General features: G+C 47.2%; 1 protein-coding gene, 1 long non-coding RNA gene and 1 pseudogene across 3 annotated transcripts; 1 reads left to right on the top strand and 2 right to left on the bottom strand.

Moving 5' to 3' along the window:
- Positions 1–57,326: 57,326 nt before the first annotated feature.
- Positions 57,327–66,861, bottom strand: LOC147960740 (uncharacterized). 2 transcript variants are annotated; one of them, XR_015609744.1, is made up of 6 exons: positions 66,599–66,861; positions 66,136–66,504; positions 65,476–65,587; positions 64,796–65,335; positions 64,563–64,655; positions 57,327–57,737 (listed from the first exon to the last, which is right to left on the bottom strand). It is a non-coding gene; the product is annotated as an uncharacterized LOC147960740 (long non-coding RNA). The 2 variants fall into 2 exon arrangements; XR_015609745.1 differs by lacking the exons at positions 64,563–64,655; positions 64,796–65,335.
- Positions 57,864–61,322, bottom strand: LOC147960741 (exocyst complex component EXO70C1-like; annotated as a pseudogene).
- LOC125519721 (exocyst complex component EXO70A1) lies at positions 61,434–64,175 on the top strand. Its single transcript, XM_048684464.2, has one exon. It carries the CDS (start codon positions 61,684–61,686, stop codon positions 63,721–63,723), a length of 2,040 nt encoding a protein of 679 aa, XP_048540421.2. The 5' UTR covers positions 61,434–61,683; the 3' UTR covers positions 63,724–64,175.
- Positions 66,862–72,089: the final 5,228 nt, after the last annotated feature.

Genomic DNA, 72,089 nt, shown 5'->3' with positions numbered 1-72,089 from the left:
ATTTCGTATCTAACTCGATAAAGGCAGGCGCAGATCTATGAATAGGGAACGTTGCACTACTATCTACAGGACCCAAATTGTCAACAGGCTCCCCAAGAACGTTGAAAATTCGTCCGAGAGTAGCTCCACCGACCGGAACACTGAGAGGAGCTCCCGTGTCAATCACTTCCATTCCTCTCATCAACCCGTCCGTAGCACTCATAGCTACAGCTCTAACTCGATTATTTCCTAATAATTGTTGTACCTCACAAGTCACATTAATTTGCTTATCGGCAGTGTCTCTACTCTGGACTACCAAAGCGTTATAAATATAAGGTAACTTGCCTGGGGGAAAAGTGACATCCAGCACGGGTCCAATAATTTGATCGATACGACCTGTACTTTTTTCTTCAATTGTGGAAACCCCGGGAGGAGAAGTAGTAGGATTGGTTCTCATAATTATCACATAATTAAAAAAAAGGAATTTGTCGAAATTTTTCTTTTTTTATTGTTGAATAATGCCAAATCAAATCAAAAAAAATCCAAAAGTAAAAAGGAAATGAATTAGTTAATTCAATAAGAGAGAAAAGGGGACCAGGACTTGATTTCGTTGCCCAAGCGAATCCCATTCAATCGTTTACTCATGGAATGAGTCCATTGGAAAGTTCAATCAATCTTTTTTTTCATATACATTTTGCCTTTTGTGGAGGATCTGTGCCTACTCTACTTTCCTATCTAGGACTTCGATATACAAAATATATACTACTGTGAAGCATAGATTGCTGTCAACAAAGAATTTTATTAGTATTTAGTTAGGTATTTGCATTCAAAATAAGAAAAGAGAACTATTAAGAACTTGTAAAATAAGGATTAGGAATTAATTTGGGTTGCGCTATATCAACTGCTAGAACCCTCAGGATGTCTAACATTCTTACATTAAAACAATGTAAAACACAGGCAGAAAACTAGTAATTTGGGTTATGCTAATTAGTACTGCGTCTTCAAAATTGTAACCTTCCCATGGCATATAAGCTACTAATACGTTTTTTCCTAAAGCAAGTTCGCCCCCAATTGTAGCAGCTCCTTCTGCTAAAATTTGTCCTTTTTTAATGGATTTACCCCGTGGAACCCGGGGTTTTTGGTGCATACAAGTATTTTTGTTAGAGCGACGGTGGTTAACTAAAGGAATACTTATAGTCTTCCCACTACTTGATAAAAGTATCTTATGACTATCAGTAGAAATGATCTTTCCCTCGCGTTCGGCTATAATGGAAACCCTCGAATCTAGAGCTGTTTGGCGTTCCAATCCAGTTCCAACAATGCATTTCTCGGACCGAGAAAGCGGAACTGCTTGGCGCTGCATATTAGAACTCATTAAAGCCCGATTCGCATCATTGTGCTCAATAAAAGGAATGAGAGAACCCCCAATAGAAAAATATTGGAAAGGAAAAATACTTCTAACATGAATCTGTTCCCATGCAATAGTCAAGAATTCTTGACGGTATCTAGCCGGAACAACCTGTTCTTCCTGAATACCTTGATTCAAGGACAAAGAATTTCCTGCTGCTATCATATAATATTCATCTCTATTTGGTGATAGATAAACCACCTGTCTCTCTTTTTTTTCTTTTGCTTTCTCAGCAGATATTTCATAAAACGGACTCTCTATGGATCCCCACAAGTGATCAATTCTCGCATGAATTGTTAAGGATCCAGTAAGTCCAACATTGATTCCTTCAGACGTGTCAATTGGACAAATACGCCCATAGTGACTCGGATGAATATCTCGGCTCCGAAAACTTGCGGTTCTCCCCGTCAACCCTCCAGGACCTAAACAACTCACTTTTCGCCCATGAACAGTTTGTGTCAATGGATTCGTTTGATCAAAAACTTGAGATAACGGGTATGTGCCAAAAAAGGTCTCATAAGTAGTTATTAATAAAATTGAAGTTGAAGTTGGAGTTACCAAAGTTTGGGGAGTCGGTTTCGATTGACGTATGAATACTCTACGAATAGTTTTTTGAACTGCATGTTGTAAACGACCAAGAGCCAATCCGAATTGATCTTGTAACAGATCCGCAACCGAACGAATACGTTTATTTTTCAAGTGATTCATATCGTCATCGTCAAGTATACCCGTTCCAAATTTCATTCCAATCAAATGATCCGTAGCGGCCAATACATCTCGTGGTAACAAGAATGTATTGTTCTGAGGAATATCAAGATTAAGTCTCCGATTCATATTTCGTCGACCAATCCTTCCTAATTCACATTTTTGTTGAAAAAATTTCTTTTGTAATTCCTCGCATAAGGACTCCGAAAATACCAGGTCCCCACCTACACAAGCAAATTGTTGATAAAACTCCAAAATAGCTTTTTCTTTTGACTCAATCCTCTTCTTCTCTTTAGCATTCGGGAAAGACAAGAAAATTTCAGGGTAGGAAACATTATCTAGAATTTCTCTTAGATTCGAACCCATAGCTGATGATAGAACTAGAATAGATATCTTTTGTTTTCTACTCACGCGAGCCCATATCCTTTCTTTTTTATCAATTGCTAATTCCGATCTCCCCCCCCAATCTGATATTATAGTGCCAGTGTAGATAGAAATTCCCTTATGATCTAATTCCGAGCGGTAGTAAATACCAGGACTTAGCAATATTTGATTGATCACAATTCGGTATATTCCATTTATAATAAAGGTTCCTAAGGAATTCATTATAGGAATGTTTCCGATAGAAATGGTTTGCTTTTGCACATCGAAACCAAAAATTAATCTCGCAGATACATATAATTCGGAAGAATAGGTGAGTGATTCATACACAGCATCTCTTTCTTTTATCGAGGGTTCTAGCAGTTGATATCCTTTCGCAAATAATTGAAATGCAATTTCGTGATCTGGTATATGAAGATATTTATACCTCTTTTCACATCCGGAAATATGAAATTCAGACGGATACGACAAGCCAGGGCTCCGCTGAAAAAATCACTAAAGAAATACCACATCTAGAAGAACATTTACTCCGCAATTTGGACAGAAATGGAGTTGTTAGGTTGGGATCCTGGGTAGAAACTGGTGATATTTTAGTAGGTAAATTAACGCCTCAGATAGCGAGCGAATCATCTTATATCGCGGAAGCTGGATTATTACGGGCCATATTTGGCCTTGAGGTTTCCACTTCAAAAGAAACTTCTCTGAAATTACCTATAGGTGGAAGAGGGCGCGTTATCGATGTGAAATGGATCCAAAGGGACCCGCTCGACATAATGGTTCGTGTATATATTTTACAGAAACGTGAAATCAAAGTTGGGGATAAAGTAGCCGGAAGACATGGGAATAAAGGGATCATTTCCAAAATTTTGCCTAGGCAAGATATGCCCTATTTGCAAGATGGAACACCCGTTGATATGGTCTTCAATCCCTTAGGAGTACCCTCCCGAATGAATGTGGGACAAATATTTGAAAGCTCGCTCGGATTAGCGGGGGATCTGCTAAAGAAACATTATAGAATAGCACCCTTTGATGAGAGATATGAGCAAGAGGCTTCAAGAAAACTTGTGTTTTCAGAATTATATGAAGCCAGTAAAGAAACAAAAAATCCATGGGTATTTGAACCCGAGTACCCGGGAAAAAGCAGAATATTTGATGGAAGAACAGGCGACCCCTTTGAGCAACCTGTTCTAATAGGGAAGTCCTATATCTTAAAATTAATTCATCAAGTTGATGAGAAAATTCATGGGCGTTCTACTGGGCCCTACTCACTTGTTACACAACAACCGGTTAGAGGAAGAGCCAAGCAAGGGGGACAACGAGTAGGAGAAATGGAAGTTTGGGCTTTAGAAGGATTTGGTGTTGCTCATATTTTACAAGAGATACTTACTTATAAATCTGACCATCTTATAGCTCGCCAAGAAATACTTAATGCTACGATCTGGGGAAAAAGAATACCTAATCATGAGGATCCTCCAGAATCTTTTCGAGTGCTCGTTCGAGAACTACGATCTTTGGCTCTAGAACTGAATCATTTCCTTGTATCTGAAAAGAACTTCCAGGTTAATAGGGAGGAAGTTTGATCGGAATAAATATAAATTCTTTTCTTATTTCTATTTTATGATTGACCAATATAAACATCAACAACTTCAAATTGGACTCGTTTCCCCTCAACAAATAAAGGCTTGGGCTAACAAAAACCTACCTAATGGAGAAGTCGTTGGCGAAGTCACAAGGCCCTCTACTTTTCATTATAAAACCGATAAACCAGAAAAAGATGGATTGTTTTGCGAAAGAATCTTTGGACCCATAAAAAGCGGGATTTGCGCTTGTGGCAATTCTCGAGCGAGCGGAGCTGAAAACGAAGACGAAAGATTTTGCCAAAAATGCGGGGTCGAATTTGTGGATTCTCGGATACGAAGATATCAAATGGGATACATCAAACTCGCATGTCCCGTGACTCATGTGTGGTATTTGAAAGGTCTTCCTAGTTATATCGCGAATCTTTTAGATAAACCTCTTAAGAAGTTGGAGGGCCTAGTATACGGCGATTTCTCTTTTGCTAGGCCCAGCACTAAAAAACCCACTTTTTTACGATTACGAGGTTTATTCGAAGAGGAAATTGCATCCTGTAACCACAGCATTTCTCCCTTTTTTTCTACCCCAGGCTTTGCAACATTTCGAAATCGGGAAATTGCGACAGGAGCAGGTGCTATTAGAGAACAATTAGCAGATTTGGATTTGCGAATTATTATAGAGAATTCTTTGGTCGAATGGAAGGAATTAGAAGACGAGGGGTATAGTGGAGATGAGTGGGAAGATAGAAAAAGACGAATAAGAAAAGTTTTTTTGATTAGACGCATGCAATTGGCGAAACATTTTATTCAAACAAATGTAGAACCAGAATGGATGGTTTTGTGCTTATTACCGGTTCTTCCTCCCGAATTGAGACCTATTGTTTATAGGTCTGGAGATAAAGTAGTGACTTCAGACATTAATGAACTTTATAAGAGAGTTATCCGTCGGAACAACAATCTTGCCTATCTATTAAAAAGAAGTGAATTAGCGCCAGCAGATTTAGTAATGTGCCAGGAAAAATTGGTACAAGAAGCCGTGGATACACTTCTTGATAGTGGGTCCCGCGGGCAACCGACGAGGGATGGTCACAATAAAGTATACAAATCACTTTCAGATGTAATTGAAGGTAAAGAGGGAAGGTTTCGCGAGACTCTGCTTGGGAAACGGGTCGATTACTCGGGGCGTTCTGTCATTGTTGTGGGTCCTTCGCTTTCATTACATCAATGTGGATTACCTCTAGAGATAGCAATAAAGCTTTTTCAGCTATTTGTAATTCGCGATTTAATCACGAAACGCGCCACTTCTAATGTAAGGATTGCTAAAAGGAAAATTTGGGAAAAAGAACCCATTGTATGGGAAATACTTCAAGAAGTTATGCGGGGACATCCTGTACTGTTAAATAGAGCACCTACCCTGCATAGATTAGGCATACAGGCCTTTCAACCCACTTTAGTAGAGGGGCGTACTATTTCTTTACACCCATTAGTGTGTAAGGGTTTCAATGCGGACTTTGATGGAGATCAAATGGCTGTTCATCTACCTTTATCCTTGGAAGCTCAGGCAGAAGCCCGTTTACTTATGTTTTCTCATATGAATCTCTTATCTCCCGCTATTGGGGATCCTATTTGCGTACCAACCCAAGACATGCTTATCGGGCTTTATGTATTAACGATTGGAAAGCGTCGAGGTATTTGTGCAAATAGATATAATAGTTGCAGAAACTACCCAAATCTAAAAGTAAATTACAATAATAATAATAATTTTAAATATAGGAAAGATAAAGAACCCCATTTTTCTAGTTCTTATGATGCACTGGGAGCTTATAGACAAAAACTAATCAGTTTAGATAGTCCCTTGTGGCTACGATGGAACCTGGATCAACGCGTCATTGGGTCAAGAGAAGTTCCGATTGAAGTTCAATATGAATCTTTGGGGACTTATCATGAGATTTATGCCCACTATCTAATAATGGGAAATAGAAAAAAAGAAATTCGTTCGATATACATTCGAACCACTCTTGGTCATATTTCTTTTTATAGAGAAATAGAGGAAGCCATACAAGGATTTAGTCAGGCCTATTCATACACTACCTAAACAAGAAAGTTAGATTCGGCGATGCCCCTCCCCTTTCGGGGGGCATTCCGATTTCCCTAGTATCATCATTATTTGCCACGCGAATCCAGATTGAGATTGAGGCAATTAAGTTAATTAAATTTTCGAATCACTGACTCAGGCCCATTGTCGAATCCTACTCAGCAATTGTCGAATCCTACTCAGCCGAAAAGGGGGTACTTATGTATGGCGGAACGGGCCAATCTGGTCTTTCATAATAAAGAGATAGACGGAACTGGTATGAAACGACTTATTAGCAGATTAATAGATCATTTTGGAATGGGATATACATCCCATATACTGGATCAACTAAAGACTCTGGGCTTCCATCAAGCCACTACTACATCGATTTCGTTAGGAATCGAGGATCTTTTAACAATACCCTCTAAGGGATGGTTAGTCCAAGACGCGGAACAACAGAGTTTTCTTTTGGAGAAACACTATTATTATGGGGCTGTACACGCGGTAGAAAAATTACGCCAATCTGTTGAGATATGGTATGCGACAAGTGAATATTTGAAACAAGAAATGAATTCAAATTTTCGGATAACGGATCCTTCTAATCCAGTCTATCTAATGTCTTTTTCAGGAGCCAGAGGAAATGCATCTCAAGTACACCAATTAGTAGGTATGAGAGGATTAATGTCGGACCCTCAAGGACAAATGATTGATTTACCTATTCAAAGCAATTTACGCGAGGGACTTTCTTTGACAGAATATATAATTTCCTGCTATGGAGCCCGCAAAGGGGTTGTAGATACTGCTGTGCGAACAGCAGATGCTGGATATCTTACACGTAGACTTGTTGAAGTAGTTCAACATATTATTGTGCGTAGAAGAGATTGTGGTACTATCCGAGGTATTTCTGTAAGTCCTCAAAATGGGATGACGGAAAAACTTTTTGTCCAAACACTAATTGGTCGTGTATTAGCAGACGATATATATATCGGTTCACGATGCATTGCCGCGCGAAATCAAGATATTGGAATTGGATTAGTCAATCGATTCATAACTATATTTCCCTGCAGAAAAGATTATATAGTAAGAATGGGCATTGGGTTACATAGTTAATGTAAGAATAAAATTGCTTCCCTGCTCAGAGGGGTTCCATCCCGGCATAGAAATCCAACATCATTCTCAAATTAAGACCCATGGCGGGTGGTGATGAAATGTTCGCCGCGTCATTTCAAAGGAGAAACAGTAGCAGTAGTACGAAGATAGCTGGCCGTTGCGTCTTGTCCCCATCTGCTACCCATGTGGACATTCTTGCCCCCCCATGTTTTGGTAGCCCCATGTGTGTGTGGTCCGCCGCACCTTGATCATTCTTTATCTCTTGTTTCGTTGTTAAAACAACGGCAGCGTTAGATCCCCTCCCTACGCACAATCATTTGCTTCGACGGCACGTTGCAATGTGGGGGCGTGTGTTGAAGTTGCTGCCGAAGAACAGACAACTTCAGTTTTAGTTTCAAATTTTGTCGCTTGTTTTCCTTTCTCTTGAGTACCTCCGGGTAGGTTTTGACTTCACAAACACAGATGTTTCGCCGTTACATTGTCAGATTTTTCTTAAGGCTCAATCGATTTCGAAAATGCACCCATAGTTTCGCGAAAAGTGCAACTTGCATTTGTTCCAGGGAAAGGTGCAATTGAGTGGGGAAAAAGGTGCAAGTTATACCTTTTAATCTGAAATGAAATTTCACATTTCTGAATTGATTGGGTCTTACAAAAAACTCAGTCGACATAAACATAGACCGGCACTTTTTCTGTTTGTTCAGGAATGGTAGTGGTGGAGTGTACTCACGACTCTCCGTTGCACTGAATGAAAGCTAGAGTAGAGGAGGAAGTAAATAAATACCACCGGTCGAACCAAAATAAGATGTGTGTAGTTCGGTGAATTTGTAAAATAAGTTCATTTCCGACAGGGAAGTCTTTATGAAGTATGATGTCACTAGTAGACAGTTCATATACGTTTTTGGAATTCAATATCCGCTTCTGATTAAGTTGGTTTGATTTTTTGGACACAATATGATGAATAACGCTTTCTAGCCGATGATCATGTGCATGCGTGATTCCCTTTTAGGTGTTTGTCCTTTTGAAGCAAAGATTGCTTCAACACAGCTCTCTAGTGGGAGACACAATATTACCCTGCGAGTCACTACATATAGACTACGCACGCAAGCAGAAGGTAAAATAAACAGTCAGTCAGCAAAGCAATGTCGATCGGAAAAGGGTTTTCTGACTGGACTTTCGCTGATAAATAATGTCGGTCGGTTGCAATAGCCTTTCCCAACCGACTAACTGGCAGCCAAATTGTTTTCCTGACCAACTTTGGTGTAGTGAAGATTAATTTCGGATAATGCCACTGTCTCTTTTGAGTGTATGAATTCTTTGAGTACGCTGAAAGATAATTATGGGGAGTTATGTGCACACAAGTTGGACCTTGCGAAACCTTATGATCGGGTGGACCGGAATATATTCAAAAGCAAGCTTATGGCTTTGTGTTTTGCGTCAGTTTGGATAATTTGGATTATGGTTTGTGTTACATCGGCGAAATATTCAATGTGACTTAACGGGTAGTTGTTGGAGACTTAACGGGTAGTGATGATTTGTCGCCCTGCTTATTTATTTTTGTGATTGATGTGCCTTCCTTGTTGTTCAAGGATGCATGTGCTAGAGGAGAATCCCATGATTTTTGGCTATATAGACAAGCTCCTGGTATTTCGCATTCACTGTTTCGGATGATAGTCTACTGTTCTTCAAGGGATCCATCCAGTAAGCTTTGATTGTCAAAAATATTTTGTCTTTCCACGAATAGGGAATTGTTCAATTATTAAGCCCTTTAAAGTGCTCTTTTATTTTCCGGGAGAATTGTACTACCTCCGTTTCAGTTTACAAGTCCTACGCGTATATCTAGGTTGTCAATTTTATCATCCTAATATAAACTATATAACGCAAAAATTATATCGTTTGAAAATAGAACATCTGAAGTTTATATTGGTATATTTTTGTAATATATGACTTGTATTAGGTTGGTCAAATTGACGACCTAAGAGTACGCGCATGCCCTGTAAACTGAGAGAGAGGTAGTAGTTTGGAACATTAAATGTCCATTATGGTTGTCTCACAAGTAACTACAGATGGTATTGAGGATAGGTACCTCGGGTTACCGGTGCCAGAGGAAAGAATAAAGGCGGGTAAGTTCTAACTTAGTAAAGATAAGGTCCTAAAAGGCCCTCTAACTAGATTATAATTTTTGCTTCCAGTGATGATAAGAAAACCCTAATTAAATGAGCCATTCAGACATTACCAATTTATGCCATGAGGGCCTTCAAATTCCCATCTGCTTAATGTGAGGAGTTATTTCAGTTACTTAGTAATTTCTGGCGGGGTGACGAAAAGGAAAGAAGGAGACTCCTTGACTTGCTTAGACCAAATTTCAACACCTAAGGAGTTGGAGGGATGGGTTTCTGGGATCTCAGATACTTTTGGCCTAGTAGGCTTGGAGATTATTGAAGAATCCAGATTCCTCATTTGGAATATTGTAGAAGGCTAAGTATTATCTTCATGGTCAATTGAGTGGCACTTGAGATTACGAAATTTAGTTTTGATAGCCTCTCTGAACATTTAGCGAGTAGTGTTTCATCATGCATGAGGAATGTTGTCATGGATGGTTAAGAGCAACTCCAATGGAGCGACCCATTTCGTCTGCTGACGTCTGTTTGGGTTGGTGCGGACACAAAAGTCGGCCCAACGCGCCGACCCAAACAGACGTGCGTCCGCTTGGCGTCCGCCTGCGGACCCATTTCCGGCCCATTTTTAAGCTGGATTTGCGTCAGCGCGGACACGAGACGGACGCGCGCGCCTACTCTTTTCCCCGGGCCCGCCGGTCAGTGGCAGCCACCACCATTTCCCCTCATTTTCCCTCAAAAACCCTCCCGCCCGCACGCTCTCGCCCCACACCCCGCCATGGAGGACGCCATCGACCTTGACGCCGCCGCCTCCCTCGCCTCGTCCGGCGCCACCGCCCCCACCGGAAAAGGCAAGCCTCGTGCCCCGCGCAAGACCGCTGCCGCGGCCAATCCAAAGAAGCCGCCGACGCCCGCACAGCGGGCAAGGGAGTCGGCCAATAGGCAGGACCAGAGCCACGCCGCAGACGTGAGGGATGAGGCCGGCGCACAGGCCGTCGTCGCCGCCGCCGCGCAGCAGGAGGTCACCAACGCCTGCGTCGCGGCGGCAACGAGGAAGGCGCTCTACATGCTAGGGTTAAACCCTGTCCAGCATGGCCTCCTCAACACCGCCGTCGCCGCGGCCAACACTGGCTCATCGGCGTTTCCTCGGATGATGCTGCCCGACTCGCCCCGTGCGTCGGCTTGCAACCCGGTACCCGGCTTCCACGTGTACCCGCAGGCCTCCCGCCTCTCCGGAGAGTGCTCGCCCGACGTGAGTGTGGTCGCGCCTTCGACACCCGTGCCCGCACCCATCGACCTCAACGCCACCCCGGTGGCCGGTGGCTAGTCATCCGGTGGCATGAGGAAACGCGCGCGGCAGACGCGGGCCGGCGTGCTCCCGGAGGCCCGCAACCTGTTCGACGGAATGTCATCCGCTGTCGACGAGGACTACATGCAGAACCTCATCTTCGAGGGCGGTGCGCCGGCCGCTGGCTACGATCCCGACGAGACACAAAGCTAGGATGGCCGCGAGGCTTTCACGCCGGCCGCTGGCTATCATCTCGATCAGGTGGCCTTCATGCGTGATCAGGTCGGCATCGACCTGGACGGCTTCCCACTCGACCACGAGTTCCCGGACGACTACGGGCTAGAGGAAGAGGATGAGTGTGACATCGAAGTGGAGCCCTTGTTCGAGGACGACCTCGCCAACCAAGCCGCCGGTCCTAAGCCGAAGCGCAAGAGCAAGCACACGAAGGCATACATGATGGTCGAGGACAAGCTTCTTTGCGAGTGTTGGCGTGACATTGGACAAGACCCCAATACGGGCACCGAACAAAAGCATTCAACCTTTTGGATTCGTGTCCATCGAGAGTTTCATGAGCGAAAGAAGTTTTTGCCTTACCAACTTGTGAGCACGCGCGGGTGGGTGTCCATTTCCAAGCGATGGAGGATGATCCAACAAAAGTGCAACAAGTTTTGCGCCACTCTTGAGAGCGTCAAGGCCCGCCCGGTGAGCGGCATCGACATGCAAGGCATGGTATGCTAGCAAGCCGCCCTCTTTTGTGTCATCAAGTTCATGCTTGCATGTTCATTTGCATATCATTTGCCCATATGTTTGCATGAAAACATTTTGTAGGCATTTCAAGCTTTGGAGGCATTCAAGGTTCAACACAACGGCAAGTGCTTCAACCTCTCCCATTGCTATCGGGTCATCAAGGACGAGGAGAAGTTCAAGACGCAATATGCCGCCCTCAAGTCGCGAGGGGGAAGCAAGCCGTGGAGGAGGTTGGGGAGGGAGAGCCGGCACGACCGCGGGGGAAGACCAACTCCAAGAAGGAGGACAAGCGGGATGCGGCATCCAACGCCTTGATCGCAAGCGTGGAGGGTATGATGAACAAGAAGGACTCAAGGAAGGAGGAGCGCCGACGTTTCAAGGTAGAGCAAATGGACGCTTTCATGAAGATCCAAAGGAGGAGGCTTGAGATGGACGCGGAGAAGCAAGCCAAGATGTTCGAGCTCGAGGCGGAGAAGCAAGCCAAGATGTTAGAGATCGAGGCCGCCAACGCCAAGACCAAGGCCAAAGAAGTGGCTCTCGCGAGCATGATGACCAGGGTGAAGAGCATGAAGGTGGATCTCAACACCGTGTCGCCAAGGAATAGGCCGTGGTTCGAGAAGATGCAGGCCGACATGCTCAAGTTCGACGACGAGTGATCTATGACGGCGAGCGCCGTCTTTTTTATATGCCGTCAGGTGTGCTGGCATGACCACGGGGGCCGCGATGGCGTGGTCGAACTCAAATCTCACCTTTTTTTGTGTGTTGGCATGTGTGCCGGCCGGCTGACGAGTGCGCCGGCATGAACTATGGTGATTTCTGAAGCCGGCATTGTACGCCGGCGCTGGCATGGTGCCGGCATGATGAGACATGGTCGCTGGCATGATCGGCCGCGGGTCTTTTTTTTAAAGTTGATGCGGACATGAAATGAGTCGATGTGTTGGGCGCACTACTGACCCAAATGCAAAAATGGGTGGACGCCGGGCGGACGGCCGACCTAAATGGACAAAAACAGACAAATGCACCGTCCGTTTGGGTCGGCCCGTTGAGTTGTTCTAAATATATTATAATTAAGGTTTTCAAACATATCCCCTTATGATAAATTTGTTTTAAAGGGAGCGATGAGTAACTTTTTTACAGCTGACGATCATGTGCATGCATTGATTCCCTTTGGTGTTCCTCCTTTTGAAGCAAAGATTGCTTCGACAGATGTCTCTGGTGGGAGGCGCGCATTATTACATTGCGAATCTAGACTGCACGCACGCAAGCAAAAGATGAAATCAACTTTCACCAGCTTGAACCAAAGTTCCTGGATGCCAGAAAATGCAGGCTTTGACATGCTTGCAGAGAATTCGTATGCAACTTTTGTGAATTATTCTTGGTCCAGCAAACAATGGTGTCATTGCCCTGTCATTTCATGGAATAAACCTATCTGTGGCCACAGCTCGAGCCTGACAACTGAATGCCAAGCACAGACCGGGCCCGGAAACAGCAGTGTCAACTTCGCTGGTGCACGGACAAGATCACGGGCGAAATAATACACGTGTGCACCGCACGGCACACCATACCATCTAGACGCTCCGGAGGCACAAAGAGACTTAAAATATTTTTGCGGCGATAATATTTTATACCTAGGTTTCTTGTGTGATTCCTTTGCCCATCGTTCACGCCGGCCGGCTGAAACTAATTAAGTCCATGTGCTGGTACAGTCTCGTAAGCAACCAACTAACCACACATGGTTAGTCAAAATGTCAAACGGTGCTGGTAATTTACTACTGTATAGTACTTCCTCCGTTTTTTTAGTCTGCATATAAAATTTGGTCAAAGTGAAGCGATGCAAAGTTTGAGCAAAAATATATCAAAAGATATCAACATCTACAATACTAATCCTATATGCTATGAAAATTGATATCATGATGCATATAGTAATACTGATTTCATATTATGAATGTTGATATTTTGTTTTATAAAGTTAGTCAAAGTTTATGAAGTTTGACTTTGATTAAATCTTATACACGGACTAAAAAGAAACGGATGAAGTACTAGCACAGCGCAATGCGAGAACCCCACGGCACCAAAAGGTCAACTACAGCTAGCCTAAACAAGAAACTTTGCGTCTGACATACGATCGCCGCTTGTTATTTCGTTTCACCATCCTCTTTGGAGCTACCTGACCTGCGCACGGCGTACTACTTGACTCGACAGCAGGTACCGATGGTGATCGCCAACCGTCCAACCCGGCCATTAATTAAGTGTACTGTACTGGTCAACTTAGATCATCTTCAGACTTCCTGACGTAAAAGTTGGGGCCCTAAAAACTGTTTTAGGAATCTCAAAAAACTAAAACAAAATTTAAAACAAAACTGTTTTTCCATACAAGGAAGGTTTTGGCCAACAGAATTCTTTTGCCGTAACAGATGCATTGATGGAGAAGCAAGAGGACAGATCCACGGTGGCCGGGTGCCGATCTCGATTTTGACCTGTGGAGGTCGCCGGAGGCCGAGAAAAGGCGGCCAATGCAGGGCAGGGCTGGAGGGAAACGGGCGGAGCCAGTATTTGAGTATGAAGGGCAAGCCAGAAAGGTAAACAAATACCCAATGCAAAAAATAATCACATGATATTTGTTTTAGTTTAATTTGACTTCTATGATTGGTGGTTTTCTCGTCATAGCTGCTGAATTGCAATCGGGAATTAGCTAAACTTGACATAGGATTTCTTTTTGCAAATAGGAACTTGTACCAGATAATTTGTATCACAATCACGATATTTTAAGGACACGTGCAAGATCAAATCATAGTGCTACAAATGATTAGTTTGCAGCACTCTCCTAGCCCTACAATAGCTCAGTTTTCTAGCTCTTTCCTAGACCGCGTCGTGCGCCACTCCGGCGCCGGCTGCCGCCTCCCCCGTCAGCCACCGCTCCTGTTTCGGCGGCCAATCTTCGGCCCACGGGCCGTCCCACCCCCTCCTCCCATCGAGATGGCCAGTCACGTCCTCCTCTAGGGATCCAATGAGTCCAGCTCTCGGTCCACTCTGTCCTGGCCATCCCTCTGCTCCTTGGAGGCCTCGGTCGTCGGCTCCGCCCTCGGGCCCCTCTGTTCCGGCCCTCGGCGCCGGTGCTTGGCGGACGCAGCACAATAGGCGCGATCGGTGCGCCCATGCTTCCCCTCCTCGCCACGCTGCCTACTTCCTGCCTCCCTCCCCCCTCACGCATCTATGTGGATTGACGAAAAATCAATTGATTAAGTGCTGGTTGTTTTCTTTTCATCATTTGGGGCAATGGTTGGCGATTGCACACATTTCACTTTTGGACACATGGTTGAATCTGTGACAGACTTAATAGCACGATTTTGCATTAGCGGTTGTTTGTCCCTTCATATACTGAGATGTAGTACGACCTTCCATCCGCTGAGCACGATCGTATGAACCGGTTTTTTTAAAGAAACCTCATGCGAGAGCGGAAGGTTCCTGCATTTGATTAAGAAGAAAAGAGATGATCCAATTTATAAGGAAAACCGGACCCAAAAACCTAGCATTCTCGGTTAATTAGGGAAAATGAACGAAACCCCAAAAAGAAGAAAAGAAAAAAGGCATCGGAGCTTGGGGATAGGTACAAGGCAAATGCTGCATCAAGGGACATCGTCAGAGCCAGACAAGAGAGCGCCTAGGCCTAAATCAGTTAGGCGTGACTCAAGTGCAACCATACTTATCACCACTCCCTGAAGAGAAATCATCCCTATCGAGTGACTCTTCTGTCTAACCCTCAAAGCATCGTGTGCTAACATTATCGAGTGACTCTTGTGTCTCAATATGAACCAGAATACACTTCGGTGTCGCTGCCCAATAGAGAAAAGCAAGCAACCATCTCTATAGATTTTCGTATCTAAAGGAATATGTGTAGCCATGTTTAGGGCATCTTCAAGGCGGACCCTCAAACCAACCACATACATCCAAACCGTGCGTCATCCAACGCGGACCTGTATCGGTCCGCCGAGCGGTCCAGACGTACTTTTTTTGGCAAACCCGAGACAAGCGTGGGGGAGGGGGGCTTCGTGAGAGTCCTGACAGCAGACACGCAGGACTCCGACACCCCCGGACCACCAAAAAACCCTTCCCAAACCCGGCGCCATCCTCCCCATTTTTCCTCCTTCCTTTTTTCTCTCTTGCCTTCGCCGCCGCTCCACCACCCGGGCGCCAATTGTGGCAGACACCGAGAGGCTCTTAGTAATCTCCGAAGCAAGAGGGTGGCTAGGTTTACTTGGATCTCTTGATTGCATGCATTGAAAAAGAAAGAATTTCCCGAAGGCTTTACAAGGGCAATATCAGGGATATGTTAAGAAGCGCACCATCATTCTTGAAGCAGTTGCATCACATTATCTTTGGATTTGGCATGCTTTCTTTGCCACATCCCGGCTGTCGTGGATCTAGGACTGACAGTAGAATGGGGGGGGGGGTAGATATGAGGAGGCAAGATCCTAGCTATGGAGTAGTTATACACACGAGTTTTACGAGTTCAGGCCCTTCTTGGAGGAAGTAACAGCCCTACATCTCGGTGCCCTGAGGCGGTCGACTGGATTATATCTGTGTGTGTGTTTACCAAAGTGCGAACCCTTGTCCCAGAGGAGGGAGATGGCTTATATAGAGTGCGCCAGGAACCCAGCTCCCCTCCGTTACACAGAGTTCAATGCTCATAAAGGAAAGGCGTTACTGGTAACGTCTATAGTAAATGTCATAAATGCTCATAATGCCATGGTTTAAGTCATAACCGTTGCAGAGTGGAGGGTTCTCATCTTCTGGTGGTCGAGTGTCTTCAAGGTGGTCGAGTGAGCGCATCTCCACAGTCGAGTGGATGATGATGTCTCTTCGACTGCTTCTGATTCTTTGTAAAGATGTCCTTGGGGAGGGTATGCTGGACAGGTCCATGACCCTACCCTAGGTACATAGCTTCATCATTAGCCCCCGAATGGAACAGGGTTTGAGTGAGGAAGGGTTTGAGAACACTTCCGACCCACTCTTTGTGCTATGAACATGCCTTGTCCTGAAACAATGAGTTGAGGAGATGACGTCAACTCCTTTCTCGATCGCCTTGGTCCATTCTCAGTCTGACAGGTTGTTCCGTTCTCCGCGGATCTCGCGGGATTTGAATTTTGGGAAGCGCGCCAGACGGGAGGAAACGAGGTTATCGGGACGGATTAGGTAAGTCTCCTCGATCCCCGCGCCACCTTTTTCGCCACATACTGCGCGCGCGACTGTTGCGGGATTTGTTTAGATCGCTTGGGTCCACTAGTCAGCCACTCGGTGGAAGGCCTTATAAAAGGTCTCGGGCCAGGCCTCTGCTCCGCACGCCCCCATTCTCTCTTCTCTTTCTCCCGATCTCTCCGCCACTCTCGCTTCCGCCTCGTCGCCGGACCTCCGCTCGAGCTCGATCCGCCACCATGGGGAAGGATAAGACGGTGGCGCTGGAACGCGCGAAGAAGGCGACCGCGAAGGCGAAGGGCAAGTGGACCAGCCGGGACGGATCCTCGTCGAGGTCCGGCCTGCCGGCGGGCTGGATCCAGGGCGACTGGATCCGCTCGGCAATCACGCAGGACGACTTCGACGACCTGGTGGAGGGGGGATTGATCCCCCACAAGTTGGCTCGGCTCCCGGGGGACGAAACCGAGCCGCAGCCTAGAGAGGGTGAGTGTGTCCTCCTAGCAACCCACGTAGATCGTGGATTCTCACTGCCTCCCCACCCTTTCTTCTGGGTTTTTTTGAACTTCTTTGGGGCTCAGCTCCACCATTTCACTCCAAACACCATAGTCTATCTGGCCGCTTTTGTGTCCATGTGCGAAAACTTCTTGGGCTGTCGACCGCATTAGGGGCTTTTCAAACACATCTTCACTTGCCGTTCCCAGTCGGTCAAAAAGGCCAAGTTGTGTGACGAGAGGACGCGGGTGATCCATATGTGCGGTGGTCTGGGGATCCAGATGAGGAGCAAGAGTACTTTCCCAGCGATGATCCTTCCTGACTCGGTCTGGGGCTGGCAGTCGACTTGGTTTTACTGCAAGGATCAGCCAACCCCTAGCCAGTCGACTGGACTTCCTCCTTTTTCCTTGGCTCGAGTGGAGAAGTCTGCTCCCCTGAAGGTAGTTTCAGAAGAGAAGGCGCAGGTCAAGGAGCTGGTTGAACGGGTCGTCCAGCTTGTCCGCGACGGAGTGGCCGGGATGGACCTGCTGGAGGTCTTTCTTGGTCGACGCATCCAACCTCTTCAGCCGCGCGATCATCCGATGTGGATGTACTCTGGGCTCGAGCATACCACTCGGATCCACCCGGAGGAGGTTAGCGAGGATATCTTGGAGAACTGGTTGAGGGGAATCACTGGCAACAAAGACAACCCTCGGGGATCCAGGAGGGTGATTCCATTCGACAACTCGCGCCAGCCGGAGCAGGTATATTTCTGTTTTATCAAGTATCTTTTCGATTCACCACATGATGTCCCGTTTGTGGTCGAGTGAATGTCTTTTGATTGTTATCCTTTCAGGACCTCATTGAAATGTACTCGATGCCCAACGGAGTGCAGGACCCCGGCGCTGAAGAAGAAGGGAGCGGGGGCGAGAGCGGTGTGGAGCATTCGGAAGCCGAGGAGGACGAGGAGAGCGATGAATCGACCGATGAAGAAGAAGTCGACTCGCCTCCTCGCAGGGAGAGGAGGTCCAAGCACACTCATGACCCGACACGCGCTCCGGACTTGGTGGCTGCGCCGATCGGGCAATCCTCGAAGCGCCCCAGGACGTCTTCCCCGACGCCGACTGAGAAGCCTCCAAAGCAATCCAAGGTCGCGCCGCTTCCAGCGCCGAAAGTGCCGAGAGCCATCTCTTCCAAACCGCCCAAAGCTTTGCCTCGGATCAAAGTGACCGTTCCTACTATCTCCGGGTAACCATCTGACTTGTCCTTTATGTGGATTCGATTAACTGGGTGTAACCGATTGAATGCGGGCCTTTGCAGTGCTGTTACGTCAGGGACCTCTTCATACCAGTACCGGGACGAGGAAATGGAGGATGCGGTAACCTCTAACCCAGGTATGAACTCTTGCGATTTCGATTCTTGATCCTTTTAGGGTCGAGTGGTTCACTTGGGGTCGAATGTTCTGTCTTGCAGCTCCACCCAACATCATTGACCATCCGAACGACGACGAAGATGTGGCTCCTAAGCCTAGGAAGAGCAAGAAGGTAACAACTGGCAGGGTGGCTCGGCAAGAACCAACTGCAACTACTCCCATCTGTCAAGCTGAAGACGCGGGCAGGTCCACTGTGATGTTCGCTGCACCCTTGCCGAGTGGGCATCCCACGCGGTCGACCGCACCTGTGGTTCCTTCAACTATCCAACTCCACACCACGGAGCCTCAAGCAGCCGCACCTGGGTCGTCTGCACATTTTTTCACCAGCTACCCTGTCCCAGACAACCAGTCGGAAGCGGCTGCGGAAGCCATCCGACAAGCTGATATGATGATGGAGCGGGTGAAGATAGTGCACGAGAGCAGTCAGGCTGCCTACGACGCTAGTGCCGCCCTTCAGGCCAACGTCCAGGTGAGTAGAATTTCCGACTGTTTTTGTTCTTGAAAAATCTTCTTCTGCACAATCTCCTGTTGTTCGCGTTGAATTAGAGCACCCACTGGGTGTTGCTGTCGTTTTTGGTAGTTTCGCTCTTCCACTCGGTCTGGTCGAGTGGGATCAGAACCGGTGGGGGCACGCCAAGTGCACCCACTGGGTGTAGTCCCCGAGACCGCGGTCGACTGCTGGCAGTCGACTGTGGTCTGAGTTCTTCTTTCTTGACGGCGCAATTGTTCTTTCTCTCTCTTTTTTACTCCTTGCACTCGACTCCGGCGGGCCGGTCGAGTCGGATCAGAACCGGTGGGGGCACGCCAAGTGCACCCACTGGGTGTAGTCCCCGAGACCGCGGTCGACTGCTGGTAGTCGACTGGGGTCTGAACAGCTTGTCCACTTCTTTAGGTTTTATTCACTCGAAAATGAACCGTCTTTGAACCTATCGATTGATCTGTCTCTTGCCTCCTGCAGAAGTCTTGTACTCTTATCTCCAAGTTTGCGAACTCGAAGAGAAGCAGAGGCAACTCAACTTAGACTTGGAATTGGCTCAGCAAAATCTGGAAAAAGCTCAAGACGAGGCCGCTGGTATGGAACGTAACTGATTGCCGACTGAACTTCAATATATCTCTTTGATCTCTTTTTTTGATTCGATTATTTCTTTCGCAGAGAAAATGAAGTTGGCTCTGGACAAGAAGGACTCGGACCTCACCGCCGTGCAAAAAGCAACCCAAGACAAAACCGTTCTCGCAGACAAGAAGCTTGCTTCAGTCGGAACGCTTGAAGGAGAGGTGACTAGACTGACATCTTGTCTTAATGAAGCTAACCGCGAAGTGACCAGCCTGAAGAAGGATAAGGTCGTCCTGAATGAAAAGTTGGAGTCTGCGACCCGCAAGAGGAACGACACAGAAGCTTATCTGAGGACCCTCGCCAAGAAGCTTTATCTCGCGCTGGGAGGTATTTCTTTTAATCTGACTGTGTTGATGCTTGCCATCGGATTTTGCTCGGTTGATTGAACTGACTTTTGGCTGCAAAACTTTGTCAAGACTTTGACGAAGAAACTGGAAGGGTCGAGACGGTTCTGGACCCTATCGCTTCCCCGGTCTGCGACGAAACTGCAATGAACGTGCTCCGACTGGAGTCCCGTATCGCGAGCACCACAAGCTACCTCGCACGCCTGAAGGAGGTTGCCTCTCGAATCGACTCAACGCTTTGGCCGGAGGCGACACTTCAGAATGATCTGGAATCTCTGATGACTCGACTGAACGAGATCCCTGACTGAGTGCAAGAATGGAAGAAATCCTCCGCCCGGTGTGGTGCTGACGTGGCGCTGTCCCTGGTGCGAGTCGATAGCAAGGAGGCTCGTGAAGACAAGCTGGCTGCGATCAAAGTCGCTAACACCAAAAAGTACGACTTCCAGTCCTTCATGAAGACTTTCATTGCTGCCGCCACTCGGATCGCTGATGGGATCGATCTGGACTCATTCGTGGAGCCTGCCAGCCCTCCTCCGGCCGAGTGAACAATCTTATGAAACTTGGATACACTTTAAATTTGCCTCGGAATGCCGAGTGGTTTCTGTAACTATTAAACTCCTTCGAGCTTGGTGCCCGAGTACTTTTGATTCGCTGCTTGGAACCTTTTAGTATTTATCTGAATTTGGTTTATCTCCGAATGTGCTTGTGTTTGCCTTCGGATGGACTTTGCTTACTGCACCTCTTTATCCTTGCGGATAGGGATGGAGCGGACGTTGTATTTGTGCTGCAGCTCCGAAGGAGAAGGTGGCAGTCGACCTGCACCTCGTCGTCCTTGCGGATAAGGATGGGGCAGACGTTGTATTTGTGCCGCAGCTCCGAAGGAGAAGGTTGCAGTCGACCTGCACCTCGTCGTCCTTGCGGATAGGGATGGAGCGGACGTTGTATTTGTGCCGTAGCTCCGAAGGAGAAGGTTGCAGTCGACCTGCACCTCGTCATCCTTGCGGATAGGGATGGGTCTCAAACTTAGGCGAGTACTGGACTGCAGCTAAGCCCCCGAGTGGGAGGATTGCTCTCCACTCGGTAGGATTTTTCCAAACTTAGGCGAGTGCTGGACTGCCGTTAAGCCTCTTAGTGAGAGAACTTAGGCGAGTGCTCGACTGCAGCTAAGCCCCCGAGTGGGAGGACTTCTCTCCACTCGGTAGGGTTTTTTCAAACTTAGACGAGTGCTGGACTGCCGTTAAGTCTCTTAGTGAGAAAACTTAGGCAAGTGTTCGACTGCAGCTAAGCCCCCGAGTGGGAGGATTGCTCTCCACTCGGTAGGATTTTTTCAAACTTAGGCGAGTGCTGGAATGCCGTTAAGTCTCTTAGTGAGAGAACTTAGGCAAGTGCTCAACTGTAGCTAAGCCCCCGAGTGGGAGGATTGCTCTCCACTCGGTTAGGATTTTTTCAAACTTAGGCGAGTGCTGGACTGCCGTTAAGTCTCTTAGTGAGAGAACTTAGGCAAGTGCTCAACTGCAGCTAAGCCCCCGAGTGGGAGGATTGCTCTCCACTCGGTAGGATTTTTTCAAACTTAGGCGAGTGCTGGACTGCCGTTGAGTCTCTTAGTGAGAGAAGTTAGGCAAGTGCTCGACTGCAGCTAAGCCCCCGAGTGGGAGGATTGCTCTCCACTCGGTAGGATTTTTTCAAACTTAGGCGAGTGCTGGACTGTCGTTAAGCTTCTTAGTGAGAAAACTTAGGTGAGTGCTCGACTGCAGCTAAGCCCCCGAGTGGGAGGAGTGCTCTCCACTCGGTAGGATTTTTTCAAACTTAGGCGAGTGCTGCACTGCCGTTAAGCCTCTTAGTGAGAGAACTTAGGCGAGTGCTCGACTACAGCTAAGCCCCCGAGTGGGAGGACTGCTCTCCACTCGGTAGGATTTTTCCAAACTTAGGCGAGTGCTGGACTGCCGTTAAGCCTCTTAGTGAGAGAACTTAGGCGAGTGCTCAACTACAGCTAAGCCCCCGAGTGGGAGGACTGCTCTCCACTCGGCAGGATTTTTTCAAACTTAGGTGAGTGCTGGACTGCCGTTAAGCCTCTTAGTGAGAGAACTTAGGCGAGTGCTCGACTACAGCTAAGCCCCCGAGTGGGAGGATTGCTCTCCACTCGGTAGGATTTTTTCGAACTTAGGCGGAATGGATTCGCGACTAAGCCCACCCACTGGGGGATTTCAGGAGTAAATAAGAACAACACAATCGAATGAGAGAACCGTAAGCTCTTGTCTTTGGTAAATGAATTACAAAAGGTGTTGCTTATTACATTTTATTCAAACGAGTGTTTAAGTATAAAAGGGGCGAAGCAGCTCCGCGTTCCAAGCCCGTGGCTCGTCTTTCTGATACTTGATACTGTAAAGATGGTATGCTCCATTGTGGAGAACTTTGGTGACGATGAAGGGGCCTTCCCAAGTTGGAGCGAGCTTGTGTGGTTTCTGCTGATCCACTCGAAGAACCAAGTCTCCTTCTTGAAAGGCCCGACCCCTCACATTCCTGGCGTGGAATCGACGCAAATCTTGCTGATAAATGGTCGAGCGGATCAAGGCCATCTCTCTGTCCTCCTCTAAAATATCGACTGAATCCTGCCGGGCCTGCTCTGCTCCTGCTTCAGAGAAGAGTTCAACTCGGGGCGTGTTGTGGAGCAAGTCACTTGGCAGAACAGTTTCGGCTCCATAGACTAAGAAGAAAGGAGTTCTTCCAGTCGACCGATTAGGAGTTGTCCTTAAACCCCACAGAACTGACGGAAGTTCATCAACCCAAGCACCTGCTGCGTGTTTGAGATCACGCATCAGTCGGGGCTTCAGTCCTTTGAGAATTAGGCCATTGGCTCTTTCTGCTTGTCCGTTCGACTACGGGTGAGCAACAGAAGCATAGTCGACTCGAGTGCCCTGAGAGGCGCAGAAAATTCTGAACTCATCGGAATCGAAGTTTGATCCGTTGTCTGTGATGATGCTGTGTGGGACTCCATATCTGAATGTCAATTCTCTGATAAAACTGACAGCGGTGCTAGCGTCAAGGTTCTTGATAGGTTTGGCTTCGATCCATTTGGTAAACTTGTCGACTGCAACGAGTACGTGAGTGAAGCCGCTTTTGCCGGTCCTCAGCGGTCCAACCATATCCAGTCCCCAAACAGCGAAGGGCCAGACGAGGGGAATGGTCTTCAGGGCTGACGCTGGCTTGTAAGACATATCGGAGTAAAATTGACAGCCTTCACATCTGTCGACTATATCTTTCGCCATCTCATTTGCTCGTGGCCAATAGAATCCAGCTCGGTATGCTTTAGCCACGATGGCCCGAGAGGACGCATGGTGGCTACAAGTCTCTGAGTGGATGTCATTGAGGATCATTCGACCTTCTTCTGGTGTTATGCACTTCTGACCGACTCCAGTCACACTTTCTCTGAACAGCTGCCCTCTTATCACAGTAAAAGCTTTAGATCGGCGGATGATCTGTCGAGCTTCTTCTTCATCCTCTGGGAGCTCTTTCCTGAGGATGTACGCAACGTAGGGCACCGTCCAATCGGGAGTAATGGACAGAACCTCCATGATTAGGTCGACCACAGCTGGGACCTTGACTTCAGTCGGATCCGTGGCGCTCTTGGGTTGTGGGGGATCTTCAGTGAAAGGGTCTTCCTGAACTGTCGGCATGTGAATATGCTCCAAGAACACATTGCTGGGAATGGCTTCTCTCTTGGAACCTATCTTTGCCAATTCATCGGCTGCTTGATTTTTCAATCGGGGGATGTGGTGGAGTTCTAACCCCTCGAACTTCTTCTCAAGCTTTCTCACCGCGTTGCAGTAACCAGTCATGGCCGGGCTTCTGACGTCCCACTCCTTCATCACTTGATTAACTACCAAATCTGAGTCGCCATAGACCATGAGGCGACGGACGCCGAGTGAGATGGCCATGCGCAACCCATACAGGAGTGCTTTGTATTCTGCTTCATTGTTGGAGGTATCAAAGTGAATCTGGAGGACATATCTGAGCTTGTCTCCTCGGGGGGATACCAGAACTACTCCAGCACCAGAACCGTTTAACATCTTGGATTCGTCAAAGAACATGGTCCAGTGCTCAGAGTGAACTTGAGTCGGCAGTTTCTGTTCGATCCACTCGGCGAGGAAATCTGCTATTGCTTGGGACTTGATAGCTTTCTTTGCCTCAAACTTGATATCCAAGGGAAGGAGTTCAATTGCCCATTTTGCCACTCGACCAGTTGCATCCCTGTTGTGCAGAATCTCTGACAATGGAGCGTCGCTGACGACTGTAACAGAGTGATATGAGAAGTAGTGTGCAACCTCCTTCGTGGTCATGTAAATTCCATAGACAAGCTTCTGATAGTGAGGATATCTCTGCTTTGACGGGGTCAGGACTTCAGAAATATAATAAACTGGGTGTTGAACTTTGTATGCTTTTCCTTCTTTTTCCTGCTCGACCGTAAGTACTGTACCGACGACTTGTCCAGTGGCTGCTATATAAAGCAAAAGAGGCTCTTTGCTGATTGGAGCAGCAACCACCGGCTGGGTGGAAAGTAGGGCTTTTAGCTCTGCAAATGCTGTATCGGCTTCTGGAGTCCACTCGAACGTATCTGATTTCTTCATCAGTCGGTAAAGAGGCAACGACTTTTCACCGAGGCAAGAAATGAATCGACTTAGGGCGGCCAAGCAACCAGTAAGCTTCTGGACATCATGCACACGTACAGGGCGTTTCATTCGGAATATAGCGCCTATTTTCTCTGGGTTAGCATCGATTCCTCGTTCGGAAACAAGAAAACCGAGCAACTTTCCGCCTGGAACTCCAAACGTGCACTTTGATGGATTGAGCTTGATATCATACCTTCTAAGGTTGGCAAAGGTTTCAGCGAGGTCGGTCAGCAGGTTGGAACCTTTACGTGACTTGACCACAATGTCATCCATGTATGCTTCCACATTCCGACTGATCTGAGTGAGCAGGCACTTCTGAATCATTCGCATAAATGTGGCTCCAGCGTTCTTCAAGCCGAATGGCATTGTGACACAACAGAAGCACCCGAACGGGGTGATAAAGGCTGTATTTATTTCGTCGGGTCCGTACAGACGGATCTGGTGGTACCCGGAGTAGGCATCCAAAAAGGACAAACGCTCGCACCCAGCAGTCGAGTCGACTATCTGATCGATGCGAGGGAGAGGGAAGTGATCTTTTGGGCAGGCCCGATTGATATGCTTGAAATCGATGCACATGCGGAGTGAGTCATCTTTCTTTGGGACCATGATAACATTGGCTATCCACTCGGAGTGGTAAATCTCTCGGATAAACTCAGCTGCCAAAAGCCAAGCCACCTCTTTGCCGATTGCTTTTCTTTTCTGGATGGCGGACCGTCGAAGATGCTCTTTGACTGGTTTCACTTTCGGGTCGACTCGCAAATGATGCTCAGCCAGTCCCCTGGGAACACCTGGCATGTCAGAAGGCTTCCATGCAAAGATGTCCCAGTTCTCACGGAGGAACTGGATGAGCGCTTCTTCCTATTTGGAGTCGAGTGTGGTCGAAATGTGGGTCCGAGCTGCATTGGGGTCCGTCGGGTGGATATGAACAGACTTCGTCTCGCCAGACGACTGGAATGCTGAATTCGTGGCTGGCTTCTTGGCTCGCAACAGTGCACTCGGGTCTGCATTTTTATGGTATTCTTGCAATTCTGCCACGGCCATCTGGGCATCGGCGATCTTTGAGCCCTTCTGGAAACACTCTTCCGCCTTTTTCCGATTACCAGAGATAGTGATCACTCCTCTGGGACCAGGCATCTTCAGTTTGAGGTACACGTAACAAGGTCGAGCCATGAATCGTGCATAAGCCGGCCTGCCCAGAATTGCATGATATGCACTCTGAAAATCCACAACTTCAAACGTAAACTTTTCTTTGCGGTAATTTTTGGCATCACCGAAAACCACGTCGAGTGCAATCTGACCGAGGGACGCAGCCTTCTTGCCTGGGATGACCCCATGGAAACTCATATGGCTTTCACTGAGTCTGGACATCGGAATGCCCATTCCTTTCAACGTTTCTGCATACAGAATGTTCAGGCCACTGCCACCGTCCATCAGGACCTTTGTGAGTCGAGTGCCTTCGACCACCGGGTCGACCACCAGCGCTTGCCTCACAGGGGTGGCGATGTGCGCTGGGTGATCAGACTGGTCGAATGTAATGGCAGTCTACGACCATTTCAAGTAACTGGGTGTCGCCGGAGCGACCATGTTCACTTCTCTGTTGATGACTTTCAATCGACTCTTGTTTTCAACATCAGCAAAAATTATCAGAGTGGAATTCACGTGAGGATAACCATCACCATCTTCCCCTTCACTCTCAGCCTTGTCTGCCTCCTTCTCCTTTTCCTTGGTCTGTTTCTCTCGGAACTGCTGGATCAGGAGCCGACAATGTCGAGTGGTATGCTTCGGGTAAATGAAATTACCTTCTTCGTCTTTTTTAGAGTGGATATGGCACGGCAGATCCAACACGTCATTTCCATCCTGATCTTTTACTTTCTTGGGGTTCCACGGCCCTTTGGGCTTCCCCTTGAACTTTCCTTGAACCATAGCCAAGGCCTCACCCGGAGCAGCTGGTTACGCCTTGCGTTTTTGTTTACGACTGGAGTTTCCTCCTCTGGCTTCGTGGGCGACTGCTTTGTGCTTGCCGCTCCGCAGTCATTCCTCCTCTTCACCATTGGCATACTTGGTGGCGTTTTCCATCATCCGAGTCAGAGTCATGTTTCCTGTCCGACCGAATTTCAGGTTCAACTCCCGGTACCTGACGCCTTCCTTGAAAGCACAAATTGCCTGATGATCAGACACATCTTCCATCGTGTGGTGCAGGGTGATCCACCTCTGGATATAATCTCTCAAAGTTTCATTCGGTTTCTGGACGCAACACTGTAATTCTGTCAAACCCGCTGGCCGCTTGCAAGTACCCTCAAACGTTTTGACAAATACTCGGGCGAGATCTTCCCAAGTATAGATGCTGTCAGGTGCCAACTGATTCAGCCACGCCCTAGCCGAGCCCTCCAACATCAGAGGAAGGTGTTTCATGGCCACCTCATCATTGCCGCCACCAATCTGGATAGCCACTCGGTAGTCTTCGAGCCCGATGTCAGGCTTGGACTCTTCGGTGAACTTACTGACTCCAGTCGCCAACCTGAAGTTGGGGGGAATCACTACAGCTCTGATAGCTCTGCTGAAGCATTCTGGGCCAGAGACATGCACCCTATAGCTGGTTTGCGGGCCTCTGTCATGGCCATCTCGGTGAGCTCTGTTTCTGTCGACCAAGCCTTGCATGAGAATAGATCTCGCATCAAAGCCTGGCTCCTTGCGGTCGACTGGAATACCTCTTCCGATGCTGTTAGGGCGCCTGTCTTCATGTGGCCGCGGCACGTATGACCCACTCCTTGGAGGAGGCGTGGGCACTCGACGGCGACCATCGCGATCGGCTCGACGATCATACTGCTCCTGGTTTCTGTACTGATCACGCCGCTCTCCACGTCCCTCATGCCTCGGGGGCGATCTCGGGCTATCGGCCGGCTGGACCGTATCTGCGACCACATATGTGCTATGGATCCTATCCCGCGACTGAGACATAGCCGTATTCTGCTCTCCTGCTGCCCGGAGCAAGGCCCTGATCCACGTCAGACCTCGGCCAGCTTCTGACTGGGAAGGTTGAATCGACTCTGCTATCCGGGCAGCAGCTGCTAGGTTTTGGATCAGTGTCCGGTATACCTGAGCCGGAGGTGGAAAAAGTTGGCGTCGCCTGGACTCAGGAGCACATTGACGAGCGCGATCGTCAAGTGCGCGCTGTAGGTTCTCCAGCCGAGTGCGCTCAGCCAGATTGGCCAAGCGAGCCTGTTCCAAGGCCTGGGCCTCGGGCACTTCTCCAATTATAGGAGTATGCAGGGCATACACGTTTCGGCAACGAAGTTCTTCTCTCTACTACGAGGAGAGAGGCTCGGGGCGGTACTCCTCGTGAACGCGCGACGGATCGCCGTTCCCGTCACCTCCGTCTTCACGATCGAAGCCAGGAGGACCGCGTGGTCCATTGACCATCAGGACTTCCGCTGCCGAGTCATTGCTGCCGCACTCGGATGCAGTCTCTACGGAGCTAGTCGACAGATCGAACATGCCGTAGAGAGACTCGTCGGGCTCGAGTGCCGCGACTTGAGGGGTGGACGACTGGCGGGCCACCGCATGCTTCACCCACTGTTGAATCCTCGACCGGCCGGTGCGCTTGCTCCAGCGGGTCGCAGGGAGGGGGAAAGCCGTTGGAGTCGACTGGTACTGGGTCGACGGTTGCCGCAGGAGGACGCCGCGGACGCACGCGTGAAAGTGCGTCGCCCCGCGGGCGGGGAGTGCGTCGACGTCGAGTGGTGCCTCCTGAAGCCAAGCGGAGTCGTCGGCGACAAACATGAGGGCGCCGAGACGGATCTCGCGGCCCTCAGCCAAACCTCCGCCTGGAACCATGATGATGGGGATCGGAAAAATTGCAATTTCTCCAATAAGTCGCTAAGACACCTTCCCCAAGGTGGGCGCGAACTGTCGTGGATCTAGGACTGACAGTAGAATGGGGGGTAGATATGAGGAGGCAATATCCTAGCTATGGAGTAGTTGTACACACGAGTTTTACGAGTTCAGGCCCTTCTCGGAGGAAGTAACAGCCCTATGTCTCGGTGCCCTGAGGTGGTCGACTGGATTATATGTGTGTGTGTTTACCAAAGTGCGAACCCTTGTCCCAGAGGAGGGAGGTGGCTTATATAGAGTGCGCCAGGACCCCAGCTCCCCTCCGTTACACAGAGTTCAATGCTCATAAAGGAAAGGCGTTACTGGTAACGTCTACAGTAAATGTCATAAATGCTCATAATGCTATGGTTTAAGTCCTAACCGTTGCAGAGTGGAGGGTTCCTCATCTTCTGGTGGTCGAGTGTCTTCAAGGTGGTCGAGTGAGCGCATCTCCACGGTCGAGTGGATGATGATTTCTCTTTGACTGCTTCTGATTCTTTGTAAAGATGTCCTTGGGGAGGGTATGCTGGACAGGTCCATGACCCTACCCTAGGTACATAGCTTCATCACCGGCCTCACAATGACATTAACGTGCTGCAATGATCACCGTTGTTTGTGAGGCTTACTGAAGGAAAAGCTCCTCCTTGCCACTATACTTTCAATGGACATGAGTACAACAGGGCTACTATCTGGATGACGGTATCTATGCCCTACGGTCTACCTTTGTAGCACTATCTCTAACCCGGTTTGCTAGAAAAAGTCTCACTTTGCCCAAAGACAAGAAGCAGATAGAAAGGATGTCGAGAGGGCATTTGGAGTTTTACAGGCCCGTTTCACGGTTGATCGTGGACCTGCTAAACAATGGGATAAGGAGACCTTATGGAAGATGATGACATGTTATGTGATCATGCACAACATAATCGTCGAGGATGAGGGTGAGGATGCTGCCACAGCTCTAGAATTTGAAAACATGAGTGATCCTATTGAACTTCCAGACCAGAATCCGGACACATTTGAAGAGTTTATTCAAATGCATTATAAAATTTGGCATCAAACAACTCACGAGCAGCGGACGGAAGATCTGATTGAGTATCTGTGGGCGGTTAAAGGGGACAACAATGTTGGAATGTAATATTTGAACTGTTTAAAATTTGAACTAATGCTGCATGCGGCTATTTGAACATGTCTACTCCATGTATGTGGCTATTTGAACATGTGTACTTTATGTATGCGGCTATTTGAATGTGTGTAGTTTATGTATGCGGTTATTTAAACACGTGTACTTTCAAAAAATTAAGAAGACCGGATGTACGCGGGCAGTGTTGGATGGCTGCCTCCCGCATCCGTGTCCGTGGACTGGCTCCGCTGTCCGCGAACGGATGCGGGAGGAAATTTGCGGGTCAGCTACACTTAATCGGCTAAGCGCTAGTCCAAGCACAAGCAGCCATGTCCATAGCTTTTTTTTTTATGGTAATACGTGTCTTATTCATATCATAAAAAACAATAAAAAATGTTGTGTCTGTAGCTAGTTTAAATTAGTATTAGTTTTTTTTTGCGCAGAAAAATTAGTATTAGTTCCTTGCTGCGTATTTTTGTCGCGGTGCTTTGGGACACGATAATTTTCAGCTTTACAACGGATCTATACTTAGAGACTAAGCCAGCAATCAGAGATCGTTCGCTCCTCGTGACTGCATGCCTACGCGATGCAGTCATCTATCAGTACCGGTGGCCGTGGGTCGGACGGCAACACACCACCCAGGACCAGGGGACGTCCAAATCGCACGGGAGTTTAAACGACGACATGATTCTGGTTGGCCGGCGGTCAGTGGGCACATCGCCGGCGACGTGTCCGTCTTCTTCTCTCTTCAAATCTCGCCTAGCATGAGCACGAGCATGACCGCCACGTCCCAACTGATACAGGTTCGCTCTGCTGAATGGACGGACAGAACAGCGTCTCATGGCGGTGCGCCGAAATCCGTCGTTCTCCGTGGGCCCGACTCCCATGCAAGCACAAAGCGGACCCCACACCTGACACCCCACGACGCAAAGCCATGAAACACCGGGGGCCACCTGACCTGATCATCGGCTTTGTGGGCCCAAACAGTGCGGCGGTGAGGGGGCGCAACGCATGTGGATATTCTGGGTAGCCCCCGTGTGTGGACCGCCGCACCTTGATCTTTCTTTAGCTTTTGTTTTATTGCTAAACAATGGCAGCATTAGATCCCCTATGCACAATCATTTGCTTTGACGCCACGTTCAAATGTGGGGCCGTGTTTAGATTGTTGGAGAAGAACATACCACACTTCGATTTAGTTTCAAATTTCGTCGCGTGTTTTCATGTCTATTGAGAGTACTTGTTGGTAGGTTTTGACTTCTCAAACATATTGGTAGATGCCAATAGTATATCTGATTAAACAAAGGCAAATGATTACTACATAATAGCACGACTTAAAGGCATTATATGATACTTCCACGGTAAACAAATATAAGACGTTTTAGATATTTTGTACGGATTACTTACTGACTGGAATGGATGAACAAATATACTAAAATGCGTCTATATACAACCAAATCAAAAAAGAGTTAGAACATCTTATATTTGTTTACCAAGGGGGTACATATAAACTGGGGAGGTTTGTTGGCCACAACCCCTTTTTTTCATAGTCTTTGCTAATTCTACGTTGACCATGATTTTTCACAAGTCGTAATCGATCCAGAAAAATGGCAACCTAGTATAGTAAAATGCGCCGTCAAATGCCATCTATCTAGAAATGGAAAACCGCAAGTGAGTGAAAAAAAGTGCATGTTGTATTTTGCACCGAACTAAAGTTGCACTTTCATGAATCGATCACGACATTAGACTATCACAATTGACATAGACAGATATGGACTCTTTTGTTTCTGGTCGATGTTAATCATGGTGACATGTACTCGTTACTATTACTATGGTTTGGTTTCAATGAAATTGGACCCGGGGGAACCGCTATGCCACTCATCTTAGAAAGGAAATAACAAAGTGCCACAATATAACCAAAAGAAGAAGATGGGTGTAGTTTGTTGTCAAAACTATCCATTTTTATAGAGAAGTCCCTTGTGAAGTAAGATGATATCACTAGTATGTCGGTTCATATATATAACTTCCATTTTGGTTTTTGTTTGTTCAACAAACCTTACTTGTAATTCTTTTTTTTTTTGAAAGGGTATGATGAATAACCTTTTCTAGATAATCATTTTGGTTTCGAATTACTTGTCGCAGGTATGGATGTATCTAGATGTACTTTAGTTCTAGATACATCCATTCTGCGACGAGTAATTTGAAACGGAGGGAGTACTTGCCATCGCCAAGGCATTTCGTGCAGCTTATATGGATAAGGGTCATTTACTTATCACAAAGTACTATGAGAAGATGCAAATTGTCATTTTACCAGAGAACGGTAGAGGACACCCTGATAGAAGTTTTGATAAAAAAAAACTTGTGTCAGACAAGTAGGAGTTTTGTCAACAGAAGTGGTGCTAGCGGAGGTTCATTCTAATGTCTGCAATGATAATGTTCTTGTCTTTGTTCCGCAGAGTCCCTAGGGCAGGTGGTATATGTGGTTGATGATGTTGATGTGGCTGGAATGTTAGCGCCTGCTCATGGGAGCCACTAGATTCACGACAACAACACCAAATTCACAATTTTCTTTGCCAAATGGGCGGCAGTTGGCGATAATCCTAGACCCAGCAAGATAGTTTTCTGACTCGGGGGTGGGGGGGATAAAAGCAAAAAGGGTGTCGCAAAAGTGGAGCTGGGTTGTCTTGGGGGGGGGGGGGGGCTTATGCGTTGTTGCAGTCCATGTCAAGGGTGTTTGTCGATGTGTTTTTCTTGTGGTGTTGCTTCATAGAGTAGTCTGCATGTCATGTAAGGCTTTTGCTTATTTTTCTCTCGTAAACAAGTGTGTAACAATTTTTCTCTCAATGTTTCGCCAATATTTGGATAATTCTCTTATGCTTAATTGCCGGAATTTAGTCTATTTTGGGCAGCCCAATAACTACTTCAGAAATTCTTAATAAATCCTAGAGGCCCACTTAGCCCATTTGTGCAAGGCAAGAGATACTACTAAAGTTTAGCCCCACATTGCTAGTTCAGTGGAAGTTGGACCTCCTTAAAAGGGAGGTTCTTTCCCCACTTGTACGAGCATGAGAACAAGAGGGATATCCACGCACGCTCCTCCTCCGCCGCCCGCCTCGCCACGCCACGCCTCGTCACGCCGCGCCGCGCCATGGGAATGAGCCGAGCCGATATCTAAATTTTTGCCACGCACTACGGGTATACGAAAGGTCACTCGGGAGCTGGAAACTTTTTGCTGTAGTGGATATCGAATACGAACGCTGCACCCTTCAGCTGCTGTCTGTTCGTTTCATCTCCCGCGTTCCCTTCAGCTCCCGGCGCAGCCTCTCGCCTCCTTCTCTTGCGCCTATAAAAGGGAGGTCGCTCCTCTCAGAGAGACGCACCAGAATCTCTTCCTCCTCTCGCCACAAGTTCCTGAGTACTGCGCTGCTGCTACGTTCTTCCCCATCCCGTCTTGCAGCATGCACCGCAGGTCGGGACAGTAGGCCTCCGAAACCACACCTTTTGAGTCCTAGACGGGAGAGGGGTGATAAGGTTTTTGGGGAGCGCTCAGCGCGACTACTGGCTACTTCATCACGGACGATCCGGTCAACGACGACTTCTTTCCCGACGTCCACAACCTCCTCGACGACATGGCAGGCGAAGACACCGACCCCAAGTCCAGCGCTTCTGCTGCCGCTGTCCCGTACGTGTTCTTGTCTTTCCTGTTAAAGGTTCTGTCGCAGTTCCTTGTTCTAGTCCTTGTCCTACACATGATAGGTTCCACTTCATATATGCTACTTGCTATATTGTCTGGCTTAGATATGATAGGCTACGGTTCATATATGCAGAAGCTATTTACCTTCTCTCTGTCAGAACGCATGACTTGTTTTATCTCTACTATATTAGTCATGCTTTATCTAGTATTTCTATTAATAAAATCATTTGGTAAATTGCTCATATTTCCAATAATCCAAAAACCTTATTATAGGCAATTTACCCCAAGTGGTTTTGCTGCTTCCATGAGACCTCCTATGTTTGAGGGTATCCACTATAAGAGGTGGCGCGTGAGAGCAGTCTTATGGTTTCAAACCATGAGTTGCTATGATGCCACTCTCGGCAAACCTGAAGGAGAGCTTGATGCTCAACAGGCACAAGCTTTTCAGAAAATGGATACTCTGTTTAAGGCTGCTCTCTTGAGTGTTCTTGGTGAGAACATAGTTGATGCTTATGCATCAATTGATAATGGAAAAGATATGTGGGATGCACTCGAGGCCAAGTTTGGGGTCTCGAATGCTGGCACTGAGCTGTACATCATGGAGCAATTCTATGATTACAGGATGACTGAAGAGCGCTCCGTGGTTGAGCAAGCTCATGAGATACAGTCATTTGCTAGAGAACTTGAGCATTTCAGTTGTATGCTACCGGACAAGTTTGTTGCCGGAGGTATCATCACTAAGCTTCCTCCTTAGTGGAGGAACTTTGCTACCTTACTGAAGCATAAGAGGCAGGAGTTTTCCGTTCCGGATCTCATTGGCACTCTTGATGTGGAAGAAAAGGCGAGAGCAAAGGACACACGTGCTCGAGGTATTGAGGGAGGATCTAGTGCCAATGTGGTACAGAAGCAGAACTTCCAGCCCCACAAGTTCAAGAACAAGGGCAAGTTTGATGGTAAAGCAAAGTTTGATGGGAAGGACAAGGCTGTGCAACACACGAACTTCAAGAAGAAGAATGGCAAGAAGAAAGGTGCTTATCATGTGTGTGGGGATCCTGATCATTGGGCTCCTAGTTGCCCTAATCGCTATGACAAGCGTCATCCTGGGAAAGGCGGCAAGACCGCTAATGTTGTCATTGGAGACACTGACATGAAGGATGCTGGGTATGGTATATTTCCCACTATTCTTTCAGTATGTCATTCTCCTGACTGGTTGATTGACACGGGTGCTAATGTGCATGTATGCGGTGATATTTCCATGTTTTCGTCTTATCAGACTGCAAGGACTTCAACCGTGCTGATGCGCAACAGTTCAAGTGCTTCTGTTCGTGGTGTTGGCACGGTCGATCTGAAGTTTACTTCGGGGAAGATCGTGCGGCTGAAGAACGTGCATTATGTCCCCTCCATCAATAAAAATCTTGTTAGCGGATCTCTTATGTGTAGAGATGGCTACAAGCTTGCCTTTGAGTCAAATAAATTTGTAATATCCAAGTATGGAACCTTTGTTGGTAAAGGCTATGAGTCAGGAGGCTTGTTTTGTTTATCCTTATCAGAGGTTTGCAATAAAGTTGTTAATCATATTTGCAACAATAGTGAATCCAATGTGTGGCATTCACGTCTTTGTCATGTTAACTTTGGTTGCACGTCGCAAATAGCGAAGTTGAACTTAATCCCTAGTTTCACCACCGTCAAGGGATCTAAGTGTCAAGTGTGTGTGCAAGCTAAGCAACCTCGTAAGTCTCACACGACTGCGGAAATAAGAAATCTTGCACCACTAGAGCTCATACATTCAGATCTATGTGAAATGAATGGTGTGTTGACAAAAGGTGGAAAGAAATATTTCATGATGTTAATTGATGACTCCACTAGATACTGCCGGGTGTATCTTCTGAAATCTAAGGATGAGGCTTTGAACTTTTTCAAGATTTATAAAGCTGAAGTGGAAAACCAACTTGATCGAAAAATCAAGAGGCTTAGGTCCGACCGTGGTGGGTAGTATTTTTCCAATGAGTTTGATGCTTTTTGTGCGGAACATGGTATAATCCATGAGAGGACTCCTCCCTACTCACCTCAGTCAAATGGGGTGGCCGAAAGAAAGAACCGTACTCTAACTGATTTGGTTAACGTCTTGTTAGATACATCGGGTCTCTCCAAGGCATGGTGGGGGGAGGCGATATTGACAGCATGTCATGTCCTGAACCGAGTCCCCACAAAGAACAAAGAGATAACTCCATTTGAGGAATGGGAGAAGAAAAGGTTAAAACTCTCTTATCTACGAACATGGGGTTGTTTGGCGAAAGTCAATGTTCCAATTCCAAAGAAGCGGAAACTTGGACCAAAGACTGTGGATTGTGTTTTCCTGGGATATGCACTAGTGCAGAACCGGGCAATAGCACCGGTTCGTAAGGCCCTTTAGTGCCGGTTACATAACCGGCACTAAAGTGTGGTCACTATAGGCCCCCCCCCTTTAGTACCGGTTCAGCACGAACCGGTGCTAAAGGGCAACCACGTGGCATGAGCCTGCTCTGGGGGCCGGGAGCCCTTTAGTACCGGTTGGTAACACCAACCGGTACTAAAATGTTTGGGGTTTTTTTGGTTTTATGATTTATTTTTCATTTAATTTTGTGTTTTCCATTTTAATTCTTTTTCGTTTGCTGGTATTTTACGATACTACACATTGTACACGTTATGCACATACATATATATATATATATAGAATTTCTAGTAGAACCAATCATATATATATATCATCAATGTCTCACAAACCACCATGCATATTAATTCACACATACACACAGGTATAGCTATATACAATTTCTCCTACATATGCATGTTGTCTTCGGAGCCAGTGGCATTAGCCTAATTGGTGCCTTCGGAGCACGATGATAATTGGAAGTGGTTCATGACCTGGTCGATGGGGGCGGTAGCGGGTAATAGTATTCTCCCTTCGGATTTATGACCTGGTCAAGCAAAAATCCCGCTATTTCCTCTTGAAGTGCTTCTACGCGCTCCGTTTCTAGGAGCTTGTCCGGCACCTCTTTGAACTGTTAAGAAGGAGATCAATATGCATGTGTATTAGTTGTGTGACTAGATATCGATAATGGTGTAAAAATTGTGAATAGTGTTCTGACAAGCGTATACCCATTCCTGTCTTTGAGATCTGCTCCTTTCGGACGCCATCATGCGAATGTTCTCGCAAACGCAGAATGCACATAGATCAGTCCCCTGCGCCTGCTTCAGGGCCTTTATTACAAGAATGGAATTTAATTTGATCAGATAATAATTAATCAAGCATGATAATTAAAGAGATGGCAGTTAGCTAGCTAGCTAGTACTACTTAATTACTTACCTTGGGTCGAAACCATTTCAGCTGTCGTTTCCATTTGCCTTCCGTGACGCTGATGAACCTTGCCCAAGCCCTGCCCGCCGACAAAGAAAATGAATAAAGGGGTTATTAAATAGTTCATATCATGAAATGATGAACTAAATAGGCCGAGATATATAGTTAATAATGATTGAAATTACCTGTTGACTATCCCAAACAAGATGTTATAGTCACTATTTGCTTTGAGTAGTGTGTCCAGTATTTGAACTGTTCTGACGTCAACTTTAATGATACACAAGATCCAGTGAAATCTGCATGCACACACGTTTGCATGTCTTAACTAAGCGGGCATATGTAAGCAAAAGCATGTAGCTAGCTAGTAGGCAAAAACAGAGAATTTGTAGTACAAAAAAGTGTGACTCACTGGAAGTTGTAAGGAAGTAGTATATCTTCATTGTATTTGAGGCGCTTCAAGAACTCTAGCATGCTGTCCTCTACCTGCTTTTCATGATGCTTGTTTATTTTCCATGTGTATTCATTAACGGTGTTTGGGTCAATGAACCCAATGCCATAGCGTCCACCTTTTCTCATTTCATACATCTTCATCCTGCATAATACCATAGAAAAGAATATAGTGAGGATAATTACAGGTAATGATTGATCAAAAGGATCACTACAGCTAGCTTGAGACTTAAATTACAGAAAGAAATCACTTACAGACAATAGCAACTGACGATAGATTTGTCGAGTGCGTCTTGATTGTATAACTGAAACAGTTCAGAATACTCAACGGTCACAGGTTTCTCATGGTAGTAATGATCCTTCTTGACTTGCACCATGAGGGACTCTCGATCGGATCTCTTGGTAATGTCCATGTACCATTGATGCAATTCATACATTCTCGTTGGGAGCTTCTTGACCTCTTCTGGCTTGACCAAAGGTTGGCCCCGGGCATATTTCCGTTTTATTTCATCCTCTGTAAGCACAGGCATGTCCTCGATCTCGAGGAGTTGTCCAACAGTGATGTTGAGAGTTTCAGCCTGCATTATATGCTCCTGGGTTATTACCACATCGCCCACCTCGGGAACGTAAATTGTTTGCCCACAATAATATTGGGCGCGCGTACTGTCACGTGTTGTTGGCGGCACAACAAGCGGGGGGATCGATTGCGCCGCCTGTTCTCCCAACTGGGCAACGGTTTATCTAGTATTTCTGTTAATAAAATCATTTGGTAAATTGCTCATATTTCCAACAATCCAAAAACCTTATTATAGGCAATTTACCCCAAGTGGTTTTGCCGCTTCCATGAGACCTCGTATGTTTGAGGGTATCCACTATAAGAGGTGGCGCGTGAGAGCAGTCTTATGGTTTCAAACCATGAGTTGCTATGACGCCACTCTCGGCAAATCTGAAGGAGATCTTGATGCTCAACAGGCACAAGCTTTTCAGAAAATGGATACTCTGTTTAAGGCTGCTCTCTTGAGTGTTCTTGGTGAGAACATAGTTGATGCTTATGCGTCAATTGATAATGGAAAAGATATGTGGGATGCACTCGAGGCCAAGTTTGGGGTCTCGAATGCTGGCACTGAGCTGTACATCATGGAGCAATTCTATGATTACAGGATGACTGAAGAGCGCTCCGTGGTTGAGCAAGCTCATGAGATATAGTCATTTGCTAGAGAACTTGAGCATTTCAGTTGTATGGTACCGGACAAGTTTGTTGCCGGAGGTATCATCACTAAGCTTCCTCCTTCGTGGAGGAACTTTGCTACCTTACTGAAGCATAAGAGGCAGGAGTTTTCCGTTCTGGATCTCATTGGCACTCTTGATGTGGAAGAAAAGGCGAGAGCAAAGGACACACGTGCTCGAGGTATTGAGGGAGGATCTAGTGCCAATGTGGTACAGAAGCAGAACTTCCAGCCCCACAAGTTCAAGAACAAGGGCAAGTTTGATGGTAAAGCAAAGTTTGATGGGAAGAACAAGGCTGTGCAACACACGAACTTCAAAAAGAAGAATGGCAAGAAGAAAGGTGCTTATCATGTGTGTGGGGATCCTGATCATTGGGCTCCTAGTTGCCCTAATCGCTATGACAAGCATCATCCTGGGAAAGGCGGCAAGACCGCTAATGTTGTCATTGGAGACACAGACATGAAGGATGCTGGGTATGGTATATTTCCCACTATTCTTTCAGTATGTCATTCTCTTGACTGGTTGATTGACACGGGTGCTAATGTGCATGTATGCGGTGATATTTCCATGTTTTCGTCTTATCAGACCGCAAGGACTTCAACCGCGCTGATGGGGAACGGTTCAAGTGCTTCTGTTCGTGGTGTTGGCACGGTCGATCTGAAGTTTACTTCGGGGAAGACCGTGGTGGAGAGTATTTTTCCAATGAGTTTGATGTTTTTTGTGCGGAACATGGTATAATCCATGAGAGGACTCCTCCCTACTCACCTCAGTCAAATGGGGTGGCCGAAAGAACGAACTGTACTCTAACTGATTCTGTTAACGCCATGTTAGATACATCGGGTCTCTCCAAGGCATGATGGGGGGAGGCGATATTGACAGCATGTCATGTCATGAACCGAGTCCCCACAAAGAACAAAGAGATAACTCCATTCGAGGAATGGGAGAAGAAAAGGTTAAAACTCTCTTATCTACAAACATGGGGTTGTTTGGCGAAAGTCAATGTTCCATTTCCAAAGAAGCGGAAACTTGGACCAAAGACTCTGGATTGTGTTTTCCTGGGATATGCTTTTCATAGCTTTGGCTATAGATTCTTGGTTGTAAAATCTGAGGTACCTGACATACATGTCGGTACGATCATGGAGTCGAATGATGCGACTTTCTTTGAAGATATCTTTCCCATGAAGGATATGGCTACCTCATCTAATCAGGAGATGCCTAGTTCATCGATTCAGGAACCAGTTACAATTAACGAACCTACAATTTCGATGGAACACTTTGAAAGTCCTGGGGAGGAGAACAATGAAGTTTCTATTAGGAGCAAGAGACAGAGGACTGCAAAGTCCTTTGGTGATGATTTTCTTGTGTACCTCATAGATGACACTCCCAGTTCTATTTCAGAGGCCTATGCATCTGATGATGCTGACTACTGGAAGGAAGCGGTTCATAGCGAGATGGATTCCATCTTGGCAAATGAAACTTGGGAGATAACTGATCGTCCTTATGGGTGCAAACCTATAGGATGCAAATGGGTATTCAAGAAGAAGCTTAGGCCTGATGGTACTATTGAAAAGTACAACGCTCGGCTCATGGCTAAGGGTTATACCCAAAAGGAAGGTGAAGACTTCTTTGATACTTACTCACCTGTGGCTCGACTGACCACTATTCAAGTTCTACTTTCACTAGCTGCCTCGCATGGTCTTCTCCTTCATCAAATGGATGTTAAGACTGCTTTCCTAAATGGAGAGTTGGACGAGGAAATTTATATGGAACAACCAGATGGGTTTGTACTAGATGGTCAGGAAGAGAAAGTGTGCAAGTTGCTGAAGTCTTTGTATGGACTTAAGCAAGTACCCAAACAGTGGCATGAGAAGTTTGAAAGAACTTTAACAGCTGCAGGATTTGTTGTGAACGAAGCTGACAAATGTGTGTACTATCGCCATGGTGGGGGCGAGGGTGTTATCCTGTGCTTGTATGTTGATGACATACTGATTTTTGAAACCAATCTGAATGTTATTAAGGAGGTCAAGGATTTACTATCTCGTTGTTTTGAGATGAAGGATTTAGGAGTGGCTGATGTCATTCTGAACATCAAGTTGTTGAGAGACGGTGATGGTGGGATTACATTGCTTCAATCTCACTGTGTGGAAAAGATCTTGAGTCGCTTTGGCTATAGTGACTGCAAGCCCTCTCCAACACCATATGATGCTAGTGTGTTGCTTCGAAAGAATCAAAGAATTGCTAGAGACCAATTGAAGAATTCTCAGATTATTGGCTCGCTTATGTACTTAGCCAGTGCTACAAGACCTGACATCTCTTTTGCTGTTAGCAAACTGAGTCGGTTTGTTTCAAAAGCAGGAGATGTGCATTGGAAAGCTCTAGAAAGAGTTTTGCGTTATTTGAAAGGCACCGCAAATTATGGAATTCACTACACCGGGCATCCAAAGGTGCTTGAAGGGTATAGTGACTCAAACTGGATCTCAGATGCTGATGAGATAAAGGCCACGAGCAGTTATGTATTCACTCATGGAGGTGGCGCTGTTTCTTGGAAGTCTTGCAAGCAGACCATCTTAACGAGGTCAACAATGGAAGTAGAACTCACAGCACTAGATACAGCTACGGTTGAAGCAGATTGGCTTCGCCGGCTCTTGAATGACTTGCCGGTTGTTGAGAAACCTGTACCGGGTGTCCTTATGAACTACGACAATCAAACTGTGATCACGAAGTGAGCAGTTCAAAGGATAACATGAAGTCATCAAGACACGTTCAGAGAAGGTTAAAGTCTGTCGGGAAAATGGAAAACTTCGGAGTTATTGCGTTGGATTATATCCAAACGTCTAAAAATCTGGCAGATCCTTTTACTAAGGGTCTATCACGTAATGTGATAGATAATGCATCAAGGGAGATGGGCATGAGACCCACAATATGAGTTGTTCACAGTGGTAACCTATTCTTTGTGATCGGAGATCCCGTGAATTAGATGTGGAAGACAAGCTGTTGGTCAACTGAGAGGAGAGTATCCTTACTATTTATAATACCACTCCATGAAGATGCAATACTCTCCTAATCTGCATGGCAGGTTGATGTATATCTTAATGTGTTCTAAGTGGCTTATTTAAGCAGAGATGTTATCCTGCAGAATATCTTTTGAAGAACACACCTATATGAGTCTAATTGTCAAACGTCGCAATCTATGAGAGTAGGGTTCTCTCTAGTAGACTCATGAAAGGTCACGGAGTATGACACATAAGCTCCACCCGCGGGGAAGATCCACGGTAGCCACGTATCGGTCAAGGCTTTATGTGAAGCTAGATTCGCAGAAAATTTGCAGTTCAAGGCCCAGTCCACTGTTCAAGTTGCTTACTAGTGTAGCATAGAGTTCTAGGTGGAAGTTCAACTTAACAGTCTCCACTGCAGTACCGGTATATAAAACAGTGTTTTGGAACCAAAGGCAAATTTCTGTGTGCCTCTGGGATCTGGTGGGGGATTGCTGGAATTTAGTCTATTTTGGGCAGCCCAATAACTATTTCAGAAATTCCTAATAAATCCTAGAGGCCCACTTAGCCCATTTGTGCAAGGCAAGGGATACTACTAAAGTTTAGTCCCACATTACTAGTTTAGTGGGAGTTGGACCTCCTTATAAGGGAGGTTCTTTTCCCACTTGTACGAGGATGAGAACAAGAGGGATATCCACGCGCGCTCCTCCTTCGCCGCCCGCCTCGCCACGCCACGCCACGCCACGCCTCATCACGACGCGCCGCGGGTTGCGGGAGTGAGCCGAGCCGATATCTAAATTTTTGCCACGCACTACGAGTATACGAAAGGTCACTCGGGAGCTGGAAAGTTTTTGCTGTAGTGGATATTGAATACGAACGCTGCACCCTTCGGCTGATGTCTGTTCGTTTCATCTCCCGCGTTCCCTTCATCTCCCGGCACAGCCTCTCGCCTCCTTCTCTTGCGCCTATAAAAGAGAGGTCGCTCCTCTCAGAGAGACGCACCAGAATCTCTTCCTCCTCTCGCCACAAGTTCCTGAGCACTGCGCTGCTGTTACGTTCTTCCCCATCCCTTCTTGCGGCGTGCACCGCAGGTCGGGACAGTAGGCCTCCAAAACCGCACCTTTTGAGTCCTGTACGGGAGAAGGGTGATCAGGTTTTTGGGGAGCGCTCAGCGCGACTACTGGCTGCTTCATCACGGACGATCCGGTCGCCGACGACTACTTCCCCGACGTCCACAACCTCCTCGACGACATGGCAAGCGAGGACACCGACCCCAAGTCCAGCGCTTCTGCTGCTGCTGTCCCGTACGTGTTCTTGTCTTTCCTGTTAAAGGTTCTGCCGCAGTTCCTTGTTCTAGTCCTTGTCCTACACATGATAGGTTCTACTTCGTATATGCTACTTGCTATACTGTCTGGTTTAGATATGATAGGCTACGGTTCATATATGCAGAAGCTATTTACCTTTTCTCTGTCAGAACGCATGACTTGTTTTATCTCTACTATATTAGTCATGCTTTATCTAGTATTTTTGTTAATAAAATCATTTGGTAAATTGCTCATATTTCCAACATTAATCAATCGGTCGTGGGACTTTGGTCTCCATTTTTGAAAAGAAAAATGAAGTGGGCAAGCCGTAAAAGATAAATCAGTTTTCACCATCTTGATTCCTGAAACTCATTCAAAGTTCCTAGTGCTAGAAAATGCAGGCTTTTGTGGAATCAACTTTGTTTTTGAATATTTCTTTCAGGCTTTCATTCTACGAGTTCTGCCGGCCAACAGTACTGGAAAAAAAATGCAAATCCTGCCAATTATTCCTAGACCAGAAAATACGAGTGTGTCATCGACTTGTCACTTCATGGAACAATGAAAGCCAAGTACAGATCGGGGCCTAAAAACAGCGGTTCGTGTCAACTTTGCTGGAGCGCGGACAAAGAAATATAGGCGTGCATACCATATGAAAGCTTAAAATGCTTGAAGATCCAAATTGATGCAAACGGTGTTTCTGTTTCAGGCCAGGCAACTGTTGTTTTGAACATGCATTGCCGACATTATGAAGGACAATGAACTCTTCTTCTACAAAAAAAATGCATCTATACTTAAAAAAAGTAAGTATGCTACTTGGTGCCACTGATTAGAATTTATTGTTCTCTCAACGATGCAACACAAAAGCTCTAAACAATAAAGATAGAATTAGCAAATAGTTACAACGTCATGAAAATTTTAAGCCCTGGCATGATGATGGACGACACTAAATTGTTTCTTAATAGCTACGTACAACTAGAATGAAAAAAGTTGTGAAATTTGACTATGAATACTGACAACAATTTTTTTGGTAGAACCGGAGTCCTTGTTAGCAAAGTGTCAAAAAAGAATCATGCCCAATTCAACCTCAAGGTCCCGTTTAGGGAGAACAATGTTGAATGGTGATGCAACATCACCGGCGTACAAGGCACGAATTTCAGTGAATTCTTCGGTCAAGGGACACACACAGTAGCAGTTGCATTGCAAGTCAGTATATTCAGGAGCTACTCCCTGACTAGCTCACCAAGCATAGTACACTATACACTTCTTTTTGCATCGAAACACTCATGTTCAGAGGCTAGCGGTGCACGATTTATCTCTAGAAAGCATAGACAAATATTACCAGTGTATACTGTATAATATATTACCTCCGTCCCAAAATGTTTATCCTGGATTTATTTAGATACGGATGTATCTAACACTAAAAACATATGTAGGTACATTTGTACCTAAACAAATGCAAGACAAGTAATTCGGAACGGAGGGAGTAAATAAGAAAAGTGTAAGTTAGTGCGCAAAAGAAAAAAAAAAAGAAAGACGCGGCAACAAAACTTTGAAGATAAACTTATTTCTTGCGTTATGTAGCCACTCAAGTGGTCACTGTGCCCCGCAAAAAGGATTTGGTCACTGTGATTTTTGCCTCCAGCGGTAATATACTCCCACATAATTCATTGCATGTTGATAAAAACAAGTAAATACCCACGTATATCACAACCAATATTTGACATGTACCAGACAACTTTTTTTTTTGCGGGGTAAAGGGAGTTTTTATTGCAAAGTTATAGTGTTACAATCAAGAGGCCACAAATCCTCAATATAAGGTGGAGCCGACTGTAACCACACAGCTGTGGTTCTCTCGGATCGGCTATAAGTGGCCAAACGATCTGCAATACAATTCTGACTACGGTGAATTTTCTGTGATAAAAACTCACTACTACTCATCAACTCTTTAATCTCAAGAACCAACTGCCCATAAACTGACTTCACCATGCCATTGTTAGACATGATTGAGAGTGCTTCAGCGGAATCTGATTGAACGACCACCGGAAGCGAAGTATTTTGTATGTACCAGACAACTGATTACACATATTATACTCCCCATATAAGTTCACAATGAATTTGGTATGTCGCTAGAGATAAGAATGCCAAGAGAATGGTCTAGCAGGAGGACCTCGATAAGCTCTGAGGAAGCACTTCGGTGTTCTTCTTCCCCACTACTCCCTCCGTCCGCGAATAAGTGTACTTCTACCTTTTGTCTTAAGTTGAAGTTTTAAAATTTTGATCAAGTTTATAGAAAGCACTAGTAGCATATATGACATCAAATTGATATATCATGAAAGCACATTTCAACTCGAATCTAGTGATACTAATTTAGTGCCATAAATGCTGCTATTTTTGTCTATAAAGTTGGTCAAAATTTTAAAACTTTGACTTAAGACAAAACCTAGATGTACACTTATTCGCGGACGGAGGGAGTGTGTCAGTACTGAACAAGTTTATGTTCTTTTTTTTTTGAATGTTGGTAGTTGATCTACCAAATTCATTGATCAGGAGAAAGAAGGTTGGTCCAGTTTATGAGGGAAACCGAACCCAAAAACCATACAAACAGCCTTTTGGCCAACACCACACACACCCTCGCGAGCCACGGGTCCCTCTGACCGGATCCATCTCCAAGACGATGCCCCCAAGAAAGAACGCGACGCCGAATGGCGCCGTCTTCGTCCGACCTAAACTAGATCAAGGGTTTTCCCCGGAGCACGTCGGGAAGGCAAGATGAGAGCAGCTACATCGATGCCTTCAACGAGGGAACGACGCCCGAAAGCGCCGCCATCGACGACTCCGGCCGCAACCGGAGTACGACTTTCGCCGGCAGCCACACCCGCATAGCCCGAACCTAGGATCCGATCAATCTACACATCAAACCACTATCCCTGCCTCCACGGCCGACCGCACCTCCCCGACGAGCTCGACGTGCTTCCAACCTTGCATCCACATCCCCCACTGGACGGAGGATGCAACCCCTAGCGGCGCCATTCGTCTCCCCTCGGAAAGATGCAACCAACACGACGCCATTCGTCTCCCCGAGGATGCAACGCGTGCCGGCCATTCATCTCCCGACGAAGGATGCAACAACCGCGGCGAGGCCATTCCTCTCCCTCCAGCCATCACCATCTCGTCCTCCCGCCCGAAGCCGGGTCGAGCTCACCGAACCACCAAACAGGAGGATGCAACACCAGGCGAGGTGCCATTCATCTCCCACAGCCTCGCCTGCACGGCCAGCAGAAACCCAGATCTTCAAAGGCTGGCTCGAGGTGAATTAAATCATTCTTGGTTATCCAGTTATTGCACAACACTGTACATTCAATCTTTTCAAAGTTTCATCCAATGATGCTATTGCAATGTGGAAGCACTGCGATGCAGCCCTGTCATTGCACCAGTAATCTTCTCATTCGAGTTTCTAAGCTGTAAGCTCGCAGTCCTCCTCGTCCTAAGCTTTGGCATGAAGAAGGTGCCCAGCATTGTATCAAGGCCTTCGGCATTGTACTTCACATACTTGCTCGCACTGATGTCCTGCTCAACAAGCGGACCGTAGTTTTGCGTGAAGCGGTCAAGACGCCGTATGTCATCCAAACGTGGTAACCTATCGACACCGGACCACCGGTGGGTCGAACGACAATGCACCACCCAGGACCAGGGGACGCACAAATCGCATGGGAGTTTAAACGACGGCATGATTCTGGTTGGCCGGTCAGTGGACACATCGCCGACGTGTCATGGCGTCGACGTCCGTCTTCTTCTAGCATGAGCACGAGCATGACCGCCACCTCTCAACTGATAGAGGTTTTGCTCTGCTGATTGCTGAATGGATGGACAGAACAGCGTCTCGTGGTGAGCCGAAAAACGTTGCACTCCGTGGGCCCGACTCCCATGCACGCACAAAGCGGACCCCACGCCCCACGACGCAAAGTCATGAAACACCGGGGGCCACATGATCATCGGCTTTATGGGCCCAAAGAGTGCGGCGGGCGAGCCAGACAACCGCTCAGTCGCGATCCGGAGGATTTTTGGCTTCAGAATTCTGATCTTCGGGTCACGCCAGAGTCACCGAGAGCATCTCTAGCAGACCCATAAAAAAAACGAAACCCGTATAATTCGACGAGTATACGGATTCAGCTTTTTTTTATTAGAATAAACATCGTGTTTGTGGCCGATTCGTGGTTCTAAGCCTGACAGTAATGTAGGGGTAGGCATGGAGAGGCAAGATCTTAGCTATGAAAAAGTTGTAAGCACACGAGGTTTACGAGTTCAGGCCCTTCTCGGAGGAAGTAATAGCCCTACGTCTCGGAGCCCGGAGGCGGTCGACTGGATTATGCGTGTATGAATTACAGGGGTGCGAACTCTTTACACTGAGGAGGGGGGTGGCTTATATAGAGTTCGCCAGACCCCTCCGGCCCTCAGTTATGCAGAGTTTAAAATACATTAAGGTCGGGCGTTACTGCTAACGCACTTAATAAAGTGCTATGATGACCATAAAAGCTACTTAATAACTGATCGTTAGCGTGCAGAGTGCCTTTAGGTCTTCTCTCCGTCGAGTGGTTTGGTCTTGGTCGAGTGATCGCTTCTTGGTCGAGTGTCTTCGAGTCTGTCGAGTGGAACACCTTCAAGTCGATTGAAAGGTGATTTCTTCTAGAGATGTCCTTAGGTAGGGCAGTTTGGACAGGTCCATGACCCTACCCTAGGTACATAGCTTCATCATTAGCCCCCAAATGGATCGAGGTTTGAGTGGGGAAGGAGTTGAGAATTTCCCCGACTCATTTTTCATGCCATGAGCATATCTGGTTTCGGATCAATGAACCTGAGTGATGACAGCAACTTTCTTTTCAGTCGCCTTGATCCATTCTTAGTTTTTTTTGTCGAGTTAGTTTCTTTACTTGATAGGCTCCGACTGATGGTGTGGAGGAGATCTTCGGTCTGACAAGTTGTTCTGCTGCCCGCAGATTTCACGGGATCCGAATTTTGGGAAGCGCACAGGACGGGGGAGGCTGAAATAATCGGATGGGATAGGGCGGAGCCGCCTCGATCCCCGCGCCACCTTTTTTCGCCACGTATCGCGCGCGCGATTGCTACGGGATTTGACAGGACCGCCCGGGCCTACCAGTCAGCCACTCGGAAGCGGCCTCATATAAGGCGTCGGACCGGGGTCTCTCGAACAGTGCGTCCTCATTATCTCTTCTCCTCTTCAGGCTCCTTCGTCGCGCTCGCTCTCGCCCCAGCGCCACCGTTCCGTACGCGTCTCGCCGGCGACGATGGGAAAGGAGAAGACGGCGGCTCTGGAGCGGGCGAAGAAGGCGACGGCAAGGGCGAAGGGGAAGGCGACCAGTCAGGGTGGATCTTCCTCGCGAACCGGCCTGCCGAAGGGCTGGATCCAGGGCGACTGGATCCGCTCGACGATCACCCAAGAGGACCTTGACGACCTAGCCGAGGGAGGGCTGATTCCCTATGAATCGGCGCGGCTTCCGGGGAAGGAATCTGAGCCGCAACCTCGGGAGGGTGAGCGCGTTCTCCTTGCCACCCACGTCGACCGTGGATTTTCCTTGCCTCCTCACCCTTTTTTTCGGGGATTTCTGAACTTCTTTGGGGCTCAACTCCACCACTTCACTCCCAACACAATCGTTTATCTTGCCGCTTTTGTTTCTTTGTGTGAGAATTTCCTGGGTTGTCGGCCTCACTGGGGCCTTTTCAAGCACATTTTCACTTGTCGCTCTCAGAGGTGAAAAAGGCCAATCCGAGTGACGAGAGGACTCAAGTGATTCAGATGTGTGGGGGTCTTGGTGTTCAGATGAGAGGAAAAGTTCCTTTCCGGCCATGATTCTTCCTGACTCGGTTCGCGGATGGCAGTCGACCTGGTTTTACTGCAAAGACCAGTCGACGCCAGGGCAGTCGACTGACCTCCCTCCCTTTACCATGGACCGAGTGAGGAAACCCTCCCCTTTGAAGGTGCTCCCGGAGGAGAAGGCGCAGGTGAGGGTGCTGGTCGAGCGAGTGGTCCAGATTATCCGTGATGGGGTCACCGGTATGGATCTCTTGGAGGTCTTCCTTCAGCGGCGCATCCAGCCTCTTCAAGCTCGAGACCATCCGATGTGGATGTATTCGGGTCTTGAAGACTCCACTCGGATTCACCCGGAGGAGGTCGATGACGATACACTGGAGAAGTGGCTGTCGGGCATGACCGGAAACAAGGACAACCCCAGGGGAGCCAGGAGAGTTCCTCCATTAGATCAGTCCCATGTACCAGAGAAGGTCTGATTCTGAGCTTTTGTTTGTAATCTGAATTCACTCGCGCAGCTGCCCATACTGCGTCGACTGACTTTGTTCTCCCTGCTTTCTTTCAGGCCATTATTGAAATGTATTCAATGCCCAACGGAGAGCAAGAGCAGGACCCAGAAGGAGAGGCGACAGTGACGAATGGGATTCTGACGGTGGAGGGGGCGAAGAAAGCGACGACCTAAGTGACGAAGAAGAAGTCGAGTCGCCTCCTCGCAGGGAGAGGCGGTCCAAACTTGACCAAGAACGACCGAGCGCCCGTAAAAAGGCGATTGCTCAAGCTGGTCAGTCTTTAAAGCGTTCTCGGACCTCTTCGCCGACTCCAACTGAAAAAGCGTCAAAGCATCCCAAAGTCGCAGAGCCGAAGCTTCGTAAGGCATTGCCAAAGATCAAGATTGACATCCCCGTCGCTTCTGCGTGAGTGTCTCCCTTTATATTCACTCGACGCCCCGTGCTGTTTGTTTTTCTTGTTTTAACCGGACGAACTTTGGAACTGGCAGCGCTGCTACTTCCGGGACCTCAGCTTACAAGGACGATGATGAGGTAATGGAGGATGCGGTCACTTCTAATCTGGGTATGATTTCTGCCATTTTGTCTTTATTTGGTCGACTCAACTGCAATGTGCACCATTGGGTGATGTGATTTTGGCGATTGAACTTTTGCACAGCTCCCAACATTATCGACCTCCCCGATGATGATGAAGAGCCCGAGAGGCCTTTGACGAGGAAGAATAGGCAAGCTCCTACGGACAAGGTGTCACAGTCGACGCCGAGGGCGGAACCAGTCGTTCAGGACACTGGCGACGCCAATCAGGGTTCTGTTACCTTCGCCGTGCCGCTGTCGAGTGCCTTGCCTTCTTCGTCGACTGCTCAGGCCCCTATCGACCCACCTTCAGTTTTTGCGACCCATCATGTCCCAGAGGACGAAGTGAATGCTGCCAGGGAAGCCATACGCCAGACGGGCATCATGATGGAGAAGATGAAGACGGTGCGGGACGCCAGTCAGGCCGCCTACGACGCCAGCTCGGCTCTCCAAAGCAACGTTCAGGTTAGTTGGTCACCGATTGTTCTGTTAGGATATGCTATCTGAAGATTCTTTCCGAAAATCTTTGCATCTGTACGCCCACTGGGTGCGTCGATTGAATTTATGAACTAGTGGGGGCACGCTGAGTGCATCCACTGGGTGTAGTCCCCGAGACTATGATGGACTGCTGGCAGTCGACTGTAGTCTTTGTATTTTGTCGAGTGTAAACCGAACTGGTAGTTTGTCTCTTCCACTCGGTCTGGTCGAGTGGGATCAGAACCGGTGGGGGCACGCCAAGTGCACCCACTGGGTGTAGTCCCCGAGACTGCGGTCGACTGCTGGCAGTCGACTGTCGTCTGAGTTCTATTTTCTCTCCTCTTTTTTTTACTCCCTGCACTCAACTCCGGCGGGCCGGTCAAATGGGATCAGAACCGGTGGGGGCACGCAAAGTGCACCCACTGGGTGTAGTCCCCGAGACTATGGTGGACTACGGGCAGTCGACTATAGTCTTAGTACTTATTGTCTTTGTCGTTTTTCGCTGTAAAATAACTTCTCCTCTTTGATTTCAGAAATCTTGTGATCTTGGAGCTCGCTTTGCTGACTTAGAGAAACAGCAGATCCAACTGAACCTTGACTTGGAGCTGGCCAAGACAAAGCTGCAAAAGGTCAAGGACGGCGCCACTGGTAAGACGAGTTTGTCGACTGGTCTGTCTTAGGCTTGAGTACCCTTCTGCTCTTTATAAATCAAGCATCATTTCTTTGCAGAAAAACTGAGAGAAGCTCTGGCGAAGAAGGATCAGGATTTGGCTGCTGCTCGAAAGGTGGCTGACGACAAAACCGCTCTGGCCGAACAGAAACTGGCTTCGGTCGGCCAGTTGGAAGAAGAGAATACCAAGATGAAATCTGCTCTGAACGAAGCCAACAAGGAGTGCATGCGCTGGAAGAAGGACAATCTCAACCTGTGCGAGAAGATGGAAGGCATCGCTCGCAGGAGGGACGATCTGGAGAGCTATATGAGGAGCCTTGCCAAGAAGTTGTTCATCAAGCTTGAAGGTGCACATTTTGTTCCGACTGATTTTTTTTGTGTCGACTCAGCGTACGAAAATTGACTTATCCTTGGATCGTGAATGCAGAGTTTTGCCAGAACTTCGAGGAGGAGACTGGGCGGATTGAGCCAGGTTTGGACCCTATCAATTCTCCCGTGAAATATGAAACTGCCATGAATCTGCTCCGACTGGAATCCCGCATCGACGGTGTCGTGGACTACTTGGCTCGACTGAAGGTCGCCATGTCACGGATCGACCCGGCACTTTGGCCAGAGGCCACGCTCCAGAATGACCTTGAGTCCCTGATGACTCGACTTAACGAGATCCCTGACCGAGTGCAGGAGTGGAAGAAATCTTCTTCCCGGTGTGGTGCTGATGTGGCTCTGTCTTTGGTTCGTGTCCATTGCAAGGAGGTGCGACAAGATAATCTGGCAGCAATCAAGGTCGCCAACACCCATAAGCATGACTTCCGATCTTTTATGGATACTTTCATCGCTGCAGCCACTCGGATCACCGACGGCGTCGACCTAGACGAGTTCGTCGAGCCTGCTAGTCCTCCTCCCGCGGAGTGAACAAACTTTTATGCCTCACCTTAAATTTGCCTCGGAATGCCGAGTGGTTTTTGTAACCGTTAAACTCTTTCAGGCTGAATGCTCGAGCACTTCGATCTGTGGTCCGGAACCTTTAGGATTTATCTGAACTTGGTTTATCGTTGAATATCTTCATGAATCCCCCGCCGAGTGAACTCGTTCTCCATTCGAGACGACTTTTGTATTTGTAGCGCAGCTCCGAAGAAGAAGGAAACAGTCGACCTGCACCTCGTTGCCCTTGCAGGTCGGCGATGGAGCGCGCATTGTATTTGTGGCGAAGCTCCTCAGGAGAAGGTGGCAGTAGTCCTGCACCTCGTCGTCCTTGCGGAGTGGGATGGAGCGCACGTTGTATTTGTGGCGAAGCTCTCCAGGAGAAGGCGGCAGTCGACCTGCACCTCGTTACTGCAGAGTGGGATGGAGCGCACGTTGTATTTGTGGCGAAGCTCTCCAGGAGAAGGCGGCAGTCGACCTGCACCTCGTTACAGCAGAGCGGGATGGAGCACACGTTGTATTTGTGGCGAAGCTCTCAAGGAGAAGGCGGCAGTCGACCTACACCTCGTCGTCCTTGATGATTGCGATGTGTTTCGTACTTAGGCGAGTACTGGACTGCAGCTAAGCCCCCGAGTGGGAGGCTGGCTCGCCACTCGGTAGGATTTTCAAACACTTAGGCGAGTACTGGACTGCAGCTAAGCCCCCAAGCGGGAGGGTCGCTCACCGCTCGGTAGGATTTTCAAACACTTAGGCGAGTACTGGACTGCAGCTAAGCCCCCGAGCGGGAGGGTCGCTCACCGCTCGGTAGGATTTTCATACACTCAGGCGAGTACTGGACTGCAGCTAAGCCCCCGAGTGGGAGGTTTGCTCACCACTCGGTAGGATTTTCAAACTTAGGCGAGTACTGGACTGCAGCTAAGCCCCCGAGTGGGAGGTTTGCTCACCACTCGGTAGGATTTTCAAATTTAGGTGAGTACTGGACTGCAGCTAAGCCCCCGAGTGGGAGGTTTTCTCACCACTCGGTAGGATTTTTAAACTTAGGCGAGTACAGGACTGCAGCTAAGCCCCCGAGCGGGAGGGTCGCTCACCGCTCGGTAGGATTTTCAAACACTTAGGCGAGTACTGGACTGCAGCTAAGCCCCCGAGTGGGAGGTTTGCTCTCCACTCGGTAGGATTTTTTTCAAACTTAGGCGAGTATTGGACTGCAGCTAAGCCCCCGAGTGGGAGGTTTGCTCTCCACTCGGTAGGATTTTTTTTCAAACTTAGGCGAGTACTAGACTGCAGCTAAGCCCCCGAGTGGGATGTTTGCTTTCCACTCGGTAGGATTTTTTTTTCAAACTTAGGTGAGTACTGGACTGCAGTTAAGCCCCCGAGTGGGAGGTTTGCTCTCCACTCGGTAGGATTTTTTTCAAACTTAGGCGAGTACTGGACTGCAGCTAAGCCCCCGAGCGGGAGGCTGGCTCACCACTCGGTAGGATTTTCAAATACTTAGGCAAAACGGGTTCGCAGCTAAGCCCCCGAGTGGGAGGCTGGCTCACCACTCGGTAGGAGATTATTTTTACAAATTTAGGCGAAACGGATTCGCGACTAAGCCACCCACTGGGGGATTTCTCACGCAAACAAAAACAATACAATCCCTGGGAAAATTATAACACTCTTGTCTTTGATAAATAAACTACATGAGTTTTTCTTATTACATCTCATCCAAGTGAGAATTCAGGTATAAAAGGGGTGGAGCAGCTCTGCATTCCAGGCTCGTGGCTCATCAATCTGGTGATCGACATTATAGAGGTGGTACGCTCCATTGTGGAGGACTCTGGTGACTATGAAGGGACCTTCCTAAGTAGGAGCGAGTTTGTGTGGTTTCTGCTGATCCACTCGGAGGACTAAGTCTCCTTCTTGGAAGGCTCGACTCTTCACATTTCTGGCATGGAATCGACGCAAGTCTTGGGCGCCAACTGTCGTGGTTCTAAGCCTGACAGTAATGTAGGGGGGTAGGTATGGAGAGGCAAGATCTTAGCTATGGAGAAGTTGTAAGCACACGAGATTTACGAGTTCAGGCCTTTCTCGGAGTAAGTAATAGCCCTACGTCTCGGAGCCCGGAGGCGGTCGACCGGATTATGAGTGTATGAATTACAGGCGTGTGAACCCTTTACACTGAGGAGGGGGTGGCTTATATAGAGTTCGCCGGACCCCTTCGGCCCTCAGTTATGCAGAGTTTAAAATACATTAAGGTCGGGCGTTACTGGTAACGCCCTTAATAAAGTGCTATGATGACCATAAAAGCTACTTAATAACCGACCGTTAGCATGCGGAGTGCCTTTAGGTCTTCTCCCCGTCGAGTGGTTTGGTCTTGGTCGAGTGATCGCTTCTTGGTCGAGTGTCTTCGAGTCTGTCGAGTGGAACACCACCAAGTCGATTGAAAGGTGATTTCTTCTAGAGATGTCCTTGGGTAGGGCAGTTTGGACAGGTCCATAACCCTACCCTAGGTACATAGCTTCATCAGCCGGTCCGTAAAAAATTTACCGTGACCTAGAAAGTCCCTCTCCACCGCTATATATGTGGTTTCATCTTTCGAATATGGGCCAAACTCTATCCGCCTCCTTCGCCGCTCCGCCGCGATTCCCCTCCTTCTTCGCTCCAATTTCTCGCCGCCGGCGAGCCTAAAAAAGGCCTAGCGACCCTTGGATAGATGGCTACGGGGATGACGAGGAGCGCCGCCGCCGCCGCACGGAAGCGGGGAACGCGGAGGTGGCTCAACCACGGGAGCCGGCTGCCGCCGACATTCGAACGCCGCGAGCTCGTCGAGTACGAGCGCGAGGTCGCGGTCCGCCGTCACGCCTCCTCCGGACCCTCTGCCGCGGGGAGCTCGTACGTGTGCGCCTCGAGCTCGCGGCTCACTCCGGTCAAGAGAGAGCCGGAGGAGCTTGGGCCGCTCACTGTCAAGCTCGAGGACGACGCGCCGCCGCCGCCGCGTCGAGGAGTGGTCGGCCCCGAGGACTACCTCCCCCCGGGGCAGGAGGAGCACCTAGAGCGCGTCGTCATGGAGTGCTCGGGGAGGGAAGAGGAGGAGGTCAACGCGCCGCCGCCGCCGCGTCAAGGAGTGGTCGGCCCCGAGGACTACCTTCCCCCGGGGCAGGAGGAGCACCTAGAGCGCGTCGTCATGGAGTGCTCAGGGAGGGAAGAGGAGGAGGCCGCCGCCGCGAGCTCGAGTACGACCAGATCTTCCTCCAGCAGGCGTCGCCGTGTCGGAGGCGCACGTGTCCAAGTAGGCCGAGCAGGCCAAGGGCATCATCGACCTCGACTCTGATGAGGACTGAGCTCCTCCGGCTCCTCCGCCGTGTCGTCGCCGCCGCGAGCTCGTCGATTTTGGTAGCATAGGCTCGGGTATGCTGCACGGCCCGCAGATTCCCCCCTAGTAGTACAATGTAGTATAAATGATGAACTATGTATGATCAATGGAGTACGATGATGAACTATGTATGATCAATGTCGTTGCAAGTTTCTCCCGTGAATACTTTTTAAAATTTTTACAGTTTCATATACAGGGTCTGATCTGCGGCGCACAAATTCGCCCCGCAAAACATATCTGCAGCGCACGAATTCGCCCCGTAAAACAAATCTGCAACGAACTGCAAACGTATTTTGCGGGTCAGCATTATACGAGGTCTGCTAGAGATGCTTTGAGTAACACAAAAGGTAAACAGTGCAGCACAAGGATTCATCGTGACATACAAATCCTACGTCGTTTTGGTTTTTAAGAAACAGGAATCTTAAATTAACACCCAAGTTAACCTATGGTAGTGATGAAATGTTTGCTGGCCGTTGCATCTTGTCCCCATCTATGTCAGTTACTGTGCTGTGAGGGGGTGCAACGCATGTGGATATTCTTGCCTCCGATGTTTGGGTAGCCCCCATATGTGGACCGCCGCACCTTAATCTTTTTTAACTTTTGTTTTGTTGTTATAAACAATGGCAGCCTTAGATCCCCAATGCACAATCATTTGCTTTGACGGCACGTTGAAATGTGGGGCCATGTTTAGATTGTTGGGCAAGAACGTACACTTCGACTTAGTTTCAAATTTCGTCGCTTGTTTTCATGTCTGTTGAGAGTACTTATTGGTAGGTTTTGACTTGGCAAACATATTGGTAGACGCCAATAGTACCTGATTAAACAACGGCAAATGAGAACAAAATAGCACGACTTAAAGGCATTGTATGATACCCCTTAAACAAATATAAGATGTTTTAAATATTTTAATATGGACTACATACTGACTGGAATGAGTGAACAAATACGCTAAAATGCGTCTACAGACATTCAAATCAAAAAAGAGCATGTCATCTATCTATAAATGGAGAACCACAATTGAGTGAAAAAAGTGCATGCTGTATTTTTCACTGAACTAAAATTGTACTTTTACGAATCGATCACGACATTAGACTATCACAATTGACATAGACATGGACTCTTTTGTTTCTGATCGATGTTGATCATGGTGACATGTACTCGCGACTATTAGTATGGTTTGGTTTCAATGAAATTGGACCCGGGGGCACCGCTATGCCACTCATCTTAGAAAGGAAATAACAAAGTGCCACCAATATAACCAAAAGAAGAAGATGGGTGTAGTTTGTTGTCAAAACCATCCATTTTTATAGAGAAGTCCTTTGTGAAGTAATATGATATGACTAGTATGTCGTATCATTTATAACTTCTAGTTTGGTTTTTGTTTGTTCAACAAACCTTACTAGTAATTCCATTTTCTTTTTTGAGAGGGTATGATGAATAACCTTTTCTAGATAATCATTTGCATGCATAGTTCGCTTTTGGTGTTTGTCTTTTTGAAGCAAACAATGATTCAACATATTTCTCTAGTGGGGGGCTCATTATTACGTGCCACCGATCAAGGCATTTCGTGCAGCTTATAGGGATAAGGGAGGCTTACTTATCACAAAGTGCTATGAGAAGATGCAAATTGTCATTTTACCCGAGGCCGTCGTAGAGGATACCCTTATAGAAGTTTTTTAAAAAAACTTGTATCAAGCAAGTAGGAGCTTCGTCAACAGAGGTGGTGGGTGTTTGTTTCCTGCATGAATTGGGGCTAGCGGGTGTTCATTCTAATGTCGGCAATGATGATGTTCTTGTCTTTATTCCGCAGAGTCCCTCGGGCAGGTGGTATATTTGGTTGATGATGTTGATGTGTCTGCAGTGTTTAAGTGTGTGTGTGTGGGGGGGGGGGGGGGGGGCATAAAAGCAAGAAGGGTGACGCCAAAGTGAAGCATGTAAGATTTCATGGATGGTGCTAAGTTTTTTTGGTTGTCAGTGTGTTTTTTGTTGTCTTTGTTGACGATGCGCTTTCATCTAGTCGCAACAAGTTGAGGAGGGGGGGGGGGGGGGACTTATGCGATGTTGCAATCCATGTATAGGAGTTTACAAAAGTAGCGTGTCAAGGGTGTTTGTCGATGTGTTTTTGTTGTGGTGTTGCATCGATGTAGTTTTGTTGTGGTGTTGCTTCATAGAGTAGTATGCATTTCATGTAACGCTTTTTCTTATTTTTCTCTCGTAAACAAGTGTGTAACAATTTTTTGTCTCAATGTTTTGCTCATAATTGGGTAATTCTCTTATGCTTAATTAATCGGTCGTGGGGCTTTGGTCTCCTCTTTTGAAAAGAAAATGAAGTGGGCAAGCCGTAAAGGATAAATCAGATTACACCATCTTGATTCCTGAAACTCATTCAAAGTTCCTAGTGCTAGAAAATGCAGGCTTTTGTGAAATCAACTTGCTTTTGAATATTTCTTTCAGGCTTCCATTGTACGAGTTCCGCCAGCCAACAGCACTGACGAATTCTCGAAGAGAAAAAAACAGCACTGACGAACTTTTTGCAAATCCTGCGAATTATTCCTGGATCAGAAAATACAACTGTGTCATCGACTTGTGACTTCATATAACACTGAATGCCAAGTACAGATCGGGGCCCAAAAACATCAGTTCGTGTCAACTTTGCTGGAGCACGGACAAAGATCACGGGCGAGAAATACAGGCGTGCATACCATATGAACGCTTAAAATGCTTGAAGGTCCAAATTGAAGCAGACGGTGTTTCTGTTTCAGGCCATGCAACTTTATTTTTCTTGAACATGCATTACCGACATCATGATGGGCAATGAACTCCTCTTCTACAAAAATAAATAAATTATACTGTATACTTAAAAAAAGAAGTAAGTATGCATTATGCTTACTTGGTGCCTCTGATTATACAGCAAAACAATTTACTGTTCTCTCGACGATGCAACACAAAGCTCTAAACAATAAAGATAGAATTAGCAAATATTTGCAACGTTATGATCTCAAATTCTTAAGCCCTTGCATGATGATGGACGACACTAAATTATTTCTTAATAGCTACAACTAGAATGAAAAATGTTTGTGAAGTTTGATTATGAATACTTATAACATTTTTTTGGGTAGAACTGGAGTCCTTGTCAGCAAAGTGTCAAAAAAGAATCATGCCCAATCCAACTTCAAGGTCCCGTTTAGGGAGAACAATGTTGAATGATGATGCAACATCACCGGCGTACAAGGCACGAATTTCAGTGAATTCGTCTGTCAGGGGACACACACGGTATTTCAGTGAATTCTTCTGTCAGGGGACACACACGGTAAGAGTTGCATTGCAAAGTCACATGCCAGGTCAGTAAATTCAGGAGCTACCTGACTAGCTCACCAAGCACAGTACACTCTACACTTCTTCCTTTTGAATGGAATCGCTCATGTTCAGAGGCTAGCGGCGCACGATTTATCTGTAGAAAACATAAATAAGTATTACCAGTGTATATAATATATTACATCCGTCTTCTTAGATTTATCTAGATATAGATGTATCTAACACTAAAAAGTGTCTAGGTACATCAGTACCTAGATAAATCCAAGACTAGTAATTCGAGACGGAGAGAGTAAGTAACAAAAGTGTAAGTTAGTGCGTAAAAGAGAAGGAAAGAAAGATGTGGTAACAAAACTTTGAGGATAATCTTATTTCTTGCCTCATGTAGCCGATCAATTGGTCACTGTGATTTTTGCCACTAGTGGTGATATACTTCCACGTAATTCACTGAATGTTGATAAAAACAATTAAATACCCACGTACTATCTCCGTCCTGATTTATTGGTCCTTTAGTATTTTGTGTCAAATTTTGATCATGGATTTAGTTAACTAAATGTTAACGTATGTCACAAAAAATAGTATCATTGAAAATTATATTTAAATACAAATTCAACGATATAATTTTTTATGACACGCATTAACATTTTTTTAGTTAAACCTATGGTTAAATTTTGACACAAAATAAGAAAAGGACCAATAGATCAGGACGGAGGTAGTAAATTACAATCAATATTTGATGTGTACCAGACAAGTGATTACACATATTATGCTCCCCACATAAGTTCACTACAATGAATTGAGTATGCTGCTAGAGATAAGAATGCCAAGAGAATGGTCTAGGGGGAGGCGACCTCGATATGCTCCGAGGAAACACTTCGGTGTCCTCCTTCCCCACGATGTCAGCACAGGAGAAGTTCATGTTCTTCTTATGCTCCAGCGTCTCTAACCATGGAGCCATTATTATGTCTCCCGCAAAACCGGGGTCATCAAAGGCTGGCTCGAGGAAAATTAAATCATTCTTGATTATCCAGTTGTCGCACAACACTTTACATCCAGTCTTTTCAAAGTTTCATCAAATGATGCTATTGCAATGTGGAAGCAGTGCGATGCAGCCCTGTCATTGCACCAACATTCTTGTCATTCGAGTTTCCGAGCTGTAAGCTTGCCGTCCTCCTAGTCATAGGCTTTGGCATGAAGGGGGTGCCCAACATTTTATCAAGGCCTTCGGCATTGTACTTCACATACTTGTTCGCATTGATGTCCCGCTCAACAAGCGGCCCGTAGTTCTGCATGAAGCTACGATAAACAGGCACTATAGCCTGCACCACAAGGTGGCACACCCTCTGCTGCAGATCCTTGTCTAGTGTGATCCAGGCGGACATGCTTCTGATACATCTCATCAAAGCTGGCGTTGAATGATTTGAGTCGTTGCTTCACCAAGTCTCTTGCTGTAGCCTGGCACTTGGAGAACAAGATCAAACACTCCCTGCTCAGCGGGGGCGTACGTGTTCCTCGGCTCTCCCTTAGAAACAGTGCCGCGTAGTGGTAACCTATCGATCCGCGAACCGGTCCGAACGTCCGCTCTCTCATAAATTGAGTGAAGGAGGAGGGCTTTTGCGGTCGTCTGGATTGCTGCCACGCACTCATCCGACACCCCGGTCCCACCCGACCCACGCAGTCTTCCGCGTGAAGCGGTTGTCGCGTATTCGTGCCACTCGAGACTGCCGTCACCGCATCCATTCCGTCCCAGACCGGACGCGACCTCACACTCTCGGGGGAGGTTCGGCGGTTGGCTTGGAGACGCCCTAATTAGCTGGGTTTCTGAAAGTTAATTAAGGTCATGTGCTGGTATAGTCTGGTAATTAAGCAGCCAGCCAGCCACGCATGCTCAGCCAGAGTGTCCAACGCCAGTGGTGGTAGTACTACTAGCACAGTAGTGGTAGTAGTATTTATTTACCAGCAAGTAGAACGCAATGTGGAACCAGCACGGCGCCAGTCCAGAAGGTCAACTACAGCTAGCCTAAATCAGGAATTTGGACGCGACAGCCGATCGCCGCTCGCCAGTCCGTTCCACGCTCCATCACCCTCTTTTGGAACTGACCGTGCTCACGTACACCGCGCACATCAGTCGGCGCACGGCGTACCGCTGGGTCAGCCGGTGGCGATGGCGATCACCAACCGTCCGGCCCGGCCATTAACTAAGTTTACTCCACCGGCCGAACTCACGCCCAACCAACCCACATTGAAGCGCTCCATCGACTGCACGCCAACATGGCAGCGGCTTCGGCCGGGACAGAAGCTTCCGGTGCGTGCCGATCCACGTTGCTTCCACGGCATCCTTTCCTTTGTGGTATCAAGTTTCCCATGCCCCGTCGCATACAGACGTGAACTCCACTGGCGTGCACCCACACCCAGGTAGACACGGCTCGGGTGCACCCAACCCAACTCGCTGGCGTGTCAGCGTGCGGGCGAGCAACAAAAGTGGCAAAGTAGCACCCCCACGCACAAAGCGGTGGCATCCATCCGTCCGTCCAATCCGAGTGCGCGTCCAGCAGAGAGAGCCTGGCCCTGGCGTGAGTGCGTGACAGATTGAAGTGAGCGTAGGCAATAATTGCGGTGAAAGAAACTCGCAGGGACGCACAGTGGTAAACATCAACGACGTAAACAACCTCGGAGCCGCCCTGACAGCAACCACACGGTCAACCACTGGCCCGAACCGGAAGCAACGGCGTCTCAGCCCCGATCGATCCCCGACGCCCGACGCGGTGCCCGCCAGCCAGCCAGCGACCCGCGCGGAAAGAGCACGGCCGCCGGGCGGGATCGCGCCGTCCCCACGAACCAGAGGGCCACGGGAAAAGCGTCCCCCAAACCCAGCCAAAGTGAGAACAAAACCCGGCGGCCGAGCTGGCTCCAATTACCCAACCTGCGGCCGCCGCCACCTCGCCCCCCGTCCACTATTTCTTTTCTTTTCTTTTCGACTCCACCCACGCCCCAACCACAGACCGGACCGGAGCAGGACCAGCGCGAGCCGAGCGGCGGAGGCCGGAGCGCGTGCCTTCAGTTTCGACTCTCCCTCCCTCGCTCCAGCTTTTCCCGTGGAAAAACTCTCCCCTTTTCCGCCTCCCCCTTTCTTTCCAAGTCCAACCTAAACCTCAGCCCCCCTTCCCCTCCCCCCGCCTCTGCCCCGCACGCCACACCACAGCACCCACCTCTCCGGACGGGCGCCCGTCGCCGTCGCCGTCGCCATCGCCTTTTCCCCCTCCCTCCCTCCCCGCGCCGGATAAGTAGTACGCACTCGCTTGCAAGGGACGCCGGACCTCGAGCTCCCACCGGCCGGCAGATTGATTCCTACACCAATTCCTGCGAGCCAGAGCGAGGGACAAGCCCGCCCGCGGCCGTGGGCGTCGAGCGGTCCGTCCGACGCGCATTCGGAGGGCGAGGCCGTGCGCTACCACCGGGGGATGGGGATGGATCAGGGGGCGGAGGAGGCGCGGCGGATGGCGAGCCTGCAGGCGGCGCGGAGCGCGCTGCGGGCCGGGGTGGAGCGGTCGCGGGCGCTGAGCCACGCGCTGGCGCGGACGGGGGCCCGGGTCGGGGAGATCCAGGCGCGGCTGGCGGCCACGGAGGCCGGGGTGCGCCCGATCCGCGCGCCGCGGGACGCGCTCGAGGGGGCCGGCCCCAACATCGACCGCGCCGTGGGGCCCGCCGCGGCCGTCCTCAAGGTGTTCGACGCCGTGCACGGCCTCGAGCCGCCGCTCCTCGCCGGGGCCGCCGCCCGGGAGGACCTCCCGGGCTACCTCGCCCTCGTCGCCCGCCTCGAGGAGGCGCTCCGCTTCCTCGCCGACAACTGCGGCCTCGCCGTCGACTGGCTCTCCGACATCGTCGACTACCTCGGCAAGCGCAGCCTCGCCGACCCCCGCTTCGTGGCCGGCCTCGCCGGGGCGCTCTCGAAACTCAAGGGCGTCCCCGCAGCCGACCTCGACGCCGGCCTCCTCACCGCCGCCCTCGACTTGCTCGAGGCCGAGTTCTGCCGCCTCCTCGCCGAGCACTCTGCTCCGCTCGCGATGCAGGAGGACCCCGACAAGGCCAAGCCCGCACCCGCCTCCATCACGCCGCCGAGGATCCCCGCCGCCGCCGTGCAGAAGCTGGCCCTCACCCTTGACCGCCTCGCCGCTAATGGGCGGCTCAGCTACTGTGTGGCGGCGTACGCCGACGCTCGCGGGGACACGGTGAGCGCCAGCCTCCACGCGCTCGGCCTGGATTACCTGCAAGACCAGACGCAGGATGCTCAGGCGCTGAGCCCGAGCGTCGAGCTCTGGGGCCGGCATTTGGAGTTCGCGGTGCGCCACCTATTGGAAGCTGAGCGGAAGCTCTGTGTTGCTGTCTTCGAGCGCCGGCCAGAAGCCGCGGCCGCTTGCTTCGCGGACATTGCGGCGCGCGCTGGAATTCTTGATTTCCTCAAGTTTGGCCGTGCCGTGGCTGATGCCAAGAAGGACCCCATCAAGCTCCTGAGGCTGCTTGATGTGTTTGATTCTCTCAGCAAGCTCAGATTGGACTTCAACCGGTTGTTTGGTGGAAAGGCATGCCTGGAGATCCAAAGCAGGACCAGAGAGCTTGTGAAGAGGGTGGTGGATGGCTCTGTTGAGATTTTTGAGGAGTTGCTGGTGCAGGTGGAGCTGCAGCGCAAGATGCCACCCCCAGCTGACGGCGGAGTGCCAGGCCTGGTTACCTTCGTCCCCAAGTACTGCAACCAGCTCCTTGGGGAGCAATATCGGCCTGTGCTCACACAAGTGCTCACCATCCACCGCAGCTGGCGCAAGGAGGCGTTCAACGACAAGATGCTCGTCGATGCAGTGCACAACATTGTTAAGGCCCTGGAGGCCAACTTCGACACATGGGCAAAGGCGTATGAGGATAAGACACTGTCATCTCTCTTCATGATGAACACACATTCGCACTTCTTCAAGCACCTGAAGAGCACTAAGATGGGGGAGATCTTAGGTGATGAGTGGCTCCGGGAGCATGAGCAGTACAAGGACTACTACTCAGCATTGTTTCTAAGGGAGAGCTGGGGAACGCTTGCGCCGCTGCTGAGCAGGGAGGGTCTGATCTTGTTCTCCAAGGGTCAGGCTACAGCAAGGGACTTGGTGAAGCAGCGGCTCAAATCGTTCAATGCCAGCTTCGATGAGATGTACCAGAAGCAGTCCGCGTGGATCATACCGGACAAGGATCTGCAGCAGAGGGTGTGCCACCTTGTGGTGCAGGCTATAGTGCCTGTTTACCGTAGCTTCATGCAGAACTACGGGCCGCTTGTCGAGCAGGACATCAGCGCGAGCAAGTACATCAAGTACAGCGCTGAAGGCCTTGACAAGATGCTTAGCACCCTCTTCATGCCGAAGCTTAGGACTAGGAGGACTGCAAGCATGCAGATCAGAAACTCAAATGGCAAGATTGCCAGTGCAGTGACTGGGCTGCAGCGGAGTGCTTCAACATTGCAATAGCATCAGTTGAAGAAACTCCAGAAAGATTGGATGTACAGTAGTGTTGTGCAATAACTGAATAATCAAAGAATGATCTAATTTATTTCGAGCCAGGCGTTGAAGATCCCGGTTGTGCGGGAGACATAGTAATCGCTCGATGATAATAAGAGCTGCTGGAGCATAGTAAGAACATAGACTTCTCCAGCACTGACATAGTGGGGGGAGAAGGAAACTGAAATCTTTCCTCAGAGCATATGGATGCCCCCTTCCCCTAGATCATTATATTCGCATTCTTATCTCTAGCATTCATATACTCTATTTGTTTTAGGAAACTTATGTGTGGAGCATAAGATGTGTAATCAGTTGTCTGGTATATGTCAAAGATTGGTTGTAATTTAGGTGGGTATTTAGTTGTTTTTATCAATGTTCATTGAATTATATGGAAGTAAGTGTATTACTGCCTGTGACAAAAATGACTGATCAATTGACTGACTACATGAGGCAAGAAAACAGTCTATCTTCGAAGTTTCGGTTCCACATGTTTCTTTCTTTCTCTTTACGCACTAACTTACCGTTTTGTTACCTATTATGTGTATACTGCTACTTCTGTATGCTCTGTTCTACAGATAAATCATGCGCCCGTGTGCGGCGCTAGCCTCTGAACACGAGTGTTTCATGCAAAAAGAATTAGTGTACAGTTTACCTTGCTTGGTGAGCTAGTCAGGTAGCTCCAGAATTTACTGACCTGGCATATATATAACTTTGCAATGTAACCTGAATTTACTGACCTGGTATAGACTTTGGAATGCAACTGCTAACTGTGTGTGTCCAGTCACAGAAGAATGGACTGAAATTCGTACCTTGTACGCCGGTGATGGTTCTTCCTCAACGCGGTCTTGAATTTCAATTGAGCATGATTCTTTTTTGACACTTCGCTAACAAGGACTCCAGTTCTACCAAAAAAAAAAGGAGATGTTGTCTCAGTATTTGTAATCGAATTTCACAACCACTTCTCATTTGTATAGCTACTAAGAAATTTGAGGGTCGTCCATCATCATGAAGGGCTTAAAAATTGGGAAACTCTTATCATCACCCGGCAGATCGTAGCGTCCGCGTCCGCCACCTCCCCTGCCTTGCACGTGTCCCAGTGAGAGATCACACACCATCCTTTGTCGAACGCGCTTCTGTAATAGGAGCTATGTTTCTGAAACATATGTAGTATTGCAATGGTCTATGACGGGTATACGTTTTGCAACAAAATATCACTTACGAAATTTTTCTGCAACAAGACCTCGGTTGCAAAAAAAATTGCAACAAAAACTCAGTTGCAAAAAAATGCAAGAAAACAACTGTTGCAGAAAAATCCGGCAACAAGACATGTGTTGCAGAAGTAATCCTGCAACAAGACCTTTGTTGCAATGATGAAGGCACGTCTGAGCGCTCGATGTGGCTTTTAAAAAAAATCAGCCGGCGGACGCGTAGCACACCCCTTAAAAATTTGACGAAGTTGTAAATATTTGCTAATTCTGTCTTTTATTGTTTAGAGCTTTGCTGCTTGGTTGCAATATAAATGGCTGAATATGTATGCGGAAATGCTCTTTGTGTCGCGTCGACGAGAGAACCATAAATCTGTCTGTTGCATAATCAGAGGCACCAAGTAAGCTTAATGAGCTATAATTCATGTTAAACCATGTATCAGCCCCCACAAAAAAAATCATACTGTAAGCACCAAAATAAGTATCATTGAATATTGAAGTATAGATGTATACTTACTTTTATTTTGTAGAAGATGAGTTCATTGCCCTTCATGATGTCGCAAATCGACAAAGACCATCCAGACCTGGCATATCTGCAACGACGCAGTGCTGGCAATTAGTTGCCTGGCCTGAAATAGAAACACCGTTTGCTTCAATTTGGACCTTAGAGCGTGTACAATGTGTTGAGTCTTAAGAATGACCCAACACATATATTGTCTATGAAAGGTACATTTCTGTGAGCAAATACTTCCTAAGAGTGTGTCTGTGCTCATCGTCACTCAATCTCCTTAAATTTCTGTCACTTGCGAACTAAGATACGTGGTTCCCTCATCGCCACCAAATTCCCCTAAATTCATTGTCCCTTGCAAAGTAAGATACGCCGTTCCAAGAACTGATTCAAAGTAGATTTCTGTCAACACAATACGTCTCCTCTTTCTTCCTTTTTTCCCTTATTTATGCACGAGACCAACTAGTTTAGACACGGTACGACTACATTATGATTCATAAATTAGCATTATGTTTTATACATCATTCAATCAAACAAATAAGATGAACATGCCATATTTTACCACATGGTACATCAAGCATCACATACAAGGAAACATAAACAACAACTTGAAGAAACATCATATGCAACATCACCACAATCCTTGACCATGTCAAATCATGGACATACCTTCAATCGTCGTGAGAAAGATGCCCTTGCAGACCACCTTCCAAGGCCGCCGCCCTGGCATCCAGGATCCCGCACCCACTCGTACCGCTACCCGACACCAAGGCCACCAGCCACCGTGGGACGGGACCGAAAGGCACCTCCTTTCACATCCCCGGGAACCCCTACCCCACTTCCATGACCGGAACAAGGGGAAGACCAACCACATCGGAGAACCCTAGGCCAGACCCATTAGATCTGGATGAGTACAAGCATCGACGGCATCCACGACGGGAAGACACCTCCTTACCACATCCCCATGAGCTCTGGGCTCTGGTCGTCCAACCATGATCGGCATGGGGAGGAGTCACGCCCACAAGCCCCTAGGTCGTCCTGCTGGATCTAGGCGAGGTCAGTTACCCAAGGCTTCTGCCCCGACTAGATCTGGACAAGGGAAAGCAACATAAGGTGGACGACATGCCACTACCTTGATCACGACGGTCGCACCCGTCTTGGCCATGGCCCCCAAGCGTGAGGGTGGGGGGCACCCCCAGCAACGGCGCAAGCGAACACTGGACGAAGTAGGAGACTCCTTCAGGTGCCTTGACAAGAGCGGAGAAGAAGGCCCTTCGCCACCGTCTGCCGCTAGGGCTTTGCCCAGCGGCTCCGAGCAAGGGAAGGACGGGGAAAGGCCTGTGGCGGCGGGGATGGGTCGTCGCCGATTTAGGGTTTTTTCCAGCCCGGATGCCGTATTATAAAGAACATATATGGCACATTTTACTAACACGCATCTCAAAGCTATTAGAGATGCTCTCAGTGGAGCCAAAAGTAAATATGTGGGGCCATCATTGGAACTTTCGTGGCAAATTCCTGCTGCCATATTTGCGACGAAGATATTAGCGGAAACTTCCTGGAAGTTTCAAGATTACGTCTTTGTTGTTCTCAAGTGGTCATACTTTTCTCGGAACCAACACTTCCACGTGGCATCACATTATTGGAAGTAACTTAGGTAGATCTAACCCAAATAACTTAGGTAGACCTAGCGGCCCAGTTGCTTCGTCCCGGGGCCGCGTCCCTAGCGGCCCAGTTGAGCACGGCCCATGAGAGTGGGCGTGGGGAAGAGTGGTCGTGTCGCCCCCATTGTGGCGCTGTAACCGTCTGCGCACGCGCAGGGCTGGGCTGTGCTGGCTCGCGTGCTGCTCGCTAGAAACGCTCGAATCAGACATTTCTAGCCAGCTAGACCGACTCGGGCGCAAAAGCTGGCCCTGACGCAGGACGTGGTGCAGGGGCTTCGGGCGGAGATGGTGGGAAACGGAAATCGGCGGAGGCGGGTTGGCCCGCGTAATATACCCTACCCCCATTTACTCACTCACCCCCGCTCTAGGAAAAGCCATCCTCTGTTCTTGGCACCGATGACGACGATGACTCGGATCTGCGATAGCGGCGGCAACATTAGCAGGACTCTCTGGCAATGGTAGCTGCTTCTCCCCTTCTTCTTCAACTCTGTCCTGCCATCCTCGTTCCTCTGTTAGGTCGTTCATTAGGACTGTTTACGGTCGATTGCACCATTGCTGACCGCACCATGGATGTCGCTTAGGTTGTGGATGAACTGATGAAGCTTGTAGTTCAAGCAGCATCGTCGATAGCTATGGTTCAGGCCTGGATCTTGTTGGTCTGTAAGAAAGTTATTCGTCAGAATGACAAATCTCTAATCCGGTATGGTCCGATGTTAATCCGGAATCAGGAGAGGATAGTGAATCTGATCTACAGCAAAAATGGCAACGGCACAAAGGCTCTGTGGATGCTTCAAATGAAAAGAGCATCTTTCACAAGGCTTGTGCAGACATTCAGGAGCAGGGGCTGCTACAAGATAGCATCCACACCACTGTGGAAGAGCAAGTTGCCATGTTCCTCCATGTTGTAGGTCATAACCAGAGGTTCATTGTATGCGTAACACATATTTTTTTTACTCGTGAACATATCTGAAATCGTGAACATTTTTCAAATTCTTGAATATTTTTACAGATTTTGAACATTTTCTAAATCATGAACATGTTTTGAGTTCATCAACATTTTATACTATTTGCAAAATAAAAATTCTGAACATTTTATAAACATTTTTCTTGAATAGGCGAATATTTCTAGAATCGACGAACATTTTTTTGGAAATTGGTGGGACAATTTTCAAATTCACGAATGTTTTTTTGATTTAACGAACATTTTTTGAATCAATAACCTATTTTGTAACTCACGAGCAGTTTTTGAATTTTGAGATATTTTTCAATTCATGAACATTTTTTGAATTGGCGATTTTTTTCAATTTCATTAACATTTGTTAATACAAGAAGTTTTTAAAAAAATCATGATTTTTTTTGACTTCCCGAACATTCTTTTTCAAAATTGCGAACATTTTCTGAATCCACAAACATTTATGAATTATTAAACATTTTATTAAAAAATTCGCATTTTTATTTTTGGAATATTGAAGTCCCAAATTACTTAAATTAGAAAAAAATAAATACCAAAAATAAAAACAAAATTTAAAAAACAGGCCATCGGACATGAACCGGCCCAGACAGGCGCTCTATGTCTTCTCCCAGCTCGTGTAGTATAGAAGTTTCGTACTACATGGGCCGGCCTAGGAGGGGCCTCCCCTGCGTGAACTGTTTTTTTTAATCACTTACGGGTGGTATTGACGGGTAATATTATACAACTTTGGGGGCAATTTCGGTGACGTACTGCGAGAAGCAATAGCCCCATTATTATTAGGTATAGATAGATATAGATATAGATAGATATAAATATAAATAGATATAGATATAGATAGATATAGATATAGATACAGATTTCTAAAGTGGACTTTTATTCATTATACGTTGTATGCATCCCAGTTCACAGGTGCATATTTCATTTATCACTTCTTTAATCTGCCAGAGATAGAGGGAAACAACTGGTTCCAATAGCTCCAAGTAAAAATGTCGTGGTACTAGTTCTAGACGGGTGATCAATAATATATAAATCCTCACAAAATGAAAGATATAAAATTGCAGCTCAAATCATTATTGATATTTCTACTTCTATCGTGATCATGGTAAATCAACCGCAGAAGAGATCTCATCGTTCAGACAAGACTTCGTCCAACCAGTGGCGGAGCCCTTCAAATAAAAATTCATTCAGGTCCAACCCTTTCTTGTCTGCCTCTCACAGCCTCTCTTGTAACCGTATAACTATGTTTGGTATGTGTTGCTATACTTAATACTCCCTCCGTCCGAAATTATTTGTCGCATAAATAAATAAAAATGAATGTATCTAGAATTAAAATATATTTAGATACATCCATTTCCCTGATAAGTAATTTCCAACAGAGGGAGTATATCTACAGAGTATCTAGGAGAGAGTAAACGTAAGTTTCAGGCGGTGGCTCATTCTCAGTTTCTCACTGTTATAGAAAGTATGTTAACATGGTGAAAATGCAACTCTGGCACCTGGAGATGCACTGATGTTCATGTGATCTCATAGGAGTATGCAGACGAGACATTCAGGCCATGCCACTTGATACAGTATAAATCAAAAGCCACTACTAATTTCATTGATATCACAGATGGAAAACTCATCCATGTGCCCATACAGAGGTGGAGCGTGACACAAAACACAGGAGGGGCCAGATTCAAGTAGGAGTATAAGTAAATAACGTGGCCTTTCTAATTTTGTAAACATAGAATAGTTAGAGAAGTGTTGGATAAGGAACAGAAGAGCTAGAAACATTGTAGGAAAAATAAGTGGAGATTTTTTTTTTAGAGTCAAACGAATTGAAGAGCTAGGTACGAGTTTTTTTCCTGAAGGTTGGAGAGCTTTTTTAGTTGTTGGGGAGCTTTTTAGGTGCAAAAAAGATTGGAGAGCTTTTTTTAGCGAGTTAAATACATTACATGTGCCCTAATTTGTCCGGCGCGATCAGTTTGATGTCTAAACTTGAAAAATACATAAAAGTGGTGCCGTAACTTGTCTAGGCGTTCAAGTTTAGACATTACATGTGGCCCAGCGACAGGCTGGCATGCCACGCGGGCACTCGATATGGCGGCATACCTCCAATGGCACATTATTTTGAACGCTTAGACAAGTTATGACACCACTTTTGTGTATTTTTCAAGTTTTGACATCAAATTGACCGCGCCGGACAAGGTAGGCACTTGTAGTCTATTTAACTCTTTTTTAGCTGTTGGAGTTATGTTTTTTAAGAGGTAATATCACTAGTAGTCATAGAACTTGCGTTGCATGTTCAGTTTAATACTAAAACTTTAAAAATACGGATTTATAGTAATCTAATTTGTTGTTTGGTGTAAATACGGTGCTTTGTACTGTATCCGGACGTACAACAGCCAGCCAGCCTGTGTGGCATGCCAGTATGGGGTGGCCCACATGTCTTTGGGTGGGAGTAAAAAAATTCAGATAACTCCCTGAATTATTTTAATTACATAAAAAAGCCTAGGTGAGACCCACTGTCAGTGAACAGTATACAAGAGAAAAATAAGAGGTGGCGGGGATCGATCCCAAGGCCTACGGAGGGCTAGCACACTGTCAACAACCGTGCCCAATGACATCCGAGATATGCAAACGATAACGAGGTTTTATATGCTGTCAGCTCTAATGTTCTATAATCACTGCAGCCCATTAGATTATGCGCCTTTGAATTTTGTTTAGAAATTTGTATGTAAATTATGATCTCGGTAGTAAAAATAATGTTTAAATTTCCGCGTGTTATATTGTAAATACAAACGAAATAAATTTCTTTCCAAACTGTTCATGTATTATTTAAAAATATTTATATATTTAAAAAATATAGTTATGACTTAGATTTGTTTTGTATAATCTAAATAATACAAATATTTGTAAAATTACAATTCAGAAACATTAAGTTAACTATACAAACATTTCAATAATCACACACACATTTGTACAGTTCAATATTCGTACAAATATTCATAATTTAAAATTTAAACTGTTGACATGAATATTCAGTCGTGTCTAACATAAAACACATGTTTATATTTAAAAGTTTTATTCATTAATCATCCTTTGTATATGTAATATCCTTTAACACATAAATATTTGTACATAATTTTATTACTTATGTTTTAAGAATATCTTAAAAAGTTTCTTAAATCATTTTATTACTTATGTTTTACTCAATATTATTTATATAATACATGGGCTTATATTTTTTATTAACTAATCATCTTCTGTATGCATAATATTTTGACATGCAAATATTTGAACATAACTTTATTACGCTTTACAAATATTGTAAAGGAAATAGTGTGTGCAAAATGGGCCACAGTATGTGCAGTCCATTTAAGCTCCACATGCATCCTGGTTCAAAAAATATTGTTATCCACATTAGACAATAGAGCTTGAAAGGTGTAGTAGCTATATTGGCTTGTATTCTACTCGTTGATCACGGGTTCGAGACCTAGCGGCTCTATTTTTTATGTTAATTTTCTAATCTATGAGTAGTACAGTTTTTGTATCATATTTTTCAATTTTAATTTCACAAATATTTGTATTATTTTTAATTATACAAACATTTTTGTAATATGTATATCATAATTTACGTACAAAATACTTAAAAAAATTAAAGGCGCAAAATGAGCTGCACTGATCATAGCCCATTAGTGCTGATAGGCCCACCTGTTTAACGAAAGGATATAAGACGTAGTTATCCGTTCAAAGCATTGTGTATCATTTGTCGGGCTGGTACACAGGGTGTGCGCACCTACATCAGGTCGACGGTTTGAACCCCACCAGCTCCTAATTTTCTCTTGTTCATATGTTCCTGATACGGTAAAAAGCATCGTATTTGCATTAAACAACAAGTTAGATGACCATAAATTCATATTTTTTAACATTTTAGCACTAAACTGAACATTACCTCTTTTTTTAGTGAACCTGTTGGAGTTTTTAGTTTTTTTTGAGAAATTGTT

The sequence above is a fragment of the Triticum urartu genome, chromosome 7A, assembly GCF_056163025.1.
Source record: "Triticum urartu cultivar PI428250 chromosome 7A, HENAU_Tu73, whole genome shotgun sequence".
NCBI lineage: Eukaryota > Viridiplantae > Streptophyta > Magnoliopsida > Poales > Poaceae > Triticum > Triticum urartu.
Note: the sequence above shows the minus strand (reverse complement) of the source record. Positions and strands in the feature narration are given on the sequence as shown.

Bases quoted from the DNA above. Each gene is read 5' to 3' on its own strand.
- LOC125519721 (XM_048684464.2), top strand. From the start codon at position 61,684: ATGGGGATGGATCAGGGGGCGGAGGAGGCGCGGCGGATGGCGAGCCTG.